This window comes from Mugil cephalus, chromosome 12 (genome assembly GCF_022458985.1).
Source record: "Mugil cephalus isolate CIBA_MC_2020 chromosome 12, CIBA_Mcephalus_1.1, whole genome shotgun sequence".
Classification (NCBI taxonomy): Eukaryota; Metazoa; Chordata; class Actinopteri; order Mugiliformes; family Mugilidae; genus Mugil; species Mugil cephalus.
This window is the reverse complement of record NC_061781.1, coordinates 24,545,901-24,617,989: the sequence shown is the minus strand read 5'-3', so window position 1 is coordinate 24,617,989 and position 72,089 is coordinate 24,545,901. Positions and strand designations below refer to the sequence as shown.

At 39.8% G+C, this 72,089-nt stretch overlaps 3 protein-coding genes across 22 annotated transcripts in view; 1 reads left to right on the top strand and 2 right to left on the bottom strand.

The window, feature by feature from the left end:
• Window positions 1-12,004, bottom strand: part of lrrfip1a (leucine rich repeat (in FLII) interacting protein 1a) — a 52,152-nt gene extending 40,148 nt beyond the window's left edge. For 2 of the 19 annotated variants that reach the window (XM_047601474.1, XM_047601477.1), the window contains exon 1: window positions 11,514-11,978. In XM_047601474.1, the coding sequence (XP_047457430.1) occupies window positions 11,514-11,603 (90 nt within the window). In that variant the 5' untranslated portion in view covers window positions 11,604-11,978. Of the gene's footprint in view, window positions 1-11,513 lie in introns of all 19 variants that reach the window. The other 17 variants (XM_047601471.1, XM_047601476.1, XM_047601473.1 and 14 more) reach the window with 14 other exon arrangements.
• A 2,494-nt stretch (window positions 12,005-14,498) lies between these two features.
• Window positions 14,499-20,282, top strand: LOC125017280 (ras-related protein Rab-17-like). The gene is made up of 5 exons (XM_047600195.1): window positions 14,499-14,893; window positions 15,959-16,110; window positions 16,215-16,340; window positions 16,428-16,521; window positions 18,928-20,282. Exons 1-5 carry the CDS (start codon window positions 14,674-14,676, stop codon window positions 19,056-19,058), a joined length of 723 nt encoding a protein of 240 aa, XP_047456151.1. The 5' UTR covers window positions 14,499-14,673; the 3' UTR covers window positions 19,059-20,282.
• Window positions 20,283-27,889: 7,607 nt separating this feature from the next.
• On the bottom strand, window positions 27,890-66,153 carry mlphb (melanophilin b). 2 transcript variants are annotated; one of them, XM_047600162.1, is made up of 16 exons: window positions 66,029-66,153; window positions 61,939-62,109; window positions 52,977-53,198; window positions 51,502-51,641; window positions 49,141-49,182; window positions 47,238-47,293; window positions 45,086-45,178; window positions 44,394-44,538; window positions 43,332-43,573; window positions 38,696-38,782; window positions 34,972-35,265; window positions 32,994-33,137; window positions 32,004-32,072; window positions 31,662-31,710; window positions 30,396-30,490; window positions 27,890-28,567 (listed from the first exon to the last, which is right to left on the bottom strand). In XM_047600162.1, exons 2-16 carry the CDS (start codon window positions 62,061-62,063, stop codon window positions 28,541-28,543), a joined length of 1,830 nt encoding a protein of 609 aa, XP_047456118.1. In that variant the 5' UTR covers window positions 62,064-62,109; window positions 66,029-66,153; the 3' UTR covers window positions 27,890-28,540. The 2 variants fall into 2 exon arrangements, with proteins under 2 accessions (XP_047456118.1, XP_047456119.1); XM_047600163.1 differs by lacking the exon at window positions 45,086-45,178.
• Window positions 66,154-72,089: the final 5,936 nt, after the last annotated feature.

Below are 72,089 nucleotides of genomic sequence, written 5' to 3'. Positions count from 1 at the left end.
AAAAAGTCTCCTCTCGCTCACTGCAGCCATCAGCCACAGCGCAACCAAACCGATTACTCTTAGCAGAACTTAAGAACCTATTGATCCAGGAGGAGCCTCATAGTCGCTGAAACTTTCCCGGCTGGATCAGGCTAGCTGGCTAGCTCCAGGAACCTTTCCTTACAATATCCAGCTTTTTCTTCAACACATGCCGTGAAAAACATCTTTCTAAGAAGATCTGCAACTAAATCGACAGCATCTCCTGCTTCCACCATCGTGGGTTCAACAAATAGCCATCAAAACACTAACGGGGACGATTTGCAGCTGCAACAGACGAACATGAACCGCTAGCTAAACAGAGCGTCTCTCTGACCGTCCAATCAGAGGACGACAACACGCTACTGTAAGACACAGACAAGGCCTAAGAATATCAACCTGAAATGTGGTTAAAGGAACAGCGTCATTACCATGTGTCATAACAACAGTGAAGACTCAGGCAGATTTCTTTCAGCACATCATGACTGAATATGATTAGATAAAAGCTCTAATGGAAAGTTACACTGACAGAAGCACCAGAGAGAGAGACAGACAAGACATAACATGAAAACATTATGCTATTGGGAATAAGTTAATTAGATTAATAGGAAAACATTAAAAGGGGAGAGACCGCTGATGTAACATAATGTAACTGAACGTGGTGGGGGCTCCATGCTATGTCCTATGGCCAGTATTCATGGACAGACATTTGGCTCTGACAAGACACAAGTGTCTTACGTTGGCTCGCAGTGGAATGTGAGAGCAGCGACTCCTAACATTGCTTCTTAAGTAGGATGTGACATCAACGCTGAGAGGCCACAGACGTAAGAAATACTACTGAAAAACAGACAAACTGAACAGGCTATAAAGAACTGGTCGACACATAACAACCACAGGTTAGATATGGACGACCTGAAAGGAGATCTGAACTCTTTGAAGCCTGTAGATGGGTTCGTTTGATTTGATTTGATTTGATTTGATTTGATTTGATTTGATTTGACGCTGACCTCCAGCCTCACGAACCAAAGAGAAATTCACTGAATGGATTGTTTTTGTGAATCTGCTTCATCAGCAAATTACGATTCTGGAAATCAGATTCTAATATCTGTATTTCTGTTTTCTCGAATATTGGCTGCAAATCGATTGTATATATGTTACCATGGTAACCGGGGGACTTATATTAACAATACAGCTCGTGATTAGAAGTGTAGCTTTTGAAGCAATGTCAAAAGCTTTGCAGCAAACACTGTACAACACTGGGTAGTTCAGACTAAAACGATGTGACTAATTTTGAATGACTACTTTCTGACTGGCTGAACCGTTCGACCGCTGATTTAGAGTCAGGGAGTCACTTCCAGTTACTCTGGTTCTACTTGTCGCTTATAGTGTCATTAGTGCTTCGTCATAGGGCTACATAGGGCTAACGTACTTTTAAACAAACAGTTTTCATGAATAAATACTTAATCAGATAAAAAGAAGAATTTGAAATCTACCTTGAACTAAGACAATAAATATGAAATTACAAAGTGCAACTCAGTGGAAACAATTACAGCTTATAAGAAAAGGCACTAACATTAGGCTTAGGTCGACAGGTTCTTTTAAAGAATCAGTTCCAACTGGTTCAATTCATCGATATCATTAGCCTTCATGTTTATCGATACTTTTCATGCTGAATCTTTACATCCAGTCCAGACGGTGGCAGTAACGCACCTAAAAGTGCCAACAGCCATAAAACAAAAGAAGAAGAAGAATCATGAAGACAAAGAAGATGCGATGTCAGTGAGACTGAAACAGTCAAACTTGTGGCTTCACGTCACTAGAAAGGACTGTAACAGCACCATGGTAAATTCAAGCAAGGGCGGCAACACCAGCAACATGATGAAGCATTTCTGGACGAGTCGCGTGTTCGACGATCTCTGATCAACAAGTCTCAGCAGAGCAGAGCTAGTGAGGATCCAGAGACCAGAGACACAAGCTCTTATCTCTTTCCATTTATGTTGTTTCCACAAAACCACAAACGCCTCCTTTTTCTAGACCAAAGAATTCACAGGAGGAGTCGATAAGGGAATCAATAAAGAATCGGATCGATAAGCAGAACCAATAACGGCATCGGTAACAATAAAATCTTGCTGATAACCGTCCCTAAGCAACAAACACCAGCCTATCAACATTTTCTTTCACCGTGGTGTTTCTCATCTCCAGCCGCTGCCGTAGCTTCTTCTCAAGGCTTAAGGCTGCCGCTGCAAGGTGCATCCGCTTATTAATTAGGCAACTTAATGAAGCCTTATCCATGCTATCGCCCCCTGGTGGTCGGCTGACCACAGGTTGAGAAACTGACATATGCAGCAGAGCATTTTAAATGTAAATATCTCCGACGATCACGTTCATTTTAATCGTGATCACGATTAAAATTTGATTAACTGTGCAGCCCCACTTCGTCAGTGTGCTTTTCCCTCAAATGTATTAAGACCACTGCCACCAACATCTTACCTGGGCTGATGTAAAGTAATGGCAATGCCACTGGAGCCCCACCCCCTCCAACCCCCCCACCCCCTCCAGCCCTGTTCCCTGAGCTTTGGAAGAAAAGCTGCGTCGGATAAACAGGAAGGAGTTTGTGATAACAATCTGCATGGGCCGTGCATGAGCTGATGTCATCAAGAGGAAACCGAGGCACAGAGACTTGACTTCCTTTTAAGGAAAGTCAGGCGAGCCAAGCCGAACCACAGCCAGCCTGCTTTGTGTGTACACATGTCAGGAAATACACAAGTAATTGTTTGGACTATTAATGTTTCTGGAGTACTTCATGGGGTAATGGGTGTTCACTGGGAAGTATTAGTCCAGTTCTGGGCGGCATCCAAAGCGAACGGCTATAAGAATAAAAAAAAGGAAATTGTGTTGTGGGGTGTGGGAAGCTCCACTGACAGCTACATGGTAATAACCTGGAAAATTAATTCCCACTTTAGATGCAGCCTTTTTCAGCCTCTAATACAGACAAACCAAACACAGAAACATGAACAGCTGCTGTGGATGAAAGTCTGGTGTCAATAACTAGTGTTACACATCATGAACACACTATAATTCCACCAAATAATCCATTTGGCAAAGCTTCCCAAAAAATCCAGCTCTTGTAAGTCACCTTATATCTGCTGAACTAATTCCAACACTGGATCTATAAAAAGTCCAAAGAAGCCTGATAACGTCAACATTGTCTAACAGGTTCCATCACCTGCCAATGATCAAGAGACATTATTAGTAAATGTCTTCCATGTCAAATTCCCTATGAGTCCTATGCTGAGTTAACCTGACCTATTACCGGTAAATAAGGTTTGGTATGACGCGCTAACAGTGGCTCTTTATGGACGGTGACACCAACCGATTGTTTTTAGCTCTATGGTCTATTATAATTTGAAAGGTTTAACATCACGAGATGATTAATGCACCAAAAATAGTTCATAATTAGAAACATGATTTCAGAGTAAATTAAAGCTGATGGATCAAAAGAAGTAAATAAATAAACTGCTATCCACTACCAGCCAGACTGTAACACAGGAGGGATTTTTATAGTTATGGCAGAAGACAGATCCTGTGGTCTCCATAAACCTCCTGAGACCCTGCGTCCTCATATGGGGACGTTGCATTTCAGGTTTGTGCAGATTATTCTGCTTCATCTAAACTTTTATCCTCATAACTTGATACTAGTTAGATCACGTAACAAATGCTATAACTTTGCTAATTAGCATTTGCACAGCAACATTCAGACACATATTGGTGACTTTATTATAACATTGATATCATATTTATATTGATATTATTATATGAAATAATCCCTGTGTCCACACGAGGACAAGCTTTGTTCCAAAAACTACTTCCTGTTCAAAGACGATGTTTGTAGTTTGTATAGGTCCTATTAATCCCAAATAAAGAGAAATTAAAAATGCATCACAAACAAACGCTCAGGTCTCAGGAGGTTTAACCCAAAATAATCTGGGGGCCTTTCACATCTTTGCTGGAGAATAATCATCTCAACAGAGCGACTCCAGAACAACTTTCACTCATGAACAGATTGTCATGACAAAATATAAAGATATTATATTTAACATTAAGGAGTATCACACTTAAACTACCAGTCAATGTTTATCAAGGGTGACGTCTACCATGTGTCAGAGGCCAATTACGTTCTCAAAAACCGACTCATTTACGCTACGACATAAAGTACTCGGGTGTAATTCACAGCGTAACAGAATGTTTGAAGAAACACAAAGTTTGCCTCTGGTGAATGTTCAGGATCATTAATGTGATGATGGATATAAGAGACCTGAGGGCTACGTGTCACTACAACAGAAACACTTCTCTACTGCACCAAAGCCTTTAATGACGTTATTTCATCATCCAAACTTCAGCTCTCAGAGCAACATTTAACTGATCTGTTTTCTTTAGCTTGTTGCCTAGCAACACTCATATCTGAGGACGGATGTATCACTGCTACATACGTTATAACTGTATTTCTGTAAATACTGTATGTGCATATAGTGAACTACACACCAGGTAAACTGCTGTTATCTACTTTATTTACCTACTGACCTTGTCTCAAGCCAACGTAGCACTTTCAGACATTCTTTTTCAGATATTTCTGGGTGGATATCACCTAGAATTATTATTAATTATCACCTCGATAATGATTCACTGAGCAAATTTCTTTTTAATGCACTATTACACAAATTCAGATTCTCATTTTTGATTTTTTCATTGTGCAGTGGAACACAGAGTTCCCTCTGTGTAAGAACAATATTGTTTCATATCTTGTTACTTAAGAAATAAAAAAATAAAGAGTTTAAGATCTGCAGGGATTCCTAACAGGACGATATGTGTATTCGGGAGCAGAACAGCAAACAACTAATGAGTCTGAACTATGAAATGTTCTGTCTGAGACACGATTCTGCACATTTATCACTGATAATATAACAAAACAAACAAAGATGAAAACAAGGATGTCTGCTAAGTGGTTACACTTCATGATGCAACAACTCTTAACGCTGATAAAACTAAACCATCAGGTTCAGTTCAGCCTTTGGGGAAAGAAAGATATGTCAACACATGAACAGGAGTAAAACTGGTTTGACTCAAATGTCAGTTAAATTATTTGTTTAATTAATGGCTGTATTTCAAATCATCTGATATTTATTTTGAACTTTAAAGAAGTTTGCAGTCACACAAAGAAGCTGAAATCCTGTAGATTTATGCAACATGTGGGAGTTTGGGTCATACTTTCTTTTCTGGTTTATACCTTTAACCAGAAGTTTCTTAATCAACCGGATGTTACACAACCACCAAAAACCCACGTTACAGTGAGTCGCTCACTCTGTAGAATCTGGGACTGAGACACTTTGAAATGTCTGTATTTCTCTTATCAGCACATAAATGATGTATATTCCAGGTAAATATAACTGTGGATTGGACTCTATGTTGCTTTGGTAATTCTTACTTACTACCTCATTCTTTTTCTATTTTTTAAGATCATTTTATTTTTATTTTATTTTACCTTATTTCGTTTTTATTTTGACTCTTGTTCCTATGTCTGTTTCTGGTTCACGTATGTTCTTTGTCCTGAGACGCTCTGACAAAACAGTTTCCCTGTGGGGATCAATAAAGTTTTAACTGGAAGGAGTTTTTATTGAATCTTAGTTTAGCTGCTAACATTTGCCCCTGAGCTCTTTATTCAAAGCCAAGGAGGACGAGAAGGTGACGAGTAAACAAATTAATATTTTTAGCTGTGTTTCCACAGTTTTTCACTAAATAAAAGTGATATTTCTGAAATTTGGACAAAGTGCTTTGTACGTGTTAAAGGTTTTTTGTGAATACGCTGTAACTCTTGTAAAGTCTCGTCCCATAATTCTCTTAAATTCTCATCACTCTGAGGAAGATGGACGTCAAATTAACTGGTCACATGACCCCTGCATCATCTCTGGTGACAGGAAAAAGCCAAAAAAGTGTTTCCATTGCAAACTTTAATATCGATACGTCTGAAAAACCACCTCATGAGAGCGTAAAAATATTTTTGCTTTACATATTTGAGAGGTTTTTAGAAATGTTTCCATGACACTATAGGAAAAGTTCCAGGATCGTGAACAGTCATTAGAATCCATCGTAAGAGAAAAATACATTAATCAATTTTCATTTAATGCTCCTGAAACCCCACACGTCAAGTTCATGGTGGAAGATGAGAATAATCTGCGTTTTGGTTTAGGACACTCCGTCCAAATGTTCCTGAGTTAATTCAAAATGATGGAATGAAACAACACAGACATTTCCAGCGACTAACAGGTGGTTTAGACTCATTGATTGGTACAGTTGGTAGCTAAGAGTTTCCTCTTTAGTATTTCTCAACAATTTTCAAATTGATTGTTTTGGATCAATAAAGATGGAACACATCAAGGTTAAAGGAACCAGGAAGTAGAAACAAAAATTAACTCAACTGACAAAAAAGAAAAAAAAAACAGCGCCGACTAGTGTCTGGGTGGAGTTATTACAGAGTGAGTCAGACTGACGAGGTACCAGAATAAATGGCTCATACCGACACAGACTGTGGGCAAGTTACAGCGTCTATGTCCCACAGTACTTTATATAAAAGAGCCTTAAGCCATGCTACTAGTTAAACTACCAGTTTAAAAACTAGCATTATCTGCTACGTCTGCATAAACACAGAAGGTGAAGTTTCATAAAGTTTGCCTTCAAAAGACAGATTAGCCCTAAATCACAATAAACAGTGATTTCACACTTCAGAGAACCACCCTTAAATCCCAACGGGTGATTTTAGTTTGGGCAGACCTCCTCTCAGCTTTGTGTGCGTCTTTGTTTTTTGTGCTGGGCAGAACAAACTCTTAACAGAAACAGTGACAAAAAGGCACATTAATAATAACATTAACAATGTGCCCGTTCCCTTCAAGTGTCCCGGACGTGCAGGACAATGTCACAATTACCCAGAACTTCCACACTATAGTCCAAAAACTAAAGCAGCAAGGCAGAAAATTCTCATTTTGTTATTTGTTTGAAAATACAAACAATCCAACACTTTCCCCTTTTTCTTTTACCTTTTCCTTCCATCTACCACTAGTGAGGATCAGATTACAGAGCGCCCCAGCTCCAGGACACATGAGTGTTGTTTGACTTGTTTGACAGATGTAAGGAACCAATTCCCCAATAGTGCAGAATAACTCGCTCCCTGGTGTTCGCTGCAGACATTCTTTCCCGCTGTGTGGTCTTCTCCCATTTCGTCCACAATTAGTGAGGTTTACAGTACTGATGGTTTCTGAGACATTTGTAATACTTATGAGAACAGATTAACCTCTTATCTTTCCAGTTAAAAAATTAGGACATACCCAAAGTAAACTGAACGTTCTGCAGCTCATTCATGGTCTATGTCTCTTTTTTAAAGCCAAGACTCTGACGTTTCTATCAGAAAAGTCAGAATCACTCGAAGTGGTTTTGTTCTGGAGGAATCAAAGTTGGCACAAAGTTAAAAAACCATGAGAAGTTGTTGGGTTTGATCAAGTCCTATAATGACTTTTATCAATGAAATCAGAAGAAAATGACATATTGCATCATGTGGCATTTACTCCAACACAACTCTTGTAGAAAGCTACTGCTGCCCCATATACCACCCAGAGGAATGTTAACACAGCGTAGTACTTACGCACCGAAACCTGAGACCCAGGCCCAGACGACCTGCATCTCCAACGAGCTGTTCTAGAGCTGGTTCATCGGTTCGTACCCAATATATATTTTCACTATGATATGAATTTTTAATATACCACCATGACATAGCGTTCAGACAGGACCCTTTTCAATGTTGCTGCATTAAAAAATGTCATGTCTGTTGTTTGTTTTCCAACATGGTCCAAACAACCATTTTATAAAAATGTTGTCGGGCTACAGTTGTAAGTTGCACTACTTTTTATGCAGAGCTCTCAAGTTGTGAGACACATTTCAAAAAGTTCACACGCTGAGAAGTGATAAAAGTCACCGCACATTAGTAACATAAACTGCATATAAAAGAGATTAGTAATATGTGAATGGAAGAGGTGAAGACAGTCTGCTCCTTGAGTCAGAGACCTATCAGCCAATCAGAAAACAGTATTTCTCGTTGCCAGGTGAAATGTTAACACCTTAAATCACACCTTCCACTAATGCAGGCGACCATGCAAACGCTGCACATGCAAAGAAGAGCTTCATCACTTCATTTTTTATTTTTTTTCCCTGAAAGTCGTAAATAAATACATTTTGTTTGGTTTAAATGAATTTGTCCTTTATTTGAGTAATATACTGATAAATTATGTTCAAATACACTTCTCTTCTTGGTAAATAGCATCATTTTCTGGAGCTATGCAAACCTGTATCAAAACATGGGGACATTCCCCAGAAATCAGTTACATCTGCTCACCCTTATAAAACTCAAACAGCCAACATGGCACCTCTTTTGTCATTTGGTGCAAGTATTTTCGTTCACCCGCTTCCTTTTTCAGACCTTTCCATCTTCACCACACCTCAGTGACACATTGACACCATGTGTGTTTAGAAGCCGTCCGGTCTGAAACAGCTGCTTATCACTGTGTAATCAAACACACCTGTATCAAGGTATATTAAAAAAGTCATATCTAAATGATCATGACAATAAAATAGTTAATTAAAACCGATCTACTGCAGTAATTCTTCTCTCAACCCGTAGAAATGTTAAACACGGTGATGCACATTTTTTGGTCATTACCTCCCAGCTTTAAGCTGCTCTACAACACACATCTGCATCAGGAGCCACTAGTTCTACGCAGAAATGTGCAGTTTCCATATGTCCGTGCTGGTGAACCACATACATCCTCCTCCGTGCCCATCCCCCACCCACAGACCCAAGCTAAATCTGGGCCGTAGCAACAGCTGATCTTTCAGGAGCATCTATTTTTAAATCTCTTTTGCAGAATGGGCCAAGTCATCAGGGCTGACATACCATCCTGTCAGAGAGGGACTTGACCTATCTGTGACTTAAAGGCACAGACGATTTCTCCACCGCACACGTGTGACAGGAGAAAACCGGCCACATTTATTGCACAGTCTTTTGTGTGTGTGTGCTGATGAGGCGAGATCCGTCTCAGTCTCCTGTTTGGTGCTTAATGCTGCTACTGGCTAAGTGTCGCGAGCCGCGTAAAACTCCACATCTCCTAAAAAACTCAGCTGGGGCAACATTCCTGCTACTGCAAATAGACCACAAAAAAAGGAGAGAAGGAAAAACGATTACCAGCTACAGGAATGTGCAACCTCAGACACCCTAACGCAGCGTAAATAGTCGGCTAAGCAGTCGGGAGAAGACGGCACTCAAACAGCCAGACCTGGCACCACAGACGTTCACAGCCACGTTTGAGAAAAAGAAAAAAAAAACTTGAGAAGCATGAGTATGTCAGTTATAAGTGACATGCAAATATGCTGAAACATCCGGGCTGGGTTAGCACAGACCTAACTTCCTCTCAGCTGTACAAGGCTTCAGAGGTGAATCAGGGTGAGCTCAGGCTTTAACGCCGACCATGTCACCTCAGAGAAAGGCTCCCACCCAACGTGCACCGACGTGCACTAACTTTGAAATTAATCTCCAATATTGATATTTAGCTTTACATGCGAGCAAAGCAGTGGTGTGAGAAGTGTGCAGGGTATCACACTTCAAAGTCCCGATGATAGACTAGACATTATTCCCACCACAAAACATCCATTTACCTGACTCTAGACTCATAATAATAATATAAAGGATTAGACACAATAAAAGAGTGTAAACCTGTCATAACACGACTTCAGCCCCCGTTAGAAACGACCACAACTCCACCCAGTAACACATGCAGGTTAGCACATGAAAGGCTTATTCCTCCTCAGCACAGTAAACCAACGTAATCAGCCACAGGCCATGTTTATGAGAGCTGCCACCGTGAGTTTGTTATAGTCTGGAGCACCGGCTTCCACGGCTGGTCATCGCGCACGGCCGCCAAACTGCGTCCAAGTGCTGTTTTGACAGCCCTGCCATATTGTTTGGGAGACTGACGCGTCAGATTTACGAGCCCACTCCGGCCCGGTGCTCGCGGCAGGACGTCGGCCAGCTGGGTCACCGCAGCGAGCCGAGGGGACAGCTGTAAAAACCTGCACTTAAACTCAACTATCTGTCTGGTCGCGCTCATAGAAACGGGAATAATGCAAACGAACGCACGTGGTTAAGCTGTAGATCTGCTCCATGACGGTTATTCAGCATTTGCTTAACACAACAGAGACTGAGATGATGATTCAGCTGGGTTTTCATGTTGCTATCATTTTGACAACTGCGCTGGAGTCAGTGGGACGGGATAAACAACCTCCTGAGACCCTACGTCCTCATATGGGGACATTAGGTTTTAGGTTTGTGGCAGATTATTCTGCTTCATTTGGACCTGTTGTCTTCATAAGATCAATGCACTTGCTTATTTATGCTTATTAACATTTCTAGTTTGACATGACATGTGCATTTAACAAATTAACATAATTTCATCGTTTCCAGTTTTATATTTTGGTTCAATTAGGTCCTACTAATCCCAAATACCTAAAGATCTTAATCTTATCTTTAAGAAATTAAGATGCATTCCAAACAAATGCTTAGGTCTCAGGAGGATAATAGTTTATTTGATTTAATCCAGTGGAGTTAAAGTGGTTGACTTCCATCCAGCATCACAAGCCACATTCTCCTAAACCATCACCCAGTTGAATTACCAGCATCTGGCGCAACACCGTCGTACAATATGGCCATGAAAGGGAATCGAGGGCAGGATCGTCTTATTAGAACTTTCCCGGCTGTACCTAATGAACTGGCGCATCAGATTAGTGTAGATGCTGTTCTATGTGCCAACTCTCAGGTTAAATAAACCAACCGAAGAGAGCGGTTTTAAAACAAACCTTAACGTGCAGCTATAGTGGATGATCTCATGATGATCAATCACCACGTGTTTTAAAAATGTGCATGTTCACTTTTTGAAAAGGAACTCGGAGTAAAAGCCTCGGTGCCTCTGACTGTGAGCGCGTCAGCCTGTAGTGCAGGGGTGTCAAACACATGGCGCCGGGGCCAAAGTGCAAATTGTGAACATAACACGACCAGAAATGCGTGGTTGTTATTTATTTAATTGTGTAAACGCGTTCGAGTCTCCTTTGCACTAAAACACAGGTTTGGAGTTATTTATAGGTTTTATTGTGTGACTGGTCCCGACTCCACTGAGATCAAACCGGGCTGAATGTGGCCCCTGAACTAAAATGACACCCCTTCTCTACAGCAACAAACATGTCGCTACCTGTCCTCAGAAAACTCTCAGCCTATTTGGGTTTTGGGGTCACAGCGTTAGAGATGCTGCTTTTAACGCGTCTCGGGCTCTTTACAGAAGCAACATTGTTTCTAACTACAACAAATATGCGCAGAAACTTATTCCGCGTCTGGCACATTCTCCGCTCACCTCTCTGGCTATGAGGTTCAAGGCATCGTCCTCCGCCGTCGACTTGTCCTTCTTGGTGGATCTTTTCCGTCCCGTCCCCTGGGTGCCCATGTTTTCTCAAAACGTCGATAAGAGTCACACTTCGTTAATCCAGACAGAGCCGCGTCCGAAGCCGCCGGGAGCTCATGTGTCGGTTTAAAAAACGCGTAAAAGTTAAGAGGCTGAGAGCAGAGCGGAGCCGCGGCTGGTGGACATTGTCTCTACATCCGTCTTCACGCTTCTTCCTGTGTTTCTGCAGCAGCGACGCGCGGGCTCGCAGCCAACTTTGTGACGGAGACTTTCTGATGCGTCCCCCTCCAAAAAAAAAAAAAAAAAAAAACTTCACGCTCTCCCGTACCAGCGCCTCACTGTCAAAATAAACAAGAAGACTAAAAGGAAATAAAGTTTAATTATAGACGGACTAGTTTTTTTGTTTGTTTTAAATTAGTGGTTTTGTACAGAAGGAGTCACTTCCACCACCTGTTGACTCGCGAGCACAGATCTCACCAACTTCAAAGAGCGTGCTCAATCACGATGCCTTCACGAGCTGTCGGATACATGAGTTGCTATAGGAACGCGACCCATATCAACGTGTCTAGCCCCCAAACTTTGTTCCAGCACCCATAAAAATAAGAATTGAAAAATGTCTATGATTAGTTGACAAATAATCATGTTGTCTCTTAGGCAGGGTTGTCTATCTTCATTGGCCTTCATGCACTGATTGGAAAGCACTTTTCTTAATTTCATTGCACTTGTGACAGTGACAATAAAGATCTTTTCTATTCTTAAAGTTTGTTTTGCACTCATTGTTCCTCCTTCATCTTCTCATTTAAATGCAATTTCTTTATTTCTTATTATTTAAACCAAATGACAGCTTTGTGACACAGTACCAAAGCTCTCACCCTAGTATCTCCCCTGAGGTGAAATATAATACTGCGTCCATTCCAGCTGAAAACAATATTTCGTTTAAATATAGGACACATAGGTTAAAGGTCTATTTGTGTGCGCTTTTGTTGCTATAATTATATTATTTTATTTTTTGCTATTATTTCAGCAGAAAGTGGAGTTAAAAATTAATCTTAAGGTTAGGTTGAAGATATGGTTGGGAAATTTCCCTCGTGTTCCTGAATGCTTCACCAACCTCTGGACCGGGACGCCATGCGGAGGTGATGGGAAGCTCGGCTCTTCTCTGAGAGTCGGCTCTTTTGACACGGCTCTCAGAGAGGAATCGGTTCTTTATTTGGTATCGTTTAAAGCCTAATATTTTAGCCCAACACAGTAAATATACATGGTTTGTGAGTTGATTTAATTGTTTATTTTATTTGATTGTCCAGCCTGCATAAGCTTACAGGAAACTATACAGAATATATCAAAGCAATTAAACAAGCAAGCAAAAAAAGAAGAAAACATCCATCGGCTCATACAGCCATAAATAAGTACACAAACACATCTTTCAAAATATACAAAGAACTGTATATTCATGTGGGATACAGTGTTTTCTGTCTTGATGACTATGCTTTTTAAATAAATGGCTAAAACATAGGTGTTCTCCTTCAAGAACATATCATACTCAGACATAAATTGTGACTTGATAAGCCCCCTTTTCTATTCAATGTTTTTTTTTTATAAGAAGCCTAATTTTGTAATTTTTTTGTTTAACACAGTGCAATCAAATCCACACAAGTAAAAACAGAACCAAACTTTTCATTTTGCAGTGAAGACACTTTGCTCTGCCGTCCCCAAAGTCTTTGAATTTCAGCCAGATGCTTGGTGAAAATTGGTGCATCTGTCTTAAAAGGTTCTTAATGTTATTTTAATTTTCCAGTGAAGACACTCTGCACTGCCGTCCCCAAAGTCTGAAACATCCTCCATCCTCTGTTCACACCATTAACATAAGTCTTCACATGTAAAATCATTGGGTTTTCTGATTCACTACAAAACTTCGGCTCTTCTGAGCGCGACACATCACTAACTGGGACGCCATACATGTTCAGGGGTTCAGTTTTCAGACAGAAACCACAGGTCCCGTCCTGTATGGGCTGCTATCGCACTCTCTCACACCCCTTTGCTATTTTTAATGATGACCGGCGAGCTCTAAAAATGGTGTTGCGTTTCTTAAAGAGAGAGTTATTGAATGACTTCACACTGGCAGTCAAACACAGTGTAAAGACCATCATTTTGATATATTTGTCTTAGTGCTATAAAGTGTGTGTATTCATGGACACCTTTGCTGATGCGTGTGCTTTATCATTAGCTTTTTCCCCTTTTGTCATAACTTCTGTTTGAATAACACAGGCCTATTGTGCTTCTACACTGAAACAAAAACCTGTCTTTTATTTCTTTTGTACTAAAACTTTCATTTGCAACCAAACTCTTATCTCCAGCAATTCCAGGTGAGCTGTTTATAGCCCTTAGTCACATGAGGATCAAATAAAAACCTAGATTATCCATCGGTCTGAAGTCTGAACAATAACTGACTTGGACGAATGGTGAAATGTCTTCAGGAAAAGTCTAGCTGCTTTTGTTTTTACCGAGACCTGGATGGTTGAGAACCTTCCTACACATATTACCCTCTGAATTAATTTAGCCTGAAAGTCTCAGTGGTTTCTGAAAATGGATCGAGTGCGGCCACGTTGCCGCAGACGGTGGTGAAAATGAACGGTCGTAACACGTGCGCACACTGCCCTCCTGTGTCGTTGCAGTGTCATGAGAGGTCGGCGCAGGAAGTTAAGACAATTCTGCTCCTGTGGGCAACTTTGAATGAGTAAGCACAGCTGCACGTCCTTAAGCCAAGAGATGAGAAGTGATAATAGATCAGAATTTCCCCTCGCTCTGTCACTTTCTGTTTGCATACACTACAAATCTCCCCGAGTGTCACTAACAGGAAAATAACCATTGAGTTTTTATAATTCCAGGCATCAGTTTGAGGTAAAGTCCTTCTAGTGCATGTGAGATTTACTTAGTTTTTTTTTTTTTTTTTATAGCTCAGCTGTGGGTGTGTTCAGGGAAGTGAAATTTCATTGCTGGCAATGCTGTAAAAGCTGCACTTTGGTTTTGCTTTTATTTTCAAGGTGAAGCTGGCGCAGTGAAGAGGACACTTTAACTCTGCTTAAATAACAGTTGTTTTAAACCAAACCTTTCCATGGGAGAAACTCTCCCAAGGGTCCCGGGAGGAGGAGGAGGAGGAGGAGGAGACGGAGGAGGAGGAGGAGGAGGCCAGCTGCAGAGGGGCGCTTTGGGCAGACGTGTGCAGACCCTCAGGGTTAAGATGGTGCTTCTGGGGAGCTCTAATGTGGGAAAGTCCAGCCTGGCTTTACGATTTGTCAAGGATCACTTCAGGAGTTCATCACCTACTGTAGGCTGTGAGTTCAGGAGTCTCATGACACTTATAGCACTATAATAAAAGTTCTTATAAGTTAAAGATTTAACGTGTAGTTCGACACCTAATCTTTGTCTGTTGTGTTGTTGTACTGCTGTTGTGTTGTTTATAACTTGAACTGTGGTCTGTACTTTATTCATTTATTGTATTGTTTTGTCCTGACTGTGTAGTGCACCGTCAACTGTATTATTGTCCCTACTCATATAAATATATATATCTTTATCTAGCATAGCTCAGAATAAAAACAGAAAGCATTTAGTTTCTTTGAATTGTACAAAGATCGGTTTAAAAAACAAATTGTTGTTTGGTGAAGTTAAGTGGAGCCCTAAATATTGTGCAAATTAATCAAGCCAGAAATAACATTCATTTCAGAGCTTTAGAGGAGCTGGTAAATATTGTTAAGAGTGGAAGGAGCCACTCTAGATTTTTCCCATGTGCTTCTTAGGTGAAACAGCAACACGGTGAAACTATGAGGAAGAAACAAAGACAGGAAACAAACCAGTAAGACTTCCAGAACACAAGGAAAGAGAGGACACGACACAAGACAGCAGGAAACAACCAGGCACAAATAGAACAACTGAATAGATAGATTCTAAATATTATATTTATTGTCTAAATTCACTGTATGTATACAACCAAAAAGTTATATTTTGCTCATTTGTGGTGAAACTGTGCACCATCAGACTGCCTTTATTTATTTATTTTTTTTTTGAAAGCCTCAAATCTCAAAGAATGTCAAATGAGTCCCTAAAAGGGGAGGTGCAAAGCTGTACCTGTGCACTAATAGGTCTAAAAAATAAAATATTTAATAATAAAGTCATGACTTGGTGTAGAAAATATGAAATGAAAATGTAATAAAAAAAAAAAAAAAAACATTTTATTCTCTGTAAAGAAAATAAATGCTAGAACGCTAAAGTAAATAAATGTAATAGTTCAGATGTGTAACTTAAAAACATCAGACAAAGACACAAACACTTTAACTGCAACTCTACACCGCTACAGTCAGAGAACAGAATAATCCCATGTGCCCCCCCCCCACTCCCTCCAGGCGCCTACCTGACCCAGGTGGTGCATCTGAGCGACGTCACTCTTCGCTTTGAAATATGGGACACTGCAGGGCAGGAGAAATACCACAGCATCACCCCGCTGTACTACAGAGGAGCCCACGCTGCACTCGTGGTCTATGACATCAGCAAAAGGGTGAAGAGAAACACACACCTGAACACAACAGAAATGACCTATTTTACTGCTTCATATTGGTTTGATGTGTTTTGTTCTGTACATGTGCTCTTGTGCCACTATAGGAAACATTCATCAGAGCTCAGATGTGGCTCAAAGAGCTCGAGAAACAATACGTTCCAGGCTCCACGGTCATATGGCTGGTGGGCAACAAGGCAGATCTGGGCGAGAGTCGACAAGTGTCACTGCAGGTATGAGTACACTTCTTATTTTATTTAATATGCAGAGTTGGATTTAAATTGTGCCTTAATCTGTTTGTCCCGCCCATCATCCTGCAGGAAGCTCAGACTCTAGCCAGTGAACGGGGCTTGTGCTTTACAGAGACCTCGGCCTTATCCGGGGACCAAGTCAGTGAGCTGCTTCAAGCTGTTGGTGAGTTTCATTCATTCATTCATTTTCCCTCTGGGGGGTCTCAGCTGTCATGGGAATTATGAAAATAACACCAGAAATAGCCAGCTTTAATAATTTAGTTCACCTTGAGCTCAACCTTTCTCACCAGTATTATACTTTAATATTAAACATCAGATCCAAGATGGCGTCGTGGACGGTCTCCTCTGTAATGTGCTCTCTGGTACTTGCTGATATTTTAATCTGGTCCGTCCTGACTAAGTCCATCATGGTCTGGTTTGGATCCTCCCCCAGACATGAGAGGGACAGATCAATCAGGTCTGCAGAGACGTTTATTGCTGCTGACCGTCCCTTCATCCAAGGCTGTTCTAAGACACTCTGAGTGCCCCAGGCAAGAGGCGCCTGTGGGGCCCCATTAGGGAGACAGTGTCTAAGGGGGTTTCAAGTTGTTTCGCTGATTACTGACTGAATGTCGCCCATTGGCGTCCATAGGGGTTCCATCATTGTCATTGATATGGACCAATATCAGCCATCTCTGGGGTCCCCTTGGGGGCCCTAGACCATTGCCTAGTTTGACTGTCCACTTGCAGCACCCTAGACCTGGTCTGGTCTGGTCTGGTCTGGTCTGGTCTGGTCTGGTCTAGGTGGGTGCTACATGTCTAAGTAAAATCCACATGAATTAATGCCAGGTCCAAAAGTTTCCCAATAGAACACTGAACTATCACAAGATGGTTTAAATGTTATTTACCTGCCAGTGGTCATAATGTTGTGGCTGATCGGTCTCCTGGAGGCCCCCTCATTAGTGTCTACAGATGTCTTCCATCATTGTCATTGGTATGGACCAATATCAGCCGTCTCTGGGGTCCCCCTTCCAGCTCTGGCCTTAGGCTATGGCCTAGTTTGTCTGTACGCTTGCATCCAGGACCTGTACAGGTCCAGGGTCAGGACCTTTCACACCCCGGACACAATCAGTTCAGACTCCTCCCCTCAGATCGCTGTACACCAAAACCACCCCCCATAAAAGCAGCTTCTTCCCCCGGGCTGATGAACTCTGAGCAGTAGTGAAGATGGGAATTACAGCTCCCTTTAGAGTCGGCTCTTTCTGCTCCCAACTGGCTTTTTTGTTACTTAAATTAATTTATTACCAAATGATGTGTATAGTGTAAAAGGAATTACTAAAAGAATTACATCATAATAGTTGTTTAGTATTTAAATGGATAATGACTTTATTTTATTCCTTATTGAACTGCAACAAAAGATATATATTATTGTTCTTATCTTCTGTAAACACTTGTTGTCTAAGGGACGGGTGGTGGTGGTGGAGGTAGATCATAAAATAATAATATATTATAAAATACTAAAACAAAAATGGACGATTCGCTTGTGCCTCTTGCAGTTGTTTGTGGAACATGCTATATAACTCTACATTAATTGTGTTAACGTCCATTGTATATATCGTCTCCTGACCTTTATTTTTTCTACATTCTTTAGTCAGAAAGTCTGATTTATGTCTTCAACAGGGGGTGTGCGACCCCTAGGGGGTCCTGGGAGGTACTGCAGGGGAGAGGTAGTTCAATTTTCCCCCACAAATTTAAATTTCTTGAAATCCACATTAACATGAAACCAACATATTTTAGAAAACGTTATCTTTCAGTCAGCACTTTACTCATTCAGTGATACAGGAGTTGTCTCATCAGCCACTATTTCACACAGAGCACCACACTATTTGAGACCTGTCAATCTAAGCCTCCTGTACACAGAAGGCCCCGCCCCTACCGCTGCTGAGCCAATCACAAGGTCCGAGAGCCTATTTAGTCCCCAGGTGAAATGCTGCTATGTTTATGTCAGGTATGTTTCGTTACGGGGCAGTGGGGAACTCTACTGTTGCACATGTTTGAAATAAAATTAATATTGTGTATTAGTTGAATAGCTTAATATTGAATGCAAAATGATAATAATGTAAATTTATAAATAGCACTAGGCCAAGTTTAACATAGAACACATATAGCAGGTAGGGGGTCCCTGCTGAATCTGTCAATCAGTTTGGGGTTCGTGAACTGAAAAAGACCTCTAGTTTATGTTTTTATTTTTATACTTTGTTTTGTACCAATGAGTCAGATTCCTTGTACGTATTTGGCCAATGAAGCTGACTCTGATTCTAAACTAGAGCATCCTGAAAAAAAAATGCCTCTCCATCCAGCTGACAGACTCATTTTAGAGAATAAATCTCATGCACCACTAGAGAGCAGTAGATACTTACACGGGGTGCAAATGCAATTAATCGCTCTCATCTAACTGGCAGCATATGAAAACTGCACATCACCATCTAGGTCAGAGGTGCGAGTTTTTGCAACAGATTAAATCCTGGCTTCCACAATGTTTGCATGCTTGTGCGTAATAGAGCTGTGTGGTAACAGAGCTCTGCTTCAGCCCACAGAGTGTACGAGTACATCGGAGGAGAGCAGGGAGTTCTATCAGAATGGCAGGAGGTTCCCCTGGTTGAGCTGCATCGCAGAGACTCGTATCTTCCTTGGGGATCCTGCTGCAAAGTTGGACCTTAGCTTGTGTGACCATCAGTTGCATCGCTGCCTATGTTTTTATCTTTCTTGGCACTTGAGGTACTTGGTCCAAGAAAAAATAATTCTGATCTTAATGGTTTAAGATTCAGAATGTGTAGTTCTGTATTTTCTTGATTCCAGACCCTACAAACCAAGAGACGACACAGTATTTATCCTTTGATATGTATTAGATTGATCAATCCAAACTGTATCATATGTTTTTTTTTTTTTTTTTTTTTTTTTTTACTCCAATATCATGTTTAGAATAATGAATCTTTAGTTCATCTAGTTGAGCCATTTGTTTCTAACGCTAAACTTGCTGCATTGATTGTTCTCGTGGGGTAAAGATCTGCATCCAGGAGGCAGGACCCCCCCTCCCCTCCTCCCTTCAGTCTTAATCCAGGCCAGACGTTGAACTGATACCAAATGCCCTCACTTAGTGTGTGTGTGTGTGTCCCCCCAAGAGAGTTCAGTCAAGTGTGGCTCTCCAGATGCCTACACAATAGGGCCCTTTATGAAGACGACAAGTAGATATTTAATAAACTGATTATTTATGCCACAGTGGATTTTGGATGATGGACTTCAACAAACTGTGTTCTTATGCCAAAATGCTATGGTTATGCTGAAAACCATGTGAACCAGATCAAAGACTGTAAGAGCCTCACAGATCTGACTGTAAAATGTAAAATGTTATAGTGTTCATTATTTCTGCTCTGTGCCACTCTGAGTTTTAGTCTTGAGTTCTGAGTCTGATTGGTAACTGGATGACTGTTGTTATGTGTGGCCAGGTAGCTCCACACCTGGAGTGTTGAATGCTGCTGTTTCTCCTCTCTCTCTGAGAGAGGTAGGCATTTCCAATCAAGTAGGGGATAAAAAGGAGGAAGAGAGGGCCCAGCTCTCTCTCTCTCATTCTGGGGCAGCAGGGGAAGGTTTGCTGTCTTTCAGCAAAGTTAACCCTTGGTTTTCTTATTTTAGTTTGAGTTGGAGACCACCGGTAGTCCTGTTTGGCGTTTTTGTTTTAGGTTATACCTTTCTTTTAATTAGTGGGGGAAGCACAGGGTGCGACGGCCCATTGCGTGGCTGGCCCTGTGTTTCCCTCTTTTGTTCCTTTTGGCGGGGGTCTCCATCTCATTTTGGTTTATAACTTTATGAGTTATAACCTTTTTCCCCTTTTCTTCCCCAGTGTAAATTTTTCAATAAAGTTTCCTTTTTTTGGTTACCATGAAATCCTTGTGTGGCGTCCTTATATGTTGTGGTCTCATTGAGCCTTGTATTACTTTAATGTTATGAGGCCGTAACACTGTAAACTGAGAAGATACACCATACACAGATCAGCCACAACATTATGACCACCTGCCTAACATTGTGTTGGCCTCCTTTGTTCTGACTCATCAGAGAATGAACCTTCTGGGATCCACTGTAAAATGTAAAACGTGGTCTCTTAGTGGGGGCCTTTGGGTGCTGTAGGTTGAGGGGAGGGGCCTCTTTCTGTGGCTCATCCCACAGATACTTGATCAGTTTGGGATCTGGTGAATTTGGAGGCCCGGTCAACACCTTCAGCTGCTCTTCATGTCTGGTTTTGTGTGCCTGTGTCATTACTATGAGGGTGCCTGCATGGTTGTTTCTTAAGACTGGGGGCCGTGGGCAAGAGGCACCTTTGGGGGCCCCATTAAGGAGACTCCCAACATGTCATCATTGCAGTGTCTAGGGGGGTGTTCAACTTGTGTCTCCTCTGTACTGTGCTCTCTGGTACTTGCTGCTTTTTTAATCTGGTCTGTCCTGACTAAGTCCATCATGGTCTGATTTGGATCCTCCCCCAGTGATGACAGGGACAGATCAGTCAGGTTTGAAGAGAAGATTATTGGTACTGACCGTCCCTCCATCCAGGGCTGTTTCAAGACAGTCTGGCAACATGGGGCCCCATTAGGGAGACAGTGTCTAAGGGGGTTTAAGTTGTTTCGCTGATTACCGACTGAATGTCGCCCATTGGCGTCTATAGCGGTTCCATCATTGTCATTGATATGGACCAATATCAGCTATCTCTGGAGCCCCCTTGGGGGCCCCAGGCCATTGCCTAGTTTGCCTGTCCACTTGCAGCAGCCCGGGGTGTCTGGTCTGGTCTGGTCTAGGTGGGGGCTACATGTCTAAGTAACATCCACACGAATTAATGCCAGGTCCAAAAGTTTCCCAGTAGAACACTGAACTATCACAAGATGGTTTAAATGTTATTTACTTGTCCTGTCAGTGGTCATAATGATGTGGCTGAACGGTGTATACTCACTTTCTTCTACAGCTGCTGTGTAATTTCTCTGTATTTTCTAGTTTTTTATTAACTGCATAAATGTAGAACCTATTTTCTTTCCTGCTTTAATGATTTGTAAATGTTCTGCTTTGGATTCCATCAAACACGGCAACAACACTCATAAATATCACAAGTGACGATTAATACGACTCTCCTGGCATTAGGTAAAATATTATTTCTGTTTATATAACTGTTGGACTTATATAAAGTGACCTTTCACCCCCTGCAGTCATTTGTCATTTGGTTTTTGCACAATAGTCCTCCACGCCTTCAGCAAACCCACTTTGCGCACACAACTGTCGTTCTCCAAGTGAGGCCTTTTTACAGCTTAGTGATTTAAACCATTTCTGAGATCTTACACAATAAATCTCTAAAACAAGGCTTTATGATGCTGATTGGAACCAAGCTTCTGTAAGACTCCAGAGAGACTGCTGGTCCCACTTTGGTTTGTGTGTCGTACCGAAACAAAGGAACACCTCACACTGAGGAGATGAAATGCCAAAAAAATAATAATAATAAAATAAAAAACAGGAATGATTTAGCTGTCATTATGTATAAATCTCACTTTGAGTTTTGCTGTTTCTAATTTTGAACATGTTGTACAATCCCAGTATGTGATCCCAGCCAAGATGTTCCTCATTTTAAGCTGTGAAGCTGCTTATGAAATCAAGACTAACCAGTGAAGAAGTGGAGCCCATGAACACAGATGAAAGATGGAAAAGAGTTGATTAATAGTAATTAATCGCAATAAAGTATTTTACTATACTGTATGCAGACAACACAGTAAGTATTGAGAAAATATGTTTGCAAATGAGTATTGGAAGAGAGATTTGATGATGACAATGATTTATTATGTTTGCCATTGGTTTGTCGGTTTGACAATAATGTGTTGTCTTTAACAAAAAAATGTTGACCTCAGTTCTTCAGTATGAAATGAGAACTAAGAAATTTAGATAATGCTATTTTGATGGCAGCTGTTTCGCTACAAACCTTGTTACAATCAATTTCAATTCAATTTTTATAACATTTTATTTTACAGAACCCGAAATGTCCTGAGTGAGTAAAATTCCTTTTTAACAGGAAGAAAACTTCCAGCTCATGTGGACGGACTCATCTGACTGAGGCCAGCTGGACAGAGACAGAAAAAGAGAGAGAAGAGAGCACTGATACAAGTGAGATTAAAATATAGTTCTTTAAGTCTGTATGACTGGTGATTTAACTGGTATAATAATTAGTAATAATGCATTTTATTTATAAGCGCCTTTCTGAAATTCGAGGTTACTTTACAAAGTGAAAAATGCAGATAAAATACAAAAATATGCATGAAAACAAAAATAATAATATACACGATATAGGTTCTTGATATGATGTGGACTGCAGCACCAGCTGTAGTTTTGGGGAGTGATTTGAGGAGGAGACCAGAGAGCAAAGAGTTGCAGTAGTCAAGACAGGATGTTTAAGTTTATTTAATTTCTATAGCACCTTAAAAGCAAAGAGCATTTCCATCAAAGTGCTTCACATTCTACATGTCACACAAAAACATGTAAAATACAGAGCAACATCAGTTTATCAACAAATGAAAAGCTATAAACTCCCAGGGTGACCAGATGAAAAAATAAAAAGAGATTAAAAGATATTAAAAGCCAAGGAATAAAGATGGATCCTTAGGTGCTTCCTAAAAGCCTCAACAGAGTCAGAGCTCTGCCCCCAGCTAGCTAGCTAATCTGGTCCAGCTGGGGAAACTTTCAGATCAGCAATTATGACGAGAACTCTGAATAGTTTCTTAAGTTCTGGTGAGTAACATGAATTGTATTTGCATCTTTTATGTATAGTTATATAATTTTACTGGGCCGACATTGGTGCTTTTGCTGTATTTGACGTATGCGTCGTTGCAGTGAGTGGGTTTTTGAATCGTTCTTTGTTTAGTAATGACATTCATCTCTCTATATGAGTCCCGTCTACGATGCAACATCCTGTTTTATTGCATATCTGCAGGGAATTGAAGACCAAGGTGGAAAAATTCACGACCTCTGCTGTATTTTTCACCATTTGTCTGTTTTACTGGACGTAGCATCTAAGTGTGTAGCTATGCAGATGATGCACTCTTTTTTGTCATTCACACCACTGCTGCAGGAGAGTTGTGCATCGTCCACTGATTCTATTAATGAAATCATTCCTGCTTGCTATATTTTTGCTAATTAGGTTGACTGTTCACAACAAGTCAAACCCTTGTGACGCTCAGGTCACTGTGGAATGTGAAATATCCTTTTATTACTTAACTGTGGGTGGAGTGGGAATACGATAATGTGGCGAGGGGAGAAATACAAATAAGCATGTGTGATGGACTTCACAGTGTGGAAGAAAACCAAGAAGATGGTTTATGTGCTCATCTAGTATTACTGCTTCAAGTGAGTGGAGCCAGAAACGAAAGCCATGTCCATATGCTACAAATACAAAAACAAATTTGAGCTGAAGAACTTTACCACCATGTGCAACTGATGAGCAGACACGTGTGTAGCATTCTAGTTGTGTAGAGCTGTTACACGACTAATTGTGTTTTTTTTTTCTTCGGACACGTTTCAAACAAATCACAGATACACAATGTAGTGGGATTCTACTTTTATTCAAAATAAAACTCGACAACATAAATCCACAACGAACAGTGAAAAATGAAAACTTTATTTTTTTTTTGCTGTCTGATTCAAAATCTGCGCTCGGCTGTTGGTCCATAAACTCTGGCTACGATGAAGGACAGATGTGCATTTCTCCTCGTGACTCTTCGACCAAACCTCCCGACCGGTCTGATCCCTCTGCCTGTGTACCAGGACGGATCGATGTCTGGATCTGACCAACAAGGATGGAATAAAAAAGAAAGAAAGAAAGAAAGAAAGAAAGAAAGAAAGAAAGAAAGAAAGAAAGAAAGAAAAGTTATTCACTCCCTAACCCAACAGCTATACCCACCCAAAATCATTTTGTCCTACCCAAGAATGCCAACAAGGGGCTTGGTAACATGGGAAGACTTCATACACAGATGAATCTAGTTCAGAAAAGGTCACTTCACAAAATAACACCTAATTCAATTTTCAGTTTTATTCAACACCAATCGTCAATAACAATAAATATTAACTCAAGATGGATTACAAAGCCAGGTCTGAAACTCCCAGAGCAACATGTTTCTAAGTTAACTTTTTCACAAGATATTGGGATGAAGGTTATTGACTGTCACCAGGTATTCATTGTTGTTGTTTTTTTTATTAGTTACTTACGTATCATATATATATATATATATATGTGTGTGTGTGTGTGTGTGTGTGTGTGTATTTACTTGTATGTTTAAATATGTATATATGAAAATATATGTATCTGTATATGAATGCATGTATGTGTATATAACTATAAATAATAAGGAGTGAAAGGAAGAGGGAGACAAACAAATAAGCAAATTAGTTGTGCTTCTTCCCACCCCTTTTCAACATGTAAGTGAAATTAATGTGCTGCTTTTTTTATTTTAGTGCTTTTTTATTTATTTTTTTTTTTTAAAGATTTTTTTTGTATTGTCATTTCTGTTTGTTTGCTCATATTTACATGTCCTTTGCATGTTCGGAAAAAATCCGTAAAATCAAAATGAAATAATGATAATTTAATGAGGTGATACTTGACAATAAAGTAAAATGCTGTCATGGTAACATAGAATATGTCGCTCTGAGTTATGAATTTATTCAGTAGAATGATAAAATGTGCAGTATTTATAAGATAACACTGTGTGTAACTGGTTCCTTGTATTACTGAGAACTGAGCAGCCTGGTGAAACCTTACTTTTGATGAGAATGGAACCAGCTCCTTGAGTTCCACTCTGGGTTTGACTGAGCAGCAGCACGAGGACACAGAGTCCTGCACACATCCTCATCATAGCTCGACCTGGAGAGGAAACGAGACACACCCCCCCAAGTAATATCAGTCATATCCAAACACACGACACGCTGTGCTGCAGCACTGCAGCGATGCAGCGCTGCACGGGTTTGTCAGTTTGAAATTTGCTAACAAAGACGAGCAGCAGCAGCAGGTGTGACACAATGCACAACAATTCAATTACTGCTTTATTCTTCTCTTCTTCTACTAATGAAGAAAATGACAAGGAAATAAGAACATTTCCACCACAGTCTTCCAATGGACAGTTTGTTGGTTGAAGACAGAACAGGGTTAAAGCAGAAAGCAGCTCAATCAGGATTTTGAACAAGTCCTTTAAAACCATTCTGCTTCGTTTTCTGCCTCATCTTCACATGGACTTAAGGTCTGAGCAAAAGGCAACAAATGTGAAGACTTACCACTTTGAAGAATGACAGTGGGATGGACGGACTGCAGAACCGAACTTCACCTTGGTCTTCTGGTGAAGTCAGAGAGGATGTGACATAAATCCCAAAGTCAAGACAAACACAGTCAGTGATTATAATGAGACTGGAAGGACGAGGAGGACGATGTGGTGTCTGATCGATGTCTCACCTGCGCTACGAGGAGGCTTCACTTCCCTGGACCTGGTCCCTCTGGGTGTCGATTTCCACTTATCAGTTGTTTCATCATCTCTTTATATCCCAGCAGGAGGGGCAGCGGCGTCTCGATGCACTGATGTCACGCACATCTCAAGAAGAATACGTACTACATACGCACATGTGACTTAAGCGTTTGAGTTCTGGGAATATGGTGCAGCTTCATCAGTTGTGCAACGCTACAACAGGAAATATTATCTCCGGTATCCTAATTAAAAACACTTTGTAAACACATCAGATCTCGACGGGATGTACACTGATAAGGACTGGGTCCTTTTCATTGCAGCAACTCAAAACGGTACTCAGTAGTTAGTGTGACTTTTACATGCTGGTTTGTACACTTGACCTGGTGTCTCTCCTTCCAGATCTGGACTCACTGAGCTCCTCGTAAGGAACCACCAGTTGTGGTCCACAGCTTCATAAATCCTCTGACTCAAAACAAGATTTGGAAGAACAAGAAACCTCAGCAGAAAGGCAAAGCTACAGTAAATCACTGCAGAGGAGACACGTGAATAGCCGTGTATCGCTCCACTGTAGAGCGCTGATGACAGCCCCCCCCATGGAAGAATTTCACCTGTGACCTCATCAAAAAAGTCATGCAAAGCAACATCTGGACAAGTCAGCGTCATGTTGGAGGAGCGTTTGATGACAGGTACACTCTGCTGCTGTCTGCTAATCATCAGGGCGGAAATGCTCTGCTTTCATTTCATCGTACAGATTGAGAGAATATCCAAATGTCTTGAAACTAGTAAGCTGAAGTGTGTAGATGTCGGCTCTGACTACTCTGAACCTTTAAGAAAAACAAGCCAAAGCTCACGGAGTGGACATCACACTGTCCTGATACAGCCTGTATGGGATGGGTAACATCGTAAATGAGTTAATCAGTGCGTTTACATGCTCAGCTTAATGGAGCTGAGCTCTAAATTCACTTTCTGTATGTGTTCTTGTCCCAGTTTACATGCAACGGAGAAAACAGAGCAACTGATGGGAACATGTCCTCCTCCTCCACACTAGGTGGCGATATGTGTCTTTTCAGCAAATTAATATGGTCCCCTTTCAGACCAGCGTTTAAACAACAACCAGGTGGAGAATAGTTCAGCTTTTTAATCTTGTACGTATTGTGTCACTACTTCTGGTGCAGATAAGGTGGCGCTATCTTATCTGCATGGTTCTTCTACCAGCTCCATTTACCTTCTTCTTCTGCTGTGTTTTTGTTCCGGGGTCATACACCAACGCAGCAGTTGTGGGAGAATGTTGGAGAAAATTGATTTTCATTATCTGGGCGTCTTAATCGGATAAGGAGAGAAACGTTACATGCACTTAAATTGTCCAGTTAAAGTCGGATTAAGGCAATAATTTGTTGTTTTTTTTTTCATGTGCATGTAAACATACTGAACGAGAGATGTTTAGGTGGAGATTAAAGGCTTTTTTCTCATCCACCCCAAGATGAAACATCCAGACAGAAAGTAGTAATGTGCAGACTTGTACACTGGGGAAACAACACATCCATTTATATATATAAATTTGTCAATCAAAATGTGAAGGACTTAATTTATTCTAAAAGATGCTATAAAATTAAATATTTGATTGGTTGATTGAATCCTTTGAAGACAACAGCATCTTAAATCTTATCCAGATGAGACGGATGGTCTGAGAGAGAAGTTAATGGAGCCATCTAAGTCTGGAGCCTATGACTGATAATGGCTTCACAGGGGAAGAGGCCAAACAGCCCCCACCCTCAACAACAGCTCCGTATCTAGACATTAATGGACGCCAGTTGTTGCCAATTAACCCAAACAAGTCAAGCAAGTTTCTCATGGGCCGCATCCATACACAGATGTTCCTATTTAAACTGCCTTTCTTTTTGGATGTATCATGACCTGGACGACTCCACAGATGCAACTACAAACGTCTCTGTGATGAATAACTAAACCATTTGCAAAACATAACAGGGAAAGTAAAAATGACCTTGGAGTCACTTCAAAAAGTTGTGATTATGGAGTCAATGTAAATTTATTATACATTCATAAATCAATGCATTGCAGCACAGTACAAAGTTTTTTTTATCTTATATGTTCTCTGTGTATATTTCAGTCACGTTCTTCATCAATAACCTCACAACAACATTACACCTGACGTCTGATTTCACACATCGACTGCGCCGGCCCACCGTTAAAGATACCAACAGAACATCATTAACAATAAAAAATATACATGGTTTAGAAAATGCAAACTGGTTTTACAGTAGTTTTAATGCACTGGCTGAAACCACAGGATCTAAAGGATTCATTTCAGTCACACACTTCAAATCAACACGACAAATGTTTCTTCTTTTTCTTTTTCTTTTTTTTGCACATTAAAGTAAATGCATTAACATGCGTGTTAACGTATGCAAAGAGAAGTTAGTGCAGATCATGCATAACATATGGATATTGTATGGATCTAATCCAGTAGAGTAACATAGCAATATCTAAAGGACACTTTCTAAATGATAACAGCAGCTGCTTTTCAGACAGGAATCTCTGCTTAGACACTAACATTACACACTTACATACACTCCAGTTGTGTTACAGACTGTGTGTGAACCAGTGTACGTGGGCACAGTATATAAGTCGGTCACATTATGCTCAGCCTCCTCCTCACGAACCCTGCATCATTACTGGCTTCTGCAAGAAAGACAGAGACGGATCATGACTGGCTGTTTGATCAGTGGACAATACAATCAACCGTTTCATGCTTTGATTGGGTTAGTGAAATCATTGTTTCTATCTTAGACAGACGCCCATCCACGCTGGAGTCACCAGACTAGATTAGAAACATGAGCAGAGTAACAACAGGAAATTGACATCACATTAACCACACGTCAAAGAGGAAATCAACTTGTTATTTTCTCACTGTTTCTAAGTTTTTACGTGATCCGCATGTCGTTTATGAAATGATTATTATTTTTAAATTGTCAATTTTAACAGTGAGTACAGTGACGTCCCTGCAGACACGTGTGTCATGTCTCATACAGACACATACATTTTCTTAAGTGGAAATTCCCTCACAGTATTTCACAGTCTCTGTATTTTATGAGAAAGAGAATTCAAAATCCTAAGAGACTCTTTTAACGTTTCAAAGCTGGTGTGAAAGTAAAACTAAAATGACAATTAATAAAAATGATGCAAAAAATAAAAAAAAGAATTTTTCTGATTGTAAAAGATGAAAAAATCATGAGGTTATTTCAAACCGACCACCATCCGTGAGAAGAAGAACTAAAAAGCCCAGTGTGATCTGTACACGAAGAATTCACTTCTAAAAGTACATCTGCTGCTCCTTCAGGAATAATTAGTGACACTTTGCGAAATACATGTTTTTAAATTTGTGCTGAAAGTTAGATAAGAAGCTTGATTCCACTTTCCCAGCATTTCTATGTTGGAACATTGTGCAGTTTCACACCAGTTTGTGATTTGTGATTTAGATTTTTTTGTTTGTTTTTGCCAGTAAAAATAGATTAAAGTATAAATAGATTGATGTAATATTTTTGAACAGCTTTTGTCCTGGAGACAATAGGTTATTTGTGGCTACGCTGCATTAATGCTTCAGAGACAATGTACTGAGATTTATTGTCACCTCTAGTTCCATTTGCACTTATTCATACTTATTTTATACATAGTTTTTACTTCTCATTTCTTAGTACTGTGCACTTTATGCATTGTTTGCACTTCTACCTTGAGCTTTAATGTGTCACATTTTATTAATATTGTTTTTATTACTTATATTGTGATTTGTTGATCTTTGTCTCTGATGCCTGTTGCAGAAATGAACGTCCTTCAGTAAATCAATAAATCTGACATAGTTACAGATTCAAGGACCTGAAGTTAGATCCATGTGTCTGTGTTTTGTTAGCAAAATGAAGATTACTGTCATTCTTAACTATTTATGTCCTTTCATTCATTATAAGGAATTATGACAGCGGGGGGAGGGGGTAGAACCTTTTAGGTATTCACAAAAAAATTACATACAGAGAATATGCATAGAAGTATAAATCCAGCCTTCTTACACTCGAATTTAATACTAGGTTTAATATTGTAGAGTCATTATTATTTACAGTAGATTTACTAATGACGAAGAGTTAGACCACATGCATGCATTTATTTATTTATTTATTTTTCTTGTCCCTATGTTGCATCTGGACCTGTATCCAAAACTGACTTTTCAAAATCTGTCTTAAATTTACGCCTTTAAATATTATAATAGGGCCCCAGATAATAAATACAGTTATTTATTTTATACTAAAAGCTCAGCCCAGATATAAGGTTTTTTAAAAATACATTGTGAAGCCAATTTCCTTTGGAAAAGATGCAAGTAATAGTTTTTCTTGTTTCTTGTTGTGATTCTGTCGTCGGTTTGATTTCTTGAAGCACGTGTCTGATTTTTTCTAAATAGCAGCAGTTGTATTTTGAGAGTGAACTCTTCATTGCACCCGTCACCGTGGAGTGGGGGTCATACCGCACAGGTAGCCCGGGGTGGGGGCTTTGCCACTGGGTTCCTCTGTGTCAGGGAGCCCCTGTAGATAGAGTTCCTCACAAACCTGTCCTCCTGGTCTGGAAACATACGGTAGTTGCCTTTTTCTCACATACTGAACAGTTTTTACAGACATTTTTTCTTCAGAAAAGAGATTCTCTAAATCAGTGGTTCTCAACCTTTCTCTGCACATTTCTGATCATCCCTGAGGCCCCCGGGCCCACTCAGGAGGGGGTGCTGTTCTTGTGTAATACTCAAGTGCAATATCACATGTCTTCATGTGCAATATTACAATATTACAATATATTACAACGTCACCTTTAATTTGATCCACGCCTCACTTTATTTATGCGTCAGACTTTATCTGCTGTTTTACATTTTTTTACATTTTATATTATTTTCCACAATTCATCTCACTCTTCTGTTACTGTTTCTGTAACTGTTTTTTGCCCACCAACTTTTGTGATTTTATTCTCTTGCTCTTATTTTTATGCACCGCTCTTCGCCCTCCTTATTGCCCTAAATAAAGTTTTTATGATCATGATTCTCATCATTATAGCATTAGCTTAATTTCCAGTGCTAACCTGCTTTAACATGAGTTTCCCGTGACACCGGCAGACGTTTCACATAATGAGAGTATTATTAAGAAATGAGTGGTACGGGCCTCATAATTCGACATGGATGCAGATTGCAGATTGTGTTAAGTTATTAACTGCGTCATGCAGAGACTTGCAATGCAACGCGGGAACGAGATCTCTTAATTACACTTGTGAAACAGGTGTAATTAGAGAAAAAGCAGCAGATAAAGGTCTCAGTCACATTTGAGTAAAATAATCCTATTTCTATGAATCTATAAGGATACTTTATTCTCATGCAATTACACCACAGACCACTAGGGGTCCACGGTGGAGAATCACTGCTCTAAATAACGCCCTTTTAATAAGCACTGGTCAGTCTGGAGTCCAGGACCAGGACACAGTAGCTCCTGACTCCAAACCACCAACAAAGATCTGGTCACTGACTGAGCAGCAGCATGAAAGATGGAAGTTCTCTATATTCACACACCGATGGTAGAGTTCTCCGTGTGGAGAATCAGAGTGTGTGCTAACGCTGCAGCACAATAGGACACAGTGTTCACTGGTTCACAAAGTAGATCATCGTGTTCTCGGAGTTTAACAAGGTTAAGATGTTTGGAGTCAGAGCTGCGAGGCTCTGGGGATCGTGCTCGAGGGCAGCAGTGTCAGCTCTTACTTGTGGGAAAGTTGTGGGAAAGTCTCCTTCCTTGGATCGGGATAGCAGACTGTGGAACAGCAGAGACAAACAAAGATAACACGCAAAGAATAAAATAATAATAAAAGGTCAGAACATGGGAAAATATATGACCTATCAGATCTTTTGGCTTTGCAAACATCTATTTTATTCTTTGAAGAAAGGAGTGATCTTATTGGTTGATTTGAATCTGAGAGGGCGGAGCCACAGGACACAAGAATATAATGTCATAAAGTCAACCAGGAAGAGATTCTGCTTCCAAAAGGAACCAAGAATACTTGTATAGTGACGTGTGTGTGTTGTGTTTAAATAAAGCCTTGTTACCCTCCTCCTCCTGTCCACAGGCATCCCGGCAGCATTCAGAGCAGCGATCCTGTTCTCTATGTAGGAGACCTGGGACGACACCGAGGAAGAGAAAGGACACGTCAACGTTCTCCTGTCAGCTCAGCTTCACTGTTTAGTGCTCAAATTATTTATCTTCTGCAAACATTATCCATGTGCCTGTACCAGCCTGTACCATAACTCTTATACACCACACTATTTATGCTACATCTGGTCAGAAACTTCACAACTTTAACGCAAATCCACCATCTAGATACTTGGCTGAGTGGTGACAAATCTTCAAGAAAACCCAAGTTTGTGCTTTGTTTACGACTAATCACGAACCTGGAAGACTGAGAATCTACACAGACATAAGACCTTTCAGTCTTGCTTTCAACTGAATTTTATTTACCTTTTAGTCTGGTTATTAATGGAATTTTATTTATTTTATCATTTTAGTCTGGCTTTTAACTAACTTTAACTTATTTTATTATTTTTTTTACCCTTTTAGTCTGGCTTTTAATTTAATTTAATTTATTTTATCATTGTATATTTTTTTGTCTGACTTTTAACTGAATTTTCCTTATTTTTTTTAAATTATTTAATCTTTTAGTATGGCTTTTAATTTAATTTTAGTCGTTTTATCTTTTTTAGTCTGACCTTTAACAAATTTTAACTTGTTTTACTATTTTTACCTTTTTAGTGGCTTTCAATTGAATTTTGTTTATTTTATCATTTTACATTTTTTATTCTCGCTTTTAACAAACTTATTTTATTATTTTTACCTTTTTAGTCTGGCACTTTTAACTGAATTTTATTTAGTTTTTTATTATATTCTTTGTATTATCGCTATTAATTGAATTATATTTTTTTTGTAATTTTATCTTTTTAGTCTGGATTTTGATTGATTGATTGATTGATTGATTGATTGATTGATTGGTTGATTGATTGGTTGGTTGATTGATTGATTGATTGGTTGCCAGGTGTTCTTACCTCACACTCAGCGTTCTGGACATTGGCTGCAGCCTGAGCGATCCGATCCTCCAGCTCGTTGAGTAAAGCTGTCGAACCTTTGAAGCTTGATCTCGAGACCTCGTCTGTTCCCTTCAAATCTGGACTTTCTGAGAAACAGTTGATCTGCAAGACAAATATTAGAGGATGTCTACCTAAACTAGGGTAAAGGGATATTTTCTCTAATTACGTCTGTTTCACAAGAGTAATTTACTGTATTTTATTAAGAGATCTCTCCTCGGTTGCATTGTTGAAAGTTTCTGCATGACGCTGTTAATGCAAACTTAACACGATCTGCATCAGATTTTGAGGCCCCTTCTGTTTTACTTTCTCAATAATGCTCTTATTGTGAAACATCTGCAGGGAGGTGTTGTGGGAAACTCATTAATGTGCATGTTCAGATTAGTGGTTGTAATTAAGCTAATTCATTATGATGAAGATCTGTGGGACCAGTTAATAGTTAATTATTCAGTGATGGAGACCAAACAGTCATTCACATCATCCGAGTGTGTTGTGTTGTAGCCAACGGTGTGAGATATTGTTTTTTTTTCCTGCGTGTTGTCTGAACCACATCCCATAAGAGTTGCGTTAGAATGAATGGATGGAGAAAATAAAACCATTCATTCTAATAAGATCCTATGAGATCATATCTGATAAAAACCGAGTCTGGGTTTTGCTACGCCCATAAAATGTGGTGCTCCAACATGTTTTGGTCACAGTTTCTTCTTTTAATTTTTGTTAATTAGAGTTGTGCATTCTTTATTTAACAATCAGATCCCTTTAATTTAAGTGTTTTTTGTCTCTCAGTGAAAAAAAGTTTCATGTGTTGACGTTTTACTGTTTTAGATGTTTTACAGCTTCGTAGAAACCTCCAGTCTGGCCACGGTTAGATGACGAGGAAGTCCATCCTTCCAAAGAATAACCGGACATTTTATCCTAATTCTGATGCTATGTTTCCTTCTTTCCTTCATCTGAGGCAAAGACATATTTATCACATGTCAAATTTATCCTCCTGAGACCCTGCGTCATCATATGGGGACGTTAAGGTTTAGGTTTGTGCTGCTGCTCCAATTAAACTTTAACTAGATACTAGTTGTTGTAAAAACGTGATGGGGCCATTTCAGCTGTTTCATTCTGCAGCCGATCACGGGACAAAAGTGGACAAGGTACAAAACCTCATTAAATTTGACCTTTTAGTTTTTTTAATGCTTATGATCTTTTGTTCCATCAACAGTAACAACCTATAACTTCACTAATTAGCAAATTACTAGTTTGAGGACATTGGGAATTCATTACTTGCAATTCTATCTTTGCACAGCCACGTTCAGTTTTATATTTTCTTACATTTGGTGACTTTATTATAATATACAGTAAAATAATCCCTGTGTCCACATGTGAGGACATTATTTTTTTGTCCAAAAACTACTTCCTGATCAAAGATTGTGCTTAGTTTTCATAGGTCCAACTGATCCCAAATATCTTGGAGAAATAAACTATGCATAGCAGGAGACTAATGTCACCTGCCAGCATTTCATGTGCTTCTAATATTATAATTGCTTCCAGGTTTACATGCATTCATATCTCTGAGAAAGACTGACAATAAACAGAACTGTGTGGGGGGGTATTTTGTGACTATAGCATTGTGATGTAAAAACATGATGTCATGGCTCATTAAAGCATCTTCACAAGAATTAAGTCGACTTATCAAAGCAGCTAAAAAGTCTCTCTCCCTCTGATGTATTCTCTGTTTCAGAAAGAGAGGGAGAGAAAATAGATCCCCCAGGAGTGTGACTCGATTTATTACTGTGTGTGTGTGTTTGAACTGGAGTTGGAACGGAGCTGGTATGAAGTTACATGAGCCGTGCTGTTTTGAGTATGTACAGAATGTGCAACGGGCCAGATGTTCACCCTCTATGTCTCTGATGAACTTTCTGTTAATCAAACATCCTTGTCTCTCTACCTTCTGAGGTCCGTCCTCGCACGGCTCCTCCTCCAGTCTGGAGACCACTATGCTGGCTCTGGATGTGGGTCTGGTGGGGACTCGGGGAGGCTTGAAATCCCCCTGTGAGCTCCTCCACGCCGGCGCCTCCTGGGAGGACTGAGGCCTGCTGGGCTCCTCCTCCTCGTCAGAGGTCAGGCTGTGGTCGCTGATGTTGTCCGTCATCTCGCTCAGCTTCTGTCTGAGCTGCAGCTCCTCTAGGTCCACTTCCTCCCACTGAGGGAGGGGGGAGGTGCTGTTTGGAGTTACAGGAGCCTGGTGGGGGCGTAGGAGCAGAGCAGAGAAAACGTGCATGATCGCATCAAATCAAGATTTGTTTATACAGCACCTTTCATACAAATGAATTGCACCCAGCAGAACCCGGACCAGACCCCCCCAACCCAGACAGGACCCTCCCCACAGCCAGAGACAAACACAGCTCTCAGAGAGGACAGACCTCAGTGAGGAAAAACCAGAGCGGGGGTAAAATATAAAATAAAATAAAATAAAATTTACAGTTGACATAAAAATATAAATATAAGATGAAAAAACACTAAATACATAAATATGTAAATAAATACAGTGTTAATCCATCAAGTTAAAATAGACATTTAAGACTAAAAGATAAAAATGTGGTTCTTAAGTCTCTTTTTAAGAATATCAACACTCCTCCAGCAGGTTGTTCCATAGATGTGGGTCATGAAACTGAAAAGATGCCTCAGCTTCTTTATCTTGGGGGGGACCAGGACCATTAAGACATCATTAACCAATAAAATAAACTCAAGTCAGTGTTTTATTTAAAGTCTCCCGTGTTTCTCTCTCATCTGCTGGTTTAAGCCTTACGCCGAGATAAAAATAAAAATAAAACTGGCATAACATTAGAAAAACATGTTCCAAGATCACAGGAGTAAAGTTTAGTTTTAAATTCTATATAATCTTTTATCTGAGTGCTTTTTTTTAATTAGTTTAGTTTACTTTCATCTATTTATTCTATTCATTGACCATTCATTCCATTGTGTTTCTTGGCATTTTACTTGCTCCATTCAGCTCTTTTATTCTACTTTTATCATCTTCCATCTTGTGTGTATTTTGTAATAGTGTGCAAGCTGATTATTATATATAAATTTGCCTGAATCTGATCCCGAAACACACGGGGAGCCAATGCAGTGATCTCAGAACTGTAATATGTAGTATGATCTCTATTTCAGCGAGTGCCTCTGAGTTTTTAAATAATTGTAAAGAATTGAGGGTCTTTTTTGGAATAACAATAGTCAATACGAGTGGAAATAAAAGCATGGACTAGTAGAAATACTGAAATATCAATACTTCTGATACCAGGTCTTTATGCTCTAAAATCGATTCTCAGATCAAAAATATCGATACTTTCGTTACTTACTTACGTTATTGGAGGTAATGTATCAGATCGGTATCACTGATACCAGCCTGAACTTTACTCAGTATCGGATCAGAAAGGGAATCACTGCTCGACAGAGAAATGGTCTGACTCTATCTGTTCTTGAGTTTTTAATGTGAAGGAGTTAGAGACGTTGTCTGTAATTTTGGTAACAGTTTCTCTCTCTGAGCCTCAGGACCGATAACTAAAACCTCAGTTTCATCCTGGGAAACATGAAACCAAGTCGGCCTGATGGAAATCATTTAAAATGAGCTGCTTGTGCCTCGTAGCACCAGTGTCCTCTCCCTGGTTCTCTCCACGGTCCCAAAACCAACAGAACCAACACAGACTGCACTGCACTCCTCAGTCTATGGAATCAACACAATGTGTGACCATGTAACCACATCCCCGGATACATTCCTTCATTAACTCATTAAAACCTCCAGGAATACTTCCAAAAACCCGATATATATCACAAAGCACCAGTCACATCTTAGCTCTGGAGACATCGAGCTTTGTTGAATGGACATGTTCAACTAATTTAGTGTTTCCACAGCAGAGCATTCATTGCCTGCTCTCTGCCTACGGTGCACCGCTAAGTGCTGCTCTTTTCAATAGTGGGCTTTCAAATATTGTAATTTGAAGTGTCATAGTGCTCTGTGATTAACTATATATATGTTTTATTAATGCAACACAAGAACAATGAAGTCCCTCCAAGTAATTTTAATCTGGGATGTTTAATTTTATTTCTGGGCTTCTGCTAATTTTATAAAAATAGGCAGTAAAGGCTCTTCTATGGAGCTCAAATGAATCAGCAGGAAACATTTACAGACACATCACTGTCACTGACAAACGTGTGATCATAAAAAAACGAACTGGCAGATCTGGAAGATGAATGAACGGCTCATAAAGTAAATGACCTTATGAAACGCGACAATAATCGCATACACACAAAACCATTCAACCATGTGTTTTATGAAAACTGGCTAAAATTAAAAGCAACATCCACGTGATACGTTACTAATGATGCAGCAGGAGGTAAAACAGAAGTAACTGAGTGATCCTCTTCATTATCAGAAGGAAAATAACACTGAACGACAAATAAAGCGTTAAAGCCAGAACGGATGAATCCTGCAGGTTACTGTAAATAAGCTTAAAGCTTAAATAAAGCTTTACCCTGGACACACACTCAGAATTCAAGAAATGCAGTCAAACAGTCGATTGTAGCACTAGAATAATAATAATAAAATGATAATACATTGGAATGAAAACGTAAAATGCATCAAAAACTTAAATGTTGTTGCACAGTGAGGAGCCTTCGATTGAACCTGAAACGGAAACTATTGTTATTCTCAAAACCTTTCTCCAAATCATTTGGGACCATGAATGCATCACTAAAAGGAACAAAAACAACTCAGTGCAAGTTGAAACTTTAATGCTGGCATTAGGCTTTTATTACCAAAAATACAAAAAACAAAACCATGCCGTCCTCGACCATGCGGAGACATTTCCAGCTTGATTTCTCAGAGATCTGTTTGATTCTCAGGATTTTATTTTATTGTCTGTCCCACGTGCACAGACTGAACTGGGACAGAGAGATTTTCAGTCCTCTGCTCCACACACTCGTACCAGCCTCCAAACATCTGGTACCTCTACCAGAATTTAAAGGACTTATCAGCACAATGGTGAGTGAATCTGTTGGCACTTAGGTTTTAACAAGTTATATTTTATAGTTTTAAATGTTTTTATGTCCTGTTTGGGATCAGTAGGACCTAAGACATATAAATAATAAGCATCATCTTTGAACAGGAAGTAGTGATTTTCTAAAAAAAAATCAATGTCCTCATATGTGGACACTGGGATTATTTCATTATTTATATTACAATAAAGTCACCAATGTGTGACAAAATATAAAACTGTTTATTTTAATGCCTGAAAATGGCTGAACAAAACCACAATAGCAAACAATGAAGTCCCAACGTCCTCAAATGAGAACCTGCTAATTAGCAAAAACTGCTCATTTAAATTTACACGTCATATGAAATTAGAAACGTTAATGAGCATAAATAAATAAGTTTTCACCTTTGCTACCACTAGATGGCAGACTAAAGCGTCCACTAATGAGGACAATGGGTTTAAATGAAGCAGAATAAACTGCAATAAAACTTAAAACTTAATGTCCCCGTATGAGAACACAGGGCCTCAGGAGGTTAAATATGGGTCAAATAACAAACAAACAGACAAACAAACAAACAAAAATAATCTTTACGGGGAAAAGGGTAAAAATAAAGCAGAAATACGTGCAGGATTTACCTGGTGGTCATATGTTGAGGTGACTTTGTGCTCCAAGCGGTTCAAGAAGTTCTCAATGGCCGACATACGACGGTTCAGGTCAGTGATCTGAGGAAAGAGATGAGAAAACTGAAGATAAATGGAAGAATTATTGTTGGAAACCAAACATGTCCAGCTAATAGGCCACATTATACTGCTGAAGATAATAGCATGACTCACACTGAGCCAGAAATATGTATTTTAATAGGAAGATGGACGTGTTCTCATCTGAGTGTGAGCTCTCAGCCAAACATCTTTTCCACAGCTTTCTTAAACACTGATGAACAATAACTATCAGCACAGATAATTATCGGTCTGATATTGGAAAAAATTACGTCACATCAAATTGTCCAACATTAAAAATGTTTTCCGATAACAACACATGACTATAAAAATACAATAGTTATATATAATAGTTTGCTCTGATTCTGGTCATTTTAACTCCATGTAGCCTAGGCCTGTGTTTCCCCTACTGTTATGTTGGGGAAGCCCCCCACCCCCAGGAAATTATCGGTGGGGAAAAAACTGTTCTCATTATGCAACAATACTTTTTCCGCTTCATGAGGTCTTCATGAATAGTCACATTCTGATCAGGAGGTTGAGGAGGCAGTCATCCGGTGTCTGTGTGGTGTCGTACCCTGACAATAATCCCTTTCACACTACGTCCCAATCCAGCTTCCAGAGCCCCCCCTCAGTGCTAACGCAGCCTAACCTTAGGCTTAACCTTAGGCAACTATAACCAAATATAGAACTGGATCCACAACATGGAGGTTCTCCACCCTTCACAGGGCATTGCACTGAAGATAGATGGTGTTATTGTAGGGAATAAGAATACTTTTTTACTTTTGTAAATTTTTTAAAACATTTCATTTTCATATAGAAAATTGAGATGAATTAATTTATCATAGATGGTTCCTTAACCTTAAATGATAAACAAATGTATCTTAGAGCAGGAGTCTTCACTGATGGAGAGATTAAGGAAGTTTGGAGGTTGGGTTTAAATTGTTCTGAAATATCTGTCGACCCTCACTCTTAATTAATCTTAATCCAGCAAGTCCCAGTGAAAGTCCATTATTTATCGAAATATATTCTAGATCTGAACATTCCTTATTCGATCAGCAATTTAATATTATTAGTTATTATTATTATTTCTAATCCTCTGTTTGCAGTGAAGACACATTCTCCAAGCTTCATAAATTTACATCAGTGTTCACTGTTTGCTGAACATTAAAATATGTGCAGCAGTCGTTTTATTTATTTCGGAAGCAGTCATTTCTGAGTTTCACAAATCAGAGCTCATTTTTCCCAAGTTGTCTTGAATGCAGCATCAGCTGCAGCTCGATCTTAATCAAACTTCCCAACACCTCCCCCCACCTTGACTGGCTGGTGGTGTTAGTTTGGAGGGAAAGATGTGTTACTCTCATTCCATTGGTAGATGAACTCAATTAACTGCTCCAACCTGACAACGTCCTGCATCAACATCAACACACACACTGGTTAAAAACTGGTGAAACAGGTGAAAACTGTCGGTGACCTCAGATCAGACAGGTTTTGGCAGACCCCCTGTGATCTCTGGCGCCCCCCTTTGGAGGGACGCGAACCCCAGGTAGGGAAACTGTCCTAGATACCCCACCGGCCTACCTGATCAAAGCTTTCTCTGCATCAGTGCTAAGAAACGTGGAAGATTGATCTCTGGTCTTTGCTGTTGAGATAATGTTCAGGCTACGTCTGAAAACATTTCACGCCTGACTTCCCGGTATGAAACCAGTTCGGTCTGGGTTGATTGTTTTCTTAATCTGCATCTGGATTCTTTTTGTCACAAAAACTTTGGTTGATTAGATTTTTTTTTTTTTAAACATTTTTTTTTATTTCACATTAACATGAATCCAACATATTTTAGTAAAGAGATAAATGGAGGCAGGGAAAAGAAATAAAGTGAGTAATATTTGAACCTGTGTATTATTTGAATAGCTATGATAATAATGATGTTTATTTATGATTTTCTTGGTCTCTATTTAATCTCTCCATTAAAGTTTAATGTTTTTAACTGTTGCTTACGTATTCATGAGTATCTAATGACGTGATGAAGTATTTGAATGTCTGCAGACCAGATTGTATCTTTTGTTTAAATATATAAATGTAACATGGGCGTGTCGCAATCATCAGGCCAACGTTGTGACTGACTTATTCTGGATTTCCTTGAATTCGTCACTCTTCTGTTTATCAAACACACTTTAACTTTTACGCCTTTTTCTTTTCTTTTTTTTTTTTGTTGAATCCGTGCTCGTTGACTCATCTGTGTAATGAAACTGCTAACGTCACTCGCGTCTATCACCAGCTCGAAAGGCTTCCAAGTTGACATCAAACCCGAGCAGAGCAGAGGGGGAGTAACTGTAATGTGAGGAAGGTTGGACGCGTGTGGGAGGCGACAAATGTCACGGCTCTTCTTGATGTCTGACAGGCACATGTCTGGGCCGTGTGTTTCCCCCCTGTAATCCTGTTTGTGTCTGTCACCGTTGCGTTGCCCAGCTGCGAGACAAATTTGCCATAACATAAGATATCAAAGTCATGAGTGGACGCGCGGGATGGACCAGGTGATAACAGCAGATCCTCGTTGTCATGGATCTATCTCCACATCTCGATTACGTTCCTTATCTTAAACATCTACAAAGAGCAGAGAGTGTGTTTGAGTCAACTGAGAGACACACAAACCCAAAACTGGAAGACACACAAGGTGTATTGATTTGTGACAGCAGTGAGGAAAAAAACAGCCTCCTCAAAGTCCGACAAACTAATGGTAAACAAAGTCTGTTTTGTATCTGCTGCTCATGAGCAGAACATCAACAGTTGCTGTGATCCCTTCCAGAAACTGACTTGTACGTCGACGCGTAAATAGACACTGATGTAATGCATGTTACGTCCCTCTGATCTAGCAGCTGTCCCCCGTACATCATTCAGTGTGTCAGCCCGATGAACTCGTGTGTTTACGTGTGAGCTAAAGCTTCCAGGAGGACCGGAGCGTCAAGTGGGACGTCCAACAGGTCCAAGAGGACGAATGATCACAGCAAAAGAAATAGTTCCTCTGTCTTATCACAGGCGTAGGAACGTTTTGCTCCTAGGTGAGATTTCAGATTACTACATTTTTTCTTTGTTTCCCTCCAAACAAACAACAGAGGAGATTTACAGAACATCATTAAAAATCATATGGGTTGGATATATGTAAATAAAGTTGATTGATGTCAGCGTTATTGGACTTTATTGTGTGTTATATTTCCTGTACAGCATGTGTGTTAACTGGGGCGGAATGCAGACAACACGCCACATTCATTTCAGTTTTACAACAATGAGTGAAAAATGATTTGTGAGCGTCTCAGAGCATCTGCCAAGTGAATGTGATGTGAGGGAAGATCTGATGTACGACTGAATACCAGCTTATTTAGGACATAACCAAAGAAAACTGAATCCTGCTCATCAACATGTTGGAGTTCATTCATGGTCTTGGTCTCTTTTTAAAGCCAAGACTCTGAAGTTTCTATCACCAAAGTCAGAATCACTCTAATTGGTTTTGTTCTGGAGGAATCAAAGTTGGGTCACAGTTAAAAAATAAGAAGAAGTTGCATGTTTTGCTTGAATTTCTTTTTTTTTGTTTTGATAAAATGTGTTGGTTGAATCCTTTAATCCAGAGTCATATATTAGAGAGAGTCTGTCCTACCAGGGAATGGAGCATCTGAGCTATCTCTCTATGCTGATTGGTTCTGATTCATCTGACCAATATTCACCCATAGAGAAGTGACAATAACAGAGAATATTAAAAGTTAAAATATGCCACAGTGCTCAGCCTACGGCTCCAGCACAGGATCAGGAAAACACGGAGGAAACTCCACCGTTTCCCCAGTGAACAAAAACAGAGAAAGTTATGGAGCAGAAGATTAAAAGGAAGAACTGGATGTCAACTGATTTCTCTCTATTATGTGATGAGGTAAATATCAATGTCTCTCTTTGACGTTTGTTAAGATTTTATATAGAAAAATAAAGTCACACCATCATTAATGTGAACCTTGATCTTATAAACACCATTTTACAAATGGATGAAGTTTGAAGTTAGCCTAGTCTTATGCTAGCTCTATGCTAGCTAGTTATCTAGACTAAAGGCTCAGAAAAATAGCAGCTAGCATCATTTATACTGTGAAACCCATGTGTTCATGTAATTTAGGAATTTTTCTGAACTTTTAACAGTGGTGGATGAACACGGAGGCTGAGGAGAAGGTAAACACAGCTCCATGACTGATGAGGTGATTGGGCTACAAAGCATTTTACAGCTCATTTAAGATATTTAAAGTAAGTAGACGCTGGGATATTTAAGTGAGGGCCTTTTACATATTGACAGACATTGGTAATAACATTTATAGGCCAGTTAATGGTGGAAATAAGACATTTATTTCAACATCCGCCCCATAGTGTTACACTGTAGAATCTAAACTCTGATGTAGCAAACATGGCTCCATGATTTATGTTGGCCAGACTCTCTCTAATATATGGCTCTGCTCCAGCTCTGATTGGTTCAAAAAGCTGCTGCTGTCCCACATACGACCCAGAGGAATGATAAAGGGTTAAAGACCTGTGGGGGAGGCAGTGCTGAGTTCAGGCTCTCCTGGGATGTGTGGCTGCAGGGCCCGAGGTGAGACTGGTAGAGCGGGTACGGCTGGCAGGCGTCCCCCTCCTCCTCGGAGTCGTCGGGGCCGGGCAGGAAGCTGCTGCCGCACCGGGGGCCTCCGAGGCTGACGCTCCCACACGAGGAGTAGCTGAGCTGGGAGATGGAGCGGGATGGGGCGGTCCGGTTCTCCGAGTACACAAGGTCATCTACACAGAGACAAGGAGACGCATGGTGGAGGAGCCACCTTTCAGTTTGTTCTTTAAACATGATGTCAGTCAGTCCTTCTTTGCAGCACTTTATCATAACTGAAGAAGCTGTTTAGATGAAAGGTGAAGTCTTCTCAAAACTCCATTTATCATGGCTGTGAAATAAACTTTTGGTTGATGTGCTGTGCATGATGAACTTAAAAATGAACCATACATGTGTTGGACAACTTTAACTTAAAATCACATATAGAGATTTTTTATGACATTTTTATAACGAGTTATTTTTCTTTATCAGAGAAGCTCAAGACATCTCAGTCATGGACATGGAGGGGGACCAGTGAAGCCCGCAAATTTATTCACCTCCAATCACCAGTTAATGTCTTTTTCAACAAACTCATTAAAAGTAAATCTAATTCATGCTGAAGACAAAGAACAGGGTCCAGGCTGCTCAGGAAGTTTCTCATGCATATAATGAGGGAGCTCTTTGGGAAGGGACATAGGAGGAGGAAGGCACTGCTCTAGCTCTCAAAAAAATATAAAGCTTTTAATGAGATGGTTATTTCATTATGAAATGGTTTAAAATATTAATGCTAATGATGAAACCCAGGCGTACGTGGAGGGGAACCAGTGACCATCATTTTCCAAAACATGCTTCATCATTAATATCCAAGGATATATAATATAACTAAATATAATTACATGCACACTTGGATCTGTTGCATCTGCACGTTGCATAACCCATAAAGCACCAACAATATCACATGATCCCTGTCAGGTTAGGGAGGTTTGCTGGTGTTTGAGTTTCGTGGTGAGATTCTACCATGTTGTGTTGCCAGGTCCAGGTCCAGATCTTTGCTTTGCTCTCCCAACATCTGGTGAAAGACGGCGGCCGCGTCGTCCTCGGCCAGCGTCCACTCCCTCGCTCCTGCATCCGTGACCCCCGAGTACTGGGCCCCATACTGGGCCTGGGAGGGAAGACGAGAGGGGGGTGAGGGCAGAGTGATCAACAGCACCATGGAGCAGACTGTGCATCCTCAGTCTTTAGGTAGAAACTATAAGGGAAGAGGAAGAAGGGGCGGAGGCACTGGCCAGTTACAAGGTACTTTATGTCATTTTAGATCAGACTCCAAATCCTTGACTGTATTTACATTTAAATGTCTGTATAAAGCATATTTATGCAGAGAAATAGTGTGTGTGGGAGGGCTGGTATGTTGCTGGTGTGCTCTGCTTCAGACTCATTTTTAAACATACCAGAGACTCTGTAGTGGAGACTCTTCACATTTGGTAAAATGCCAGAGCATCCTGTTAGTGAACTGACAAAACACGAGCGTGACCAGACACTAGAATGAATAATGACAGTGCTCAGCACTAATATAACACTGTCACTGTGACAAGACAAAGCACTTTGACACAGTTTGGCAAAGACAGAAAACAGAGAGGAGTGAGGGGGCCAATCAGAGGACAGACGGTACTGGAGACGAGCATCAGGACGGACTGAGGACGAGCCGCTACCTGATCCGACTGTCGTCTGGATTCGTTGGAGTAGTCGCAGGTCGCTTTGAAAAAAATGGGGTCGACGGTTAAACGCCTCTTGATCTTTTTCGTCTTTGGAGAGCAGAAAGGGGAAACACCACCACCACCACCACCACCACCACCAGCACCAACAAGCATAGAAGAGACAGAAAGAGAAGAGACAGGAAGAGTCACTGCACGATTTTTTATTTTAAGCTGTTTGAATTTGGCTTCAGTGAAACAAAAACCAACAGTAGAAGTCACATTTTTCTGAAAGCTAAAATACTCTGACTGGATACTAAAACATATCAAAATACACGTACGAGCAACTAAACACGGACAAATTAAAAGCAAAAAGACACTTAAAAGCTGGAATACTGAATATAATGCACAAGGACAGGATTCATAAGCCTCACGTATTTAGTTATTATTACACTAATACGAAATCTTGGACTTTGAAAGCTACCAGCTGTTTTTTGGACGTCTGTCTCGTCTCTTACAGGCTGAGAGTTAGAGACTGTGACGTACACGGACTAAACTCGGCCAAATGTTGGTGTCCATCCTCATGGGAAACTTCTTCATCTTTTCTATCTTGTGTATGAACTTTATGTGAATCTGAGCTTATTTTTTGTATAAGATTTTTACATGTCATGTCATGAAATTTAGCTGCTGTGCTAACTCTGATGCTTTTTGTTGAGATGTTGATTAATGTACATTGTCCTAATCAGGTAAATAGAAACAAAATCTACATCAAACAGGATTTTTTGTGGTAGCTCTTTTTTTCTTTTCTTTTTTCTAATGGAAGGTTTTAACCTCGAATCAAGTCTTTTTAAATGAACAATTGTACAATTTTCATTATGTTAATTTCATTAATTTTGCTTGATATGATTTGTGAAGAAGCGGCTTCTTCTTGTCTCCTCTGGAACAAACAATAAGTTTTTGGATCGAGATGAGTCTGTTTATTTGTGTTTAACATGATATTTTTCTAATTCCTTTATGTTCGAGATAAAATGTGACAATAAACAAACACAAAGTTAAAGCTTGAGACAAACATGACGTCTTTCAGGATCCACGCACGCGTTCCTGAGTTAACAGGCGCAACACGCTGGACAAACACCAGCTCCTCCACCTTGTTTACACTGTAACTTCTCTGAGTAGGTGAAATGTGAACTACGTCGCCTTCAAGGGACGAGTGGAGCTCACAAACGTCTCTGTTTGGAACAGTAGAGGGCGCTCTACCGTTCCAAAAAGAAACCAAAACTCCAACAAGGCACACAGGAAGTGACACTTGGCCTTCTTGGAGATATATTTAAAAAAAAAAAGTCATACAACATATAAATAAAACCTTAATCAGCAGTTTAATGTGAAACAGCCGAGGAGTTTTGTCATATTTTCAACTAAACTGCCAATTGAGAATAAACAAAGCTCCGCCTCTACATTACTCAGAGACGCAGACCGAGGGCCGGGGCCACAGACTCTTTAACCTCTGCACAGGCTCTTTTATTCTGTCTGACGGCCTAGTTTAGGTTTCACCGGCCAACACACAGCGATGACTGCGTCCAACCTCTCAACCATCACAGCTGTCAAGACGTTCCAGTCGTCCGCGGGGGCTGGCCTGCATCACGTAGATAACTCATTAAGTAAATACTTCTGCTTTCAACAGAGGAAAGACCCACCAGTATGATGAGTATCAGAGCGCATCACTGCAGATTCCTGCAAACACTCAATAGCTTAAAAAAAAAAAAAGAAAGAAAGAAAAAGAAGCTGAACAGAACTTGTCTTGTTTTGTTTTGCAGATCCCTCCTGACTGCAATGTTTCACAAACTGGATATTGTTTCTAAATTTAATTTACTTCTGTCAAAGTCTTGGTACAAACTAGTAGTGAAAAAAACAAAAAAACAAATAAAAAAAAAACAGAACTACTAATGCTACTAATTCTGCAGCTTGAGTGCAAATTAATATCTAGTTCTGTGCGTATGATGCATCATAAATATGACCACAAACTCACTAAAACTTGAGAACCTACATAACAGCTGCCAGACGCCTTTTTTCATTTAAAGGTTTCAGTGAGCGGATATTGACCAGACACTTCACAGACAGAACCACCAACCTTCAGCCAAAAGAGAGAAGAATTAAGAAGAACTCTCCGTACCCCTTTGTATTGTTGCAAATCCGTTGCGTCCATGTTGTGCTCCTCATATCCTTCTGCTGGCAGGGACATGGTCAGGTTAGAATGACTTAAAGATGCCACATTGCACGAAAACAAAACAAAAAAAAAACATCACATGACATCTGGGAACAAATGCAGCACACAGATGAAAAGGTCGGGGCACCTCTCGGCGCACACATGCGATGGTGAATGAACACAGAGTCACTTGATGCTCCGGAGCTGTGATTCGTATCGTCTATCCAGCAGCCTCTGTATTTACCTTGAGGTTGTTGTTCCTGAGTAGCATTTATTTTTCTATTTATGTTCGATAGAGGAGATGGAAGAGGGAACATTGGATGCTTTCAGTCAAACTATGAGCGTACAGCAGTTTTGGATGCAGAAGGGGAGGAAGGAGAAACTGGCAACAGTGCAAAAAGCTGCAAAAAGAAGACGTTAAAGAATAAACATCTCGTTTATATCTAATAATTAGAAGTCATATTAGGCTCGGACATATTACAGATTAACGTGAAATGGATTTCATGCACGTTTTCCACAGAGAAGCCTGTGCATGTCACCTTGAAGCCTACCTGTCAGGACAAATGCTACTAACTAACTAACTAACTCTGGCTGTTCTGTTCTTGTACCAATGGGAGCCAGATGACTGTGCCAGCCTGACTAAAACCTTTCAGCCCGCTCCCAAACCCCCTACTGCATGAGCAAACTGAAAAGCTCTGAGCGGATCACATTAATGGTCTCATCCGAATATTTAAAGGTTAAACTGATCTCAGATAATGTTTAGTTACACCATCATTATATTTACAATGACCACCACTATTAGTGTTCTCACATGACTTTAGTTCACGAATTAGTAAACATTTACTTCAGAATGGATGGAGGCAGACCCCACACGTGGCCAGATTAACTCTCTAGGGGGTCGGGGTCGGAATAAATGTCCACTGGCTTTAATGTAACCACTGGTCATTTGGTGAAGCTTGTGCAAAAGAATCAGGTCAATAATAATGTAGAGAACTTTACAGTGATCAGAAAACTGGTTATAATATACGAGACCAAGCAAAGTGTGAGCGCCGCGATTCACTCATGAGAGAGTTCTGAGTTCAAGTAGTGAGACAGAAATGATTTCCTAGCTTCCCCTTAACATATCTGGATGTCTGGCCGACTAACTTCCTGCTGGCTGACTGCACACATGATCGGTTTAAAAGAAGTATAAATCATAAGCTTGTCAAGACAAATTTCTGGACTCAAGAGAACAGGATTAGAATTAGAACTAGAAAACCTTTATTTGTCCCACGATGGGGAAATTGCAGTTTGCAACAGAATAAATAGGGGCAGAAAAATAGGAAGAAATATAAAAGATAAATAATAAGATGAAATAGAATAAACAATATACAAGTATATTGTTTAAGAATAAGAGCTGATGATAAAGAATCATCTTTTTCCCTCTTCAACAGGGGGTCTGCGACCCCTAGGGGGTCCTTGGAGGTACTGCATGGGGGGTCGCAAAATCTTTGGTTGATTGACTTTTTTTTTTTTTTTTAATTTCCTCCCACAAATTTACATTTCTTTAACATTAATCATATTTTAGTAAAAGAATAAGGGATAGCCCGGTATTAGTGATATAAAATGATAATAATAATGTGTATTTATTAAATAGGCTGAGTTTAATATAGAACATATATAGTATGTAGGGGGTCCCTGCTTAATCTCTGCATCAGTTTGGGTCCTTGGCATGAAAAATGTTGAAACCCTGTGGCCATTGTCTATCAAATAAAACGCACGCTCATGCAACAGTAAATGTTGATTTTAAGTTTAAAAGGATAAAAACTGGTTATAAATCTGTCTATGAACAACATCTGAAGTTCCCGATGATTTCGTTGGGAGTACTTACTGTGGACGTCGGGCATGCTCTGTGTGTCGTATTCACCGAGCTCTGTGAGACAGAAAGGAGCAGACAGGACACGGCTTATTTAACCGAGCTTGAGGGCAGTTTAGTATAAATGAGCCCGATATAATTCCTTTAATTACCATTGAACTGTTGTCTTCTATAATGAGAATTAATGAGCTCAGGTCTGCCAGCCGTTAGCTTTAATAGATAGCTCAGCTTATCGGGACAGTGCAGGTAGTCCTTAACTTTCCACATAAAATATTAATCAGAAACAGTTGCAGCTGTAAAGTGCGGATCCAGGGTTAGAGCAGGCCAACTACTGAAATAAAGATTTGCGTGTGAATAAAAGGCTCCGTTGTATCAGCAGAGATAGTGTGCTCATAGGATGACACCCTTTGAGCTCTGGGGGCCCAGCGGACCACTGCACAGCCGAATAGAGGGATACATACAGTAAAAAGACAGGACAGATTGTGTGAGTGTGGATATGTTGAATGCTGGTGTTGAATTTAATGTTGGCAGCCACACGAATCTGCACATGCCGAGAGCGGCCGGTCATTTTAAACTTAATGCATCTGTCAACACGCATGTTTATGAACACGTCACGGAGACAACTTGCATCTGTGCACGCTCTGCGCGCCGGATTCCACATAAATACACGACAAACTTAAGTTTTGTTCTGCCTCCCACCCTCCCTCTGCTTCTGTTTGCTGGAGCCCTGCAGGACTGGATCCTTCACTTCCAGACACAGATTGGGAGACATGTGACTGAATGATCACAAGGCCCCGCTGAGCTGAGTCTGCCAACCAACCCGCTCTGTGTTCCTTCCCAAAGTCCTGGAGGGTGACTCGGGGTAAGCAGCACCAGGACTCCCGCCTGTCTCCTCGTAATTCACAATAGTCATTGATCTTCTGATGCCATGATCTCACAGAGCTGAAATGAAGTGCGCTTGAGGGGAGGAGACCGCTTCATACGCTGCAAGAGAGCAACTTCACAAAGAGAGCAGAGGTTTCTGATGGAGCTACGATCCTACGGTTCTATCTCTGGGAATAAGCTGCCCGGTCTGTACGCACTGGTCAGGACAAAAGGACAAAAAGCCTAAGACGCTGGTTTTCTGACAGGACTCGGCACAGCTGTGAGGAGTCAGAGCTGGAAAAACAGGAAAGATGGAAGAGATTAAATCCCTGTGACAGATCTGGCAGCCGGCTCATCTAAAAAAGACAGCGGAAACTTCATTCTGGTGACTCAGTGTCCCAAAAATGAAGGCTCCCTTAGACAGATGGGTGACAAATTATAAGACAAGGGCTGCATAAAGTGTCTCGATAAGACCCATCCTAGGTCTTCTCCAAGGTCTTGACGTCCATCCGACTCTTTATTTTGCAGCTAATTGAGCTTCTTAAACTCAAACTTGACACAGTTCACACACAAGCCAGCGATGGTCATGATGAGGCCGACAACTTTTCCATGCACTTACAATACAGTATGCAGCTGTTGACTCTCAGTAAAGCCTTTCATTTAGTGGGGATTTCTCATGGTAAGCTCGAGAGAACTTCCATGCTCTCTGACATTGGCAGACATTTTTGACCGGGAGCCACTTCTCAGGGCTTGTAAAGAAATCAGCGAAACAGATGGGCCCTTGACCAGAAACCTGACATTCTAGCCTCATTCATAAGCTTTGATTTGCACACATTCTTTTATGGTGCGTTCAATTTGCACTCGGAAGTTGGAATTTCAGAGTTCTGAGTTGGAATTTGCATTAGTCGTAGAATCCTCAATACCAAGATGGCCGCCCCCGCGTGTAAACAGTAATTAGAAACTACATACATTTACAATTTGTGGAACTTAAATAGCCTAAATTTAGTTTATCATTATAGCAATAATATTAGTTAAAAGCTTCAATTTCACTCTGCACCAAAAAAAAAAAAAAAAAGTAAATATTGAACACACCAAGTTTCCACCAAGTTATATTCAGACAAGGCAAGAGCTTTGGTGGAGGCGGCCATCTTGTTTTCTGACTTCTGTAACTGGAACATCGATAACTCAGGTGTGATGTCATCACCAGCTCCAACTTCCAACCTCCGCGGTTAACGGGACGCACCAATAGACACACAATCCCACCTGGCAGCGGTTCAGAGCGACCACAGCGTTTGACTGCTGCTCACTAAAGACTTTCAGATCAGTCAGTGTGGGTTTATCTCTTCGCTGAAAGGCCACCATGACGGCATTTGTTAAGTAAAGAGGCCGTTACTAATTCACTAACCACATGCAGACTTTCACAAGTGGACCAAGGATTAAAACATTCCAGGCGTAAGCTTTAAAAAGGAAAAATAATTGAGTGACAAAGTAGGTAGAAGTTAAACTACTCACCTCCAAGTTCACTCTGGGAAAACTTGCGTTCCCCGCTCAGCCTCTTGAAGAGCGAACGCATCACCTTGGCACTGCCAAAGCGCTTGAAACGGGCACGGACGTTCTCATGGTACCACTCCAAGGTACCGATCTTCAGGACCCTGATGGGGAAAAACACATGGAACGATTCCCACATGGACCAGGTTAAAGAAAATCCCAGTGACACAACAGTAATAATAAGGCTGTTCCCTGTGTGACTGAAGAAAAGTGCAGGTCTCAGCATGACTGGCTGAGCGTTTTCCATCTGAGAAACTATAAGTGTAGCATATGGAAGTGGAACAAGTTGGATGTGTAAATTTATATTGCTACAACGCTTGGTAAAAGAGACGAGTCTGTTAAAATGCTCAAATGAGACGTTGAACCGTTGAACTGCTACTCAGAAGAGGTTGCTCCGGTCACGGCAATTAAAGAAAGAATGAACTAAATATTTAACATGTGTGCAGGCACCAGAAAAGCAATAATCTGTCATCTGGAATAGCTAATAGCGCTTGTTATTGATCTTAGACAGAGAATATCTGGAATCCCTCAGAAACATACAACCTCATTCTCAAGTGTCAAATCAAAGCATTTGTCATCATTCAACACGATCTTTGTGCTCAAATCTCAAACTTCTGTCTTTAGCTGAACTTTGAAGTCTTGCTACAGTGACGTCTTCGTCACCACCAGTTTTCTGTCCAGTTATTAAAACAATTATTAGTTCTTTTGCATCCCTTTAGGATTGTTAACCTCCTCAGACCCAAGCATTTGTTTGGAATCCATCTTGATTTATTGAAGATTAGAGAAGGAGTATAAACAATAAGCATCATCAAGTAGTTTTTAAGTTTTTGTTTTTAGTAATATTTCGCTGTATATTAAAACTTATATATAAAACTTGTAACAGAGCAGAACTGAAGGTGGTTTCTGACTTATTAGTCACTTTATGTTTTTCCAGCTATAAAAATAAACCTTGTGCCTCTGCATTATACTTTCATAGATTTTATGAGTCAAAAGTCTGGCTGATAGAATAAGATTGAAGAGATGGTTGCCAGCACATGGCCGGCAAACACATGGCTCTGTGTAAATATTAAATCACCCTTGTTGCATGGAAAAGTCATGCTAGTGTGCGATGATCACATTAAGATAAGTGAAGTTTCTGTGCTCATTCTTGTGTGTGTAGCTCTAAATGATCACACATAGGAACAATATGTTATACAGTAGAACTAATGTTCACGTCTGCATCAGCGCATTTATGTTTGTTTCTGCTTATAAACACCTAAGAGGATGATTGGGAAGTCTCACTCTTTAATACCACTACCTAATGCCTTGTGGAAAATTACTCTAATTACTGTAAGCAGCTGAGACTGTTTGCATTAGTGAGAAATTTTCACCTTTTGGATATGGTGCTACTTGCTTTGAGTCATTTCCCATTTGACCTATTTGTATTTGTCATTTCCTACCTGGCCATGTGACAGGGATCACACAACCAACCATCCTCCTTCTTGTTGTAGCGACTGCAGGACTTGCAGATGAACAGGTGACAGTCCAGACACTGTCGCTTGCTGTTGACCAGGAACTTGAATGGCTGCAGACAGCGGATGCAGAGAGATTCGGTCAGGCTGGTCTGGTTCCCCAGCAGCTCCCTCTTGGTGTCTTCCTTCTCGATTTTGGTCTTTAGCTCCCTGACGAAAGACAAGATGGCAATATGGATTCTTAACACACGTGCACATTCTCTTGGAGGTGGAGGATGCTAGGTAACAAACTTATCAAACATTCACATCACATTCACATCTGGTTTCATGTAAAAAAGTAAAATGTGTGTAAATGGCCTGTGACATTTATCTCATTCTTTCCACAAACATTTAACAAATCAACATTTCAAACACCTGCATTTGAAGACATGTTTACATACTGAAACATTAGTGGATCATTCACACTCAAAAGACGCCATCGGCCCGTGAAGACTCACGGGTCCAGATTTAGAATCAGTTTCCTCCCTCAGGCTGTTTCTGCACTGACTCTTTTTATATTCTTGCACTTTGCTGCCACTGGCTGCAGAATTTAATCGCACTATGGACTCATTCTTTATGTTGTTGGTGGATGTTTGTGTTTGAAAAACATTTTGTGCAATGATCACATTAAGATAAATTCAGTTTCTGGGCTCATTCTTGCATGTGCTCAGTGTTATACAGAGGGACTATTGTTTACTTCTGCCTCATATTCTTGTTTTCTATTTACCCCAATGAAAATGAATCTATTCTAAAGTAACAGTCGTGCACAATGGATGTTGTGAATGTTCTAATCTTTAGTGTTAATTCCACTCAATGATTATTTTGGACTTTGCAGTTTGTGCTTCTGTTAAACTGGATTAAATCATTTAGTCTAGTCCACTGACTACAATGTCAAAATAATAGGAACATGTTCCGGTTCAGCTCTCAGTTATTTCAGACTAACGCTGATGGATGTTATAAACTTCATGAAACTCAGATTTAGAGCAGGACACAAAGCTTTCATTTTCGCAGGTGTACCTAATGTTTTGCCATCTGTGTGTGTGTGATTCTGGTGCAGTAACAGGCAAGACAAAATGTAGTTATGTAACTGTATACGATGAAAGAGAGGAATGTGAGCCCTGGAGGAAAATGACATCTAGAGTTGTGACGTCGGTGAACGAACTGAATGTATCGACCGGCTCTTTAAAACGAATCAATTGGTTGCAGCCGTGAGGTGTTTTTCTTTCTTTGCACACAGAAGCTCCTGGTTTGCGTTGAGATGGTGATGTAGCTGGTGTCCAGAATGTACAGATAGACTCAGAGCGAATATGTATCGGTGGGAATGTCTAAGTTTAGTAAAATAAGTTAGTCCAAGGCTGGAATCCTAAAAATAAATAAACATTAACACATAAATGAAATGAGATCCTTTCAAAGAGACAAAAATGTATGACATCACTGTTTTGTATATAATTGGTTTCTGCACTGAGGCAGTGAAAAGGTTTAGTATTTTGACATATTATTAAAATGTTCACGCGATTGTACATATTCATACAATATAAATACTGAAGCTGTAGGATGTATATTTTCAAGCTATGGTCTGTTCAAAAGTTTATCTCACTTTTATAAAAGTATAAAAGCCACAGTTTAGTTATTTGTATGGTTTGTATAAGGAAATGGTTAGAAAACGGGTACCAAATGAGAAATTAAACATTTTATTATCTACTACTACTATAAAAAAGATCAACCGTGTGGTTACTAAGGCAGTCTGAGGGTCTTTGCTATAGTTGAGTTAAATCTGGACAAACGTGTTGCAGGGCCTCGGCTCCGCAGCGCAGAGAAGACTCACCCTTTCCCCCTGACTCCAGTATTTACACTAAGCTAAGCTAAGCTAAGCTAAGCTAAGCATAGCCTGCACCGCTCATCTCAAAACAAAGAAATAAGCACATTTCTCCCGACATGTTGAACCAATAAAACTCGTCACAGAACAGAACTGAAGGTGGGTTTCTGGCTTATTAGTCACTTCATGTTTTACCAGCTAAAGAAATAAACCTTGTGCCTCTGCATTATACTCTCATAGATTTTATGAGTCAAAATACTGGCTGATAGAATAAGATTGAAGAGACGGGTGCCAGCATAGTGATGGCAGCACATGTGTAAATATTAAGCCATCCTTGTTGCATGGAAAAGGCCTACTAGTGTGATCACATTGAGATAAATGAAGTTTCCGTGCTCATTCTCTCATGTGTAGCTCTAAGTGACCATACAGTGATTTACAGTGGGACTAAGTTCTGCATCAGTACATTTATGTATGTTTCTGCTTGTAAACAAATCCCTGTTATGAACCACTGCAGAGTGGGTTTCCTCAGTCTTACCCCCAAAAAATGGAACATACACAAGCATGGCATCAATCAAACGTAATTAAGAAGCTGATTTTGTTATAAAATTTGAAAAATATTTAGTTTAACAGCACAACAATTCTACTGAAACCGCATCCTGGTCAAACACATCTTTCTTCTCCTCACCGTGACTTGACTTGTGCTTACGTGTGTGTGGTAAATTACTTCACCGCTTCGAGTCAGATCCAAGTTTGACCTTGTGCTGATTGTTGGAAATGTGGCAGAATTTTCTGCTTGCTGTGAGATGCTGACCGTACCGAAGAGGAAACATTCTCATAACGATTCCCAAATGTTAGAAAAATTGTGGGCGGAGTCTGGCAAAACACCCGGCGAGGATGAGAGGGTTCCTATTGTTTCTGAAAGCTTTTTGTTTTTGTTTTTTTAAAGGCCATGCTTTTCAAATTATACCCACGATCATCGGGATAAATGGGATATATTATAACAACCGCAGCCTTCTGCACACACAGCTGCCCGCCGTAAGCGCTGCGATTTAAAAGTAATATCTGTTAAAGCTGTTCCCCTCTGAAATATCAAATCCTGTAACTCTGGTACACAAGATGCCATTCTGCGATTTCAGCTGTTTATCTTTGCTGTGGGCAACTTCCAGGCATTTATGCACGGTCAGAAAACTGGAATATCAAAGATAAGTGCAACAGCTGCTCTCTGCAGGGGCTTTCAACTGTTTATAAATTTATAAACCTTTTTACACGTCAGCCAGATATTGCACCATCTCATCTTCTTCTCCTGCTCCTCCTCACCGGGGTCGTGGGGGTTATACGGCACCACACAAGCTTTTATTGGTATTTTAGTTGATTTTCAACACCAGGGACATAGATATCTGTTCATTTGGGAGCGAAATGATAAGAAGGTCATGATAAACTAGACAAGTAATGAATCTTGCCTGAGGTATCTGAACAAATGAACACAACCTTCTACTCGGCCTGATGATAAAAATTATTAAAAGTGAGAATTGCAGCGTAAGAATTTTATTGGTCTAAACTGCTGCTCTGAATATTACAATAAATACCTTGAAGTCTGAATTTGCTGACTCTCACATTTCATCCACTTTCATTTTTTCATACCACTTCTCCATTTCCATAACCCATAACCGTTTCTCTTATATTTCTTTTACCTAATAACAGGGGCAGTTGTAGTGGAGTGACAATTACATTTACACAAAAGTGCAATGAAGTATCAAGTAGTTTTCTCCATAACACCAGAACTACAAATCACTTCATGAATAAGAGAAAAACTATTTTCACACCATTACCTCTCAATGAAGTGTAATTTATGTGAAACGGTGCTTATTTTATGATTTGTGATTTATGACTGTGAATCAGACTTTATGGAAGAATTTATTGTCGTCTAAATCCATAAACAATGGTCATTTCAAAATATTCACGTAGGTGTGATTCAAAGAGTCAAATTCTTGATAAATAACTCGATTGTAATAATAAAGTATTAAATGCACGAATGCAGATTTGGTCAACATATAAATCACAGCAGTGATTTATTTTCACTGCTGTTTCAGGAAGTGTATAGTGTTTATGTATGTACCTGACTGTTTTCTCTTTAATATTTATTCATTTTTTCCCTTTTCAACGTGTGTTGCTGCAGAGAGATTGGTGGTGTGTTTGAGGTAGTGGCCTCATTTACACAGTCATTCAAAATGTGTGTTTCAAATGCTATGAAAAAGAAGATAAAACAATAAGAGCATTAAAATAAATGATTGTTTAACTATTAAGTTCTACTCTAAAATGAAACCTTGCATCTTAATTGTGACCCTGTTCTCTCCTCTTCTGTCCTCATCATAAATGACTCGTATTCTGTGTTGTGGTTTAACCTGAGGTGTTTCACAAGGTTTGTTGTGTTGCCACAACTCAATAGTTTAGTTTCTTTCCACTGTGTTCGTACATTACCTCCAATGACTGAAGTATCAAAAGTATCGATGTTTTGATTTGAGAATCGATTTTAGAGCATAAAGACCTGGTATCGGACGTATCGACATGTGTCTAATGACAAACTGTTGCACCAGGTGAGACGGTTGTTTTCATGGAGTTGACCTCTTTCCCTTTGAACTCTACGCTTCAGAATAAAAACAGCTGATATAACTCTGTTCCATTTTCTGATGTGTAAGCTCTTTACCAATGACCATACTCCAGCGTGTCTCCAAAAGCTTCAGCCTCCCCTGTGACTGATTAAGAGCAGGTACTGCAGAGTTTTTCGCTTCGCTGGCGAAGCTGAAGAATCTGGGCGCAGCAGCCAGACATTCTCCGGGTTACGTCCTGTCTCCATTGCTGTGAGTGCAGGCCCATAGATGGTGATCTCCTTTCTGTGTCCGTCCGCACAAGTCAAGCCCTCGGAGTTTAGTCTCGGACGCTCTCACTCGCAGGTTTTCTTTTTTCAGTCTGTCTTTTATCTTAACGTAATAATCTAATATTCTCCTCAGGGCCACTCTGTTGTGTTAAATCTAGTTTCTGACAAGTTACAGTAAACACAATTGAAAGAAAGGGAAGTAAGAAGAAGAAGGAGGGATGACTGACGCGTGCGAGGTTCGTCCACACAGGGGAAGGATCTGTTACAGAAATGTAATGCAATAATGCTTTTCCTCACACTAATCATGTAACAGTGGAAAATGAGCATATAGCTCTAACATTATTCACTGTGTGCTGCAGCTTAACAAAATTAAATCTCCAAGTAAGACACAAACAGCTTTGAATGCCAGAAAAAAACAATATTCACATTCGTGTGGATAAAAACTTTTTTGTGTTCAAATTTATTTTTTTGTTCTCCACCAAATTTCGACAACTTCTTTGGTTAGTTAACAGCCAAATGTTATGATCTGAGAATGAACCCAAACTGTAAATGACCAGAAAACTACAATAAATACAACAGGTATTTTTTTTAATTTAAATGTTGGTTTTAGCTGCTTTAACTTCCCGAGACCCGGCGTCCTCATATGGGGACATGAAATTTTTGGTTTTATTGCAGCTTATTCTGCTTCATTTAAACCCGTTGTCCTCATTAGTGGATGCTCTAGTCTGCCATCTAGTGGTAGCAAAGAGTTAATACACTAGTCGGTGTAAAAACATGACATCAAATTCGTCAAATTCTATGGTTAAAATGTATTTATTTATTCTTATTAACGCTTCTAGTTTGATACAAATTTTAATCAAAATCAATGAGCTACGATGTCGCTAATTAGCAAATACTCGCAATTCTGTCTTTACTCAGCCATGTTCAGGTATTAAAATAAACTGTTTTATATTTTGTCACACACTGATGACTTTATTACGATATAAATAATAAAATATTCCCAGTGTCCACATATGTCCACATTTTCAAAAACTACTACTTCCTCTTCTAAGATGATGCTTTTAGGTCCTACTGATTCTAAATACTTTGGAGAAATTATTATTTTTTTAATTAGCCTTTTTTTTTTAAGCATAGCTTTAAAAATAAAATCACTGACATATATATAAATTACCACAGAACATTATCATGACCAACATGTTGGTTAAGCAATTTTCCATCTAAGGACTTTCTTTTTGTGCATTATTCTTTCCAATTCTCACCTACTTTTGTTATGAAAAGAAAGATTAGTTTTGCTCTAAGGTCTGGATTTACTTGTTGTTTTTTTAAAGAAGGATCACATGTGAAGAGGCGCAGGAATCTTTTGATCTACGTCCAAGATTTTAGCTTCTGCACAGGCTACCGGAACATTCGCTTCATGTGACATTGTGTGGGGGCATTGTGCGAAGGCCAAGTCAGCAAAAAAAACAAAAATTCCAAAATAAAATAAACAAAGTGTTACGTGTGGTGAATGAGGTGGCTTCTGCGTTTTCTGGTGGACTTGGGGAAAGCAAAAACACAAGAATCTAAATGCACATATTTCATCTTGTGACTCAACGAACGTGGTTGTACAAGACTTAGGCGTGGACAGCTTTATATGAAAACCACATGAAGATCTGTACCTATTTTTAGACCGCGAAGGCCTCGGATGGAAACAACCGTTGCCTGAGCAGCAGACAATAGCTCATTTGAACGAAAAACAAATAGAAGAAGAAGAACCTTGGCAAAGGCTTAAATGGCTCAAACTGAACAGACGGTGTTGTTCTGCAGTCCCTTTCTTTACATCTATTGCCATCTATCTGTCTGTTTAGGCAATTGGAAAGTTGAATGTTGAATGAAAGTTAGTGTGAATTGACTCTTTCTTGTCACACGGACACACAGAAAATTCAGATTCCTTCCAAAACTTAACTCAGAGTTAGGAAGTCCCTGGTAATCATTGCTTTCCAGGAGGAAGCAGGAGATACATTTATAAAAACAAGAAACTCTATACTTGAAATGAAACTTCCTGTCATGGATTTGTCATTGTAAGGGAGATTTGACCACAGTTTCAACTTTCCACCACACCAACAGTGACTTCAGCAAACTATGTCTACTAAGGAGATATAAATCCTGGGGTACACCCACACAATCCCATCAAGACACTTCATCAGGCAAAAAAAAAAAACATCATGGAATCACCTTTGTCTGATTTAACATGTGAACATACTTGTAACAATTTTTCTTTCTCAAATGGAAATCAAATGTTTTTATTCCCAATTTTGTTGCAGAATTTCCCAGAAATGTGTATCACATGCAGGGAGCTTTACTTTCACTCTTCTGCTCCATGGGGTTAAAGTCTAGAGACTGGGCCATGGTCCACTCCATGTTTTCAAGCTTCCCATCTTGTTTTTATCCTGAGGTAGTTCTGGTAGAGCTTTAACTTAAGTTCTGGGTCATTATGTTGCTGTAGGATAAAGATCTGACCAACTATACCAGAGGAAACTGCATGATGGTCTAAAACTTTTGACCATTTCATACGGGGGCAGTGGTGGAGACTTTGTCAAATGATTAATTTAAAACATAATAATTACATTTAGAAAACAAGCGACTGTCCATCACATGCGTCTGTAGCTAATTTTATCCATGTGTAACAAAGTTAAATTTGTTTCCAGTGTTTTGTGAATTGAACCCAATCTTGAAGTCACAGGACTTCATTTAAGTAAGGCTCTCTATTGGATCTTCTTGTTTGTCCTTTAGTCTTGCTCAGATTATCTTAGATATAAAAGTATAAGGCGTCGGTGTGCCACTGAGAAGTTTGTCAATTTAAAAAGAAGAAGAACAAATTCTTTAAAGCGTTGCAGCAGCTGCTCATCTGCTGCACATTGGTCATCCAAGTAGGGAGATTCCCTCTAAACCTCTTAAAGCTCTTCCTCATGCAGCCTGATATCTAAACCATCCATCAGTCACCGTTGCCAAGGAGACATGTGAGCAGTAGCTCAGTGAATAAGCAGCGAATGACTGAATTATCTGTTGCTGACGTAGAGCTAAATCAGCCTAGTTCTGCTCAGTGTCCTCACAGCGTGGAGTTTCTGCTCAACGTACGTCAAACAAAACTGGCCAATCGAACATTTAGCCTCAATAAAAAAAAATCTGTCGACGCAGGACTTGAGGATTGGTGTGATTCCAGGCTCGCAGTGAAATGTGAGCGCCCTGTCTTCATTTAAAAAAGTGCAGATGTTGCTACAATTCAGCAGGATTCACACTCTGTTCCTGTACGCAATGAAAACTGGAATTCATAAGCAAAGCATCCCCATGATTATTTATGCTGTCATAGTTGCATGTGTCAGTGGACACGCCAACCTACTGACCTACATTCTCTGGTACCACCACCTCAGCTGCAGAGCTGTAACTTCGTGCGCTCACTCTGCTAAACTCAGTTAAATCGTTTAAAATAATTCCTACGTGATCTAGGTCGGTAACAGAATTAGAGACTCGGCCTATTTAAAATAAAAGCACTACTGTAGCATGTCATAGTTTTCTTGTTTCATACATACCACACAGTAATAGAGATTATCGGAGCAGACTGAGCAGAGTGCACCAATCAGGCATAACATTATGACCACTGACAGGAGAAGTGACAATTCAGTGTTCTGTTGGGAAACTTTTGGACCTGGCATTCATTCATGTGGATGATGCTTAGACATGTAGCCCCCAACTAGACCAGACCAGACCAGACCAGACCAGACCAGACACCCCCCACCCCATAGCGTTGACACCCTTGATGAGAAAAAGAGAAAAGCATAAAATAGCCTCCTGTTGTAACACTCAATATAGGGTTTAAATAGTTTGAAAATCATTGCATTCCAATTTTTAGATAGATTTTCCACAGCTCTCTTTGAGAAAATCTTATTCTTTGAAAAAGGTGGTGAAACAAGTTTTTGTACACCGATCAGGCATAACATTATGACCACCTTCCTAATATTGTGTAGGTCTCCGTTGTGCCTTCAAAGCAGCAAGATTGTACAGTGTGTGCTTTGATAGAAAGTACTTATTTGTCTGTGGAACTTGGGGTTATTAGGAAAAGGTGATGAACACGCTGGCCAAAGAACATTCATTTACATTCAAGACCAGGTACAGACAATCTCTCTCTCTCTGACAGATCCAGATTACCGAATAAAGTGATATATGTAACATTTGAAACTTACCCAAGTCTGTCTTCCTCCTTCTTTCTCAGGTCAAAATCTCTCTGTACAACTTCCCACACATGCTTGGCCTCCTCATCTGTGAGCTTGGAAAGATCAAGCTTCTTGCCTTCAGTGGTGGCTGGCATGATTGTAGGCCTGGAAACTAGCTGGCTCCCTGTTGTTGGGCTACGGCTGGGTAACAGAAAAACAGGCAATAGAGTTTAGAGAGTAAATGAAGCAAAAAAAGACCATTAGACAATAAGAGATAAGCAAAATGTTAAAGTTAAACTGCAGTAAAAACTATAAAAATAATTGGGTTCTTTTAGAAGATACTGATCTTATGGAAGTTCAGTTGCTGAATTTCCCAAATAACATGTTAATCTGTGGGTTATTAATCATCGCGTGTCATTCACGGGCCTTGGAAATAGATTTCCTGAGAGAAGTTTGCCCATGAAGGTCCATCAAGCCAAACTTACCCGTAGACCGAGCAATGAATTTGACAAACAACTTTCTCAGCTATAAACTTTCACTGACTCACTGAGCTTGGTTTACAACACCCAATCAAATGTTAACTGCCAAAAAAAAAGAAAATACCATGTTTATTTGCATTGCTGGTTTCTACTCACCGTATTTCATTCGGTTGCAAAAATGCCTCTGGCAAAGAAAGGGCCAGATTATAGTTATTTTCAAGAAAATATCTGTTTTGTTTATGCCTGCACGTGTAATGAAAATGACCTCTTCCTAATGTGGCTACACTAAGAGCTAGAGGACTACATCCAGCATCCTGAGTGCTGGATGTAGTCCTGCAAACTGAGGCCATCTCTTGAAATCATAGCTTTGACTCTTGAATGCTTTAGTCAAAGTGATGATGATGATGAAAAACTTTTGATTTACATGCAGGTGAGAAACATTAATAGGATTTAAGAGATAAGTAGATGGCAAGAAAAGAACAAACACTGCTCGAGTCGTGTACACACTGTGCGAACAAAGCAGAGAATTAATGGATTGGTCTAATGCAGAGAAAGGATTTTCCCATGAAGGATAAGGGCTAGGGTTGATCCAGGGCAAGGTGTAAGGTAAATACTGAGAGCTGACCGGGGAATGGGAAAATATCAGTATGAGAATCAGGGGACAAATGGGAGGAGAAGAGAAAGAAGTTAAAACAAGACAGAGCTACCTAGCCCTAACCCTAGACTTAACCCTAACCCTAGACTTAACCCTAACCCTAGACTTAAGCCTAACCCTAACCCTAGCACTAAGACAAGCTCATAGAAAACTCATTGGAGAGGCCCATAATGGGGTTTTTAACCACATGCAGGTAACATAGTGTGAATAGAACACTGTGGTTTTACTCATTTGAGGTTGAAGCTGATAACTCGTAAGCTTCTTGTCATTCATTTGATATTGTGTCCAACATTTACACTCTTTGAGCTGTGTTTGTTTTTTTGTTTTGTTTTGTTTTTTCAACCAATATCTGGAGCGAAAAGGTGACTCTTCAGCTGCTAAATGCCTTATGATTTTCACAAGCTAGCCACTAACCGTGTCAGCTGAAAACAATCTTTTCGCTGTGGTTGGAAAACAAAACAAACAAACAAACAAAATGTTTGAGAGCAGTGGCAATGAACCAAGACAATGAAGCTGGAGGTAAACTGAGCTGAAAGATGCACACGCGTTGTTGAACTGGTGCTGACCTCAAGCGTCACAATATATGGGCTTGTGGTTGACGCTCATTGCAGTTTTTGACGGGATTTGACACAGCATCTTGCTAGTTTGGACCCAGAGTCTGCGCAGTATGGTCCGAGAGTGCGGTCATGCAGAAAGCGCTGCAGGTGGCAGGTAATTCAGAAAATCGTAAAATAATAGAAACCAAAATTATTTTAGGTGTATTTTAGTGTGTTAGTTTGATCAAAGTCCCGCCCACTAAAATCGAGGAGGTGGAGCTTATGGACTATACTTCAGCCAGTCACTAGAGGGAGCTCTGCTTGCTGTGGCTTCACGTTTTAGGAGCAGTTCCACAATGTTTTTTTCTATACAGTCTTTGAACTAAACACATACAAGACATTTATAGACTTTAGCATCATACGTTTGAAGGGAAAGAAAAGTCACTTTGACTATGGCATGAACGTTGCGGTTGCCAAACCCACTGGTATGAATATTTTTGAAACTGCCGTGCTCCCAGATTCTCACCACAGCAGTAGAAAGTTTGTTCACATAACACAACAAACAAAAAAACACTGGTTGGAGTTGACGGAAAAGCTCCATAATCATGTACAAATGCACTGAGCTGAAAAGCATCTCAGAATTTGGATGGATCCAACGTTGTGGCTGATAAGCCACAGTTCCCGTCAGCCCACAATTGAAATGTGAGCTCACAGTGTGCACAGGCTCAGCAGTACTGGACAAACTTTAAAAATGTAGCCTGGTGTGAACAATCAGGATTTTCACAGAGCCTGCTGTTGTGGAATTCTAGGCCCAAAAAAAAATCCAATCAAACAAACGTGAACCGAACCTGTTGCTGATTGTGTAACAGTTTGGGGAAAAGCTTTCTTGCCAAACTTTGGACTCAAGACAACGGTGGTGAATGACACATCCTGCCTGAGTATTGTTGCTGCTCTTATGCTTCCTGCTGTGGCCACAGTTTGCAATCTCCTAATGACCAGCAGCTTTAGGATAATGCACCTTATCATAACACACAATTCATGTCTCATACTGGTTTTATGAACACCTCTGAGGTGTGGTGGAACATTTGATTGTGTATGTGCACCAGGTACAGTAAATCTCTGATGCAATCACGTCAACATGAAGCAGAACAAATAACTACAAGTGTTTGGAGTGTAATGAGTAACCCTACTATGTATTGGTGTTGTGTTCTGAGTGTAGCTGTAAGACCTATGTTTGATACAGACCATTTAATCCAATCTGCCACACATGCTGTTTTAGTTACTTTACACAAAGTAAAGTTTTTTTTTTGTTGTTTTTGGAATGTGGACTTGGATAAGGCGCTTAAGAACTTCCTGCCACATGCATCTGTCCTGTGATCTGGGAAGGATTGGCACAGTTCAACCATGTCACTTCTGTTAGATTTTAATCAAGTCTGGTAAATGGAGCCAGACCAAATATCTCACATGGTTGAGTTTCGTAATGCATTGGTTTCAGACGATGAGGTAACTCCACTGAGGACTCCACTGTCAGGACAGCTCCACACAACCAGTGCCAATGAACTGCATGTAAAGACTCAAAATCACTGAGGAGAAAAGGAATGCTCAGGATTGTCACACTATTGGCTTGTTTTGCACAGGATCTCTAAAAAAACAAACAAACAAACAAACAAAAAAAACCTACCAACAAAAAGAAACCTCAAATGAGTGGCCAGACTAATTTAATTTCTGTTCTGCAAGTGTGCATTAATGGCAAAAACAAGCCCAGTTAGAGAGAAAAACAAGTCCCATCTAAATGGTACAATGTTAGTAGAACAACGTACGGATCCAGCAAAATAAAGGACATTGCTTACGACTTTCCCACAGTTAAAATTTTGTATCATAGTATTCAACCAGTACACAGTGGCTCTAAATGTATTTGTTTAGTGGGTGTGAGAAACATGGTATCTTACTCTGTTGTATTAAGGGGACAAGACAACAAATAATCTGAAACATACCTTATAACGTCTTTTTTGTTTTTGTAAGAAATTAAATTGTGTAAAATGGAAATGGATATTCACTGCTGGTGCACAGCATTCCTTAGGTGCATATTTGCAGAACTTCTTGTGTTTGCAAAGGGAAGGTTTCATTTGATAAGAGGTGGCACTAATACAAGAAGCACACTTACTTCACAAAAAATACTTTATGTGCTCTTTCATGAAGATTTAGATGTGAAAACACTGGTGACTGTTCATAAGAGTAAAAAAAAAAGAAAAAAACAGACAAAATCTAATAGGCACTATTTTCATTTATTTATTTTTAGCAAAAAAATAAATAAATATGTGACATACTGCATGTCTCTAATAAGTTGGAATTTCCTGAGACATCAGTGTAGAGAGTCAAAGACAAATGACGTAGCATACATGTAATCTCAGAACAGAAACAACTGCTGCACAAACATGACATTGGCTTACCTTGGTGAGAAGCCTGCAGGCAGTGTTTCCTCCGAAGGCAGACCAGGCTGACTGCAGGGCAAACTAAGTAGCAGACAGCAATGCTAATCACATGTCTAGTTAACCGGGAGGAAGAAAACGCTGGGAGACAGCCTCCTCTCCGCCCTCCTTGACTTCAAAGAGTCAGACTATGAGCCTTGACCCACTCTGGCCTCCTTCACAGTATTATTCAAATACATTGGAGCTGCTGGTATGTTGGGAAAGTACCTAATTAATGGTAAATATGTTGCTGTGGAAGGAATACTTTGGTGCATGCCATTTTCTGGAAAGTGTAAATGCAGTGGTCATGAGGTTATGCAGAGGCCATTTGGGCATAAACCCCCTGTCACATGTCATGTGCACCATGTTATGAGAGAGTGCATAACTTAACAGGGGTCTCTGTGCTAATATTTGATATACTTAAATCAAGTTTTTCGTAAGAAAAACATTGGAATCTTCTAATGTGCAAAACCCTTTTAAATCCTCCATCCCTGTTTTTATTTGATGCAATGTTTTGTTTACAGGCCTCTTAAAGATAGAATATGATTATAAGACTTTTATGAGCACAGTGGGTGGGTCATCTTTCTGTCTCAGATAGGAATTTGATTATACAGATATACTCAAACATTTACACATGGACTTACAACTTAGATTGTATGTGTTTTGTTTGGCTGAGATCATTGCACTTCCTATAAAACTTTGTGAGTGCAAAGTTGGATGGAATTCGATTGGATGTGAAACAGTAAAGTCCAAAAAGATTCTGATGGAAATCTCAGAAACTGATCAGAGCAGATTTGAAAACAGCCGACTGAATGTAAGGATCTGCTCCCATGGTCTCCCTTATTCCTCTATGTTTTGTCACAGGGATGATTTGAACCATGTGACTGGTCCAGAAATCCAATTTACTTGTTTGCTCAACCAGATCCTGTCATCTTTAAGAAGACATGAACATACTATTTGAAAGTTGTTTTCCCTGAACTTTTAATGTTTATAACTTTATCACGTTTTGGTACATGACTCTAAAAATACATCACAGTAATTTAATTTCATACAGGCACAACAAGGCTAGACTGGTTTGTCCTACAGAAACAAAAGTATTTTGAACTACTGAAACATTGAGTATTTTGCCAAGTAGCAGTTATTAGTCGTCTATTTTCATACATACACACAAGGACTGGAATGTTCACACAGGTAATACTTAAAGTTTTTCTCTGCATCCCTGCTGTTGAATAAATAAAGGTATATCATATTGTATCGTATAGCAAAAGCACAGCAATGTGCCTTTAAAAACATCAAAGAAGACGGCTGCTATCAAAAAACACAGTCACATGGAAGAAAAGGTTTTCTCCATAATAAAAATGCCTAACTGAGACACTGAAAAGAATAGACGATGACACCTCAAATAGTTCATACAACTGTGAATAGTTTTACTTTAAAAGTAGTCTCTTTAGTTCAGTGCAATAAGGAAAAAGCTTTACTCATTTTTACATCAAAAGTCTATCGAAAGTATTTGTCTGTGGTAGGGGTTGAACGAGACGAGAAGTTTTAAGTCGACTAATATGAACGTTGAGTTGAGCTGCTGATAATGTCACTCATAAAAACACAGTACTAAATAATGCTTTGCAACAATGAAATCTATATTTTTTTAACCTGAATCCATGGAATAATCTTGCAATGAAAAGTTGTGGAGGCTTTTCTGCAGGTTTATTGAATTTATTCATATGCAGTTCTTACTCTCAGCTCTACCAAAATGTACTGTAGGTCTCTCGCATGGTGCATTTACTGACATCAAGGACAAAAAAACATGCTCTACAACCACAGCAACAATGTCAACTAAGAAAACACAACAGAAATGAACATGAACACATGAGCTTATCAATCCTGTGCACATATGTTTAGCCTATAAATCGGCACTGTCAATAGCATTTAATAGTACTTCACAGCATGTTGACATAGACAAGACATAGGCTAGTGCAGCCAGGATAAGTCTTTTCCGTGTATTACAGCTAAAGGTCTAATAACACTGATAATGAATTCACGAGCAATTTGTTGATGTGCAGCCTTGGTGAAGTTGTTAATTAACTACTGTCCAGAGGAGTTGGTCCTCTGCTAGCATTAGCGCATCACTTTTCAGATGAGTGTGCATTGCAGGAGTACATTTCTTGTATTTCAGGAGTGACATGTCACGGTAGTATATTTAGTGAAGTATGTCCCCCACACTTGAAGAACTCCTGCTAGTTTACTGCAACGACCCACTGGGCTCCTCACTTGTCTTCTGGGAGGCGTCCATGTTGACCAGTTACTAGTCAACATGTGAAGTCGACTAATCAACTTGTCAACTTGTCAGTGGAACCTTGAGCATTTAACGTATAACATGCTGTTGAATGTTATATGTTATATTTAATTTAACAGATGTGTTGAATCACTTGCACTCCGCAGTCTGACATATTTATACGACTTCTTCAGCCAAAATTGCAACAGATGTGTAGTACATTGCCTTTAGCTCCATATGCATTTGAACATTCTGCTATTTTAGCTGTTCATTCAAACATATTCAAGTTAAATAATGAATATGGGTTAAAAGTGGGTAAAAGAAAGAGGAAGATAGGATTTTCACATTCAAGAAAAGGTTTATGAATGTGAGCGTTTTAGTACATATACTACTATTTTTCGAGGAATCATAAGTGATTGGACACTTCTAAATAAAGCAAATCCACCAGAGAGACATTAGGAGTGTCCAAATACAAACTGACAAAATACTACATTACAAGGCTTGGAGCGTCCATAGAAGTAAACAGTATTGGGTTTGTCATTGTTTTATGATACTTTGCATGACTGATTCCTAAACAGCAACAGGAAAAGGAGCAGGAACCTCAAAGTCTTTGGATCCAACAGGGAGAGTCAGTTGCTGCATCTCCCAGCATATGTTAGCAGTGCATTCCTTTAATTTAACTTTGGATAACAACCAGTGTAAACAAGATGATCAACATGGTTCACATGTTTTACTCCACTCACAATATGAGATATTTGAGGCATCTTGAACCAGAATATCCTCCGTATGGACTTATATGCAAGCAGTGTCTTCAGTTTACAAAGAAACCATTCTCCATATTCACACATTTTCAGAATGTCTTTGTCTGAATGACTACAAGGTTGCATTTCACAGCAATGGATGTGTCACTTTGGGATAAAAAAACTGCTTGGAGTAATAGTTGCAGTTTATATCTCCACCTGTGTCTAGATTCATAATTTATGTGGTGAAGATTTTAGAGGAATTTAATGGAAGTGTTTTTTGGTAATATTGTAATGTCACAGTGATGTTGATCTTGGACCATTTGGACATAAAGTGTCATCAATTCATCATCTTATTCTTGGTTTCTGGTGTTTTATGAGATCACAGTGACTTTTGGCCACCACCAAATAAAAATCCATCCATCCTCGAGTCAAAACCAAAAACATACTGATGACATGAAGACATAAAAACAATTCTGTTTTGCTATGCCCTTTTTGTTACTTGGTGCCATATTTACCATGGAGTGATTCCAGCACTGCCCAAAGTTTTATGGCCGTGCAGACTTCGCACACTCTGGGAGCTGGGATCTGTGCCAACTTACCGGGTAGCTTGTTGTTCTGAGCTGAACTTGCATTAGCTGTCCAGGAGCAACATACAATTTCTAGCTAGCTGACGTTACCAGTGAACACAGAGCTAACATTAGCTAAGAAGGTGTAGGGAACAGTTAGCTGGTTAGCTACCTCGCTAGCTTGTTGTTAAGTAGCTTAGTTAATAACTAGCTAAGTTGCCTCATGTAGCAGTTGGGATTGCATCCAACCATTGCCAGGTTTCAACTTAACTGTTTTGCGTCTGAAATTGGCGGGTCGTGGGTCGAACAATTTGCTGCTTGCTCAATCTGTTCAGAGCTCATCAATGCCAAAACTGGTAGGCCATAAGATAGGCCATTAAAAAGTACAGTTTACTTAGAATTCATAATTAATGTAAAGACATGATACATGTTAAGTAATGCAAACTTGGTATGTTTGAGAAGAAACCACTGATTGGACTTAAAAACACAATAACAATAAGAAAGGACATGGAAAAGTTCAGTTTAATCAGAATGAACAAGTAATGCCACTGGGTTTACAGTGTATACCAAACAGCAGCAACCAACATCAGAAAACTTGGGAGACAGAACTAGGCAGACAGGGACATTTTAAGCAGAAAAATATTAGAGGCTGGTTGAGTAAGTGACTCACACAACCTTGAACAGAATGACTAAAGTTTTTCTACCAGGAGAAAGTAAACACCTTTGCAACCCCAGGTTCTCGGCTCCAAAAATGTCATGAATGTGTGGCTTTTTACCAAAGTAAAAGAAAAATGTCTCTTCTAAACTGAAAATCCTCCCGGGAGTCCCAGGTGTTTGTCAGCTGGATCCGTTCATACTCCAGGATTCGGTCCAGAAGAGCAGTCCAGAGGATACAAAGCCAGGCAGAGGGAACCGTTTTGGTGCCTTATTTTAAAAATGCACACATGAGAAATCTTAGTTGACAGGCAACAGGAACAAAACAACAATCAGACACGCAACATTAAAAAAGAAAAGGGTAAGAATAGGCTAAATAAACACACAGGTGTTGTGTGGGTAATTGGGAACAGGGGAAGGGGATGTATGAATCAGCAGAGTGGATAGGCTTGTTAATGGTGGATGAGGGGAGACTTGAATCTCCCACTGATTTTGTTCTGGCAGCTCAGCTTTTACATATAGGCACCGTACACAACCCTAGATTGTATACAAATATGGACAATTATTTTCCCAATGATACGGACAGAGCCATCTTGCAAGTTTCTTTCATGTAACGTCTGTGTCATCAATGCCCCACCCACACTTCCTAGTCAGTAGACTCACACGTTTTTATTTAATTAATTCTGTGTGGATTATTGAAGTACACACTGTACTTACTTTTTATATATTTTGTTCTGTCTCAACATGATGTCACAGTAGCTTAGTTGCACATTAAAGAAACACTCTTAAAAGAAAGATAAAATAAAATAAGATTTGAAGAAAATAAAATAAAAAGTAAATATTATCTAGTAAATATACAGTAAATTTACAGAATTAGCTTTAAACAAATTTACAAAAGTTGTTGGAAAAAGTGTCATCAGAAAAATTGCCACTTGAACGTGCATCAAAGTTATATTAACTACTTTAAATAACAGAAACGTCCTGGAAAAATAAAACCAAGTCCCATCCACTAACATGAAGGGGGTGGAGCTTATATCACCTATACCGCAGCCAGACACCAGGGGGGGTCTACCTGCTTCAGCTTCACTTTAGAGGAGCAATTCTGTCATCTATGTGCATGCAGTCTATGTAAACAGCAGCGTAAATACACTGTTTCTCATGAGATTGGAATAAAATATGTTTTACGTCTTCTCATGAACTGATTAACATGTATATCATCCCAGAACTGTCCTGATCATCTCATAAACACATATAACTGATGTGTATACTGTAAATTAAAAGCAGTGTCTGAAAACAAAATTACTCCAACTTTATGGACAGTGTGTGTTTAAGATGATATACAGAAAACCTAGTGACAGAACCACTGGGCAGTTCTCCTGTGCAGGAATGTTGATTATTCACAAATTTATGAAGTAAAAAACTATGGATTTTGTTTCACGATGAGCCTTGCCCTGTGAACAATTGTAAGGAATAAGCATAAATTAAGGAATTTTTGCTTTATTGTTCATTATGTTGTTCACGCATAAAGATGAATATTTTAAATGTCATCTAAAGCAAGAAGTCTTTTAATGCTCCACCCATGCTGTTCACACTGACAATCAGTTCAGCCACAGCCAACTGGAAACGAACAACGCTAAAGTCTGAGGACATCTGGTGGAGGGAAGGTGTCACCAAGCCTCTGTGCCACAGTATGATGGAGAAATAACAGCAGTAAATGACCTCCAACCCCTCTGAACTAAAAATAAATGAAACACTACAAAGAGCCACCCCTTCTTTAGAGTTTTTTCTCTACACACATAAAATTCACC

Coding starts and splice junctions, on each gene's coding strand:
- LOC125017280 (XM_047600195.1), top strand. CDS start 14,674: ATGGGAGAAACTCTCCCAAGGGTCCCGGGAGGAGGAGGAGGAGGAGGA. Junction 16,341..16,427: donor GTCGACAAGTGTCACTGCAG/GTATGAGTACAC, acceptor ATCATCCTGCAG/GAAGCTCAGACTCTAGCCAG. Junction 16,522..18,927: donor TGAGCTGCTTCAAGCTGTTG/GTGAGTTTCATT, acceptor GCTCTGCTTCAG/CCCACAGAGTGTACGAGTAC.
- mlphb (XM_047600162.1), bottom strand. CDS start 62,063: ATGCCAGCCACCACTGAAGGCAAGAAGCTTGATCTTTCCAAGCTCACA. Junction 53,199..61,938: donor AAGGAGGAAGACAGACTTGG/GTAAGTTTCAAA, acceptor GTCTTTCGTCAG/GGAGCTAAAGACCAAAATCG. Junction 51,642..52,976: donor GATCCCTGTCACATGGCCAG/GTAGGAAATGAC, acceptor TTTCCCCATCAG/GGTCCTGAAGATCGGTACCT.